At 42.8% G+C, this 72,089-nt stretch overlaps 1 protein-coding gene across 1 annotated transcript; it reads right to left on the bottom strand.

The window, feature by feature from the left end:
- Positions 1 to 21,922: 21,922 nt before the first annotated feature.
- Positions 21,923 to 58,063, bottom strand: LOC128350555 (leucine-rich melanocyte differentiation-associated protein-like). The gene is made up of 3 exons (XM_053308966.1): positions 57,800 to 58,063; positions 29,211 to 29,311; positions 21,923 to 22,067 (listed from the first exon to the last, which is right to left on the bottom strand). The coding sequence occupies exons 1-3, from the start codon at positions 57,836 to 57,838 to the stop codon at positions 21,923 to 21,925; spliced, it is 285 nt and encodes a 94-aa protein (XP_053164941.1). The 5' UTR covers positions 57,839 to 58,063.
- Between the last annotated feature and the right edge of the window lie 14,026 nt (positions 58,064 to 72,089).

The following is a 72,089-nucleotide window of genomic DNA, read 5'->3' as shown; positions in this document are numbered from 1 at the left end:
TTTGTTTATCTGCTTAATCCTAGTTCCCAGCTCTATCCAAGCCTAAGCATTTGCCCACATGAATTCACTGCTATTTCCTCCACACATTCCACCCCCTAATCAGAATTTAGATTCTAAGTTCCTTAGGTGTAGAGCCCTGCCTTTGAAGCTTTGAGAACTCTGTAAAATTATCTAATATTTTGATGACACTACTATAAATATGTACTACATAAGATAGCATGGTGGTATGAGCAATTGTTTCACAAAAAACCTGGATCAACAAGTCATCTGTCCATCCAACAACACTTTCCATATTCACTGGCTGCACCGCAGAGAGGACCACTCGTGTAAAAGTTGTCAACTCATATTAGAGAATCAAACCAAACCTGAACTCAAACCCAAAACACTGTTCTGAGTGGGGGCATTTCCCAGTGAACAAAACTCAAACTTGTTTTCTTTGAACCTTAATTGAAGCCCTAAACACAAAAAGTGATAACCAGTTCAGAGTAAGTGATTCAATAATCAGGCACTCAGTTTTAAGTTGTATCATGTTCCATGTTTACTTTTCCTGATTTTTGTCCTGTTATATGTGGTGTTTGCAGTGATGTGGTGTTTCTTCAATGATGCAGAAAGTTTTCCCATGCAAATCTCCCCATTCTTTGCAAATTTCCGGATTCAATTCAAGGTGCTGGTTTTGATTTTTAAAGCCCTTAACTGTTTGGGCCCTGGATAACTGAGGGACTGCCTGCTCCCAGTGGTTTCTGCCCACTTGACAAGGTCATCAGAGTGGGCTCTCCTCCGCATGCAGTCAATGAGACAGACTCAGCTGTCATGCATGGGGGACGGGGCCTTCTCAGTTATTGCCCCCAGACTTTGAAATGCTCTCCTAGTGGGCATCCACTACTCAGTCTTCATCACAGTTTTTAGAAAGCAAGTGAAATCTTGTCTTTTTACCGACTTTTATATGAGTGCTTTTGTTGCTGCTGCTCTATATTTTATGGCCCTATTGTATATGGTTTTTTTAAAAAAAACTGTTAATTAGATTTGTATTTTTATTATTATTATTGTTGTTTACACAGTCAGACAGGTGTTACTGACTGGTTTGTTTTATCCAGACATCGAGTCCTTCCCAAGGACCTAGGATGGCTGAATTTTATTGTCAATGTTGTTGTTGTTATAGATATCATCACAGAATATAGGCTGTTCCCAGTAAAGCTGCTTTTTGTAATTGGCTGATGGTTATTTCTATTATTATTATTTCTTGTTTACAGAGTCAGACAGGTGTTACTGACTGGTTTGTTTTATTCAGACATCGAGTCCTTCCCAAGGACCTGGGATGGCTGAATTTTATTGTCAGTTGTTATAGATATCGTCGCAGAATATAGGCTGTTCCCAGTAAAGCTGCTTTTTGTAATTGGCTGATGGTGATTTCTGTGGCCCCTATGGTGCTGAGGTGCTCTTCAAGGTCTTTTGGAACTGCACCCAGGGCGCCAATTACCACTGGGATTATTTTGGTCTTTTTCTGCCACAGCCTTTCAATTTCAATTTGTAGATCTTTGTATTTGGTGATTTTTTCTATTTCTTTTTCTTCTATTCTGCTATCCCCTGGTACAGTGGTCCCTCGACTTACGTAGTTAATCCGTTCCGAACGGACGTTCGTAAGTCGAAATTTTCGTAGGTCGAAAAGCACACCCACGGAGGTCTGGAAACATTTGTAAGTCGAGGAAACCGCATCTAAAAATTCGTAAGTCGAGGAAGCCAAATCTAAACCGCCAACTACTTCCGGTCTTTTTTGTCGTTCGTAAGTCGAAAACGTTGGTTGTCGAGTAGTTCGTAGGTCGAGGGACTACTGTATTGCTATGTCGATTATTTTGACATGTTTTTCTTTCTTCTCCACTACAGTTATATCTGGTGTATTGTGTGGCAGATGTTTGTCTGTTTGTAGTCAGAAGTCCCATAATATTTTTACATCTTCATTTTCAACAACTTTTTCAATTTTATGGTCCCACCAGTGTTTGGCTACAGGTAGCTTGTATTTTTTGCAGATGTTCCAGTGTATCATCCCTGCTACTTTGTCATGCCTTTGTTTGTAGTCAGTCTGTACGATCTTTTTATAACAGCTGATTAGGTGGTCCACTGTTTCATCTGCTTCTTTACAAAGGCGGCACTTGCTGTTTGTTGTTGACTTTTCGACTTTTGCTCTTATTGCATTTGTTCTTAGTGCCTGTTCTTGTGCAGCCAGTATTAAACCCTCTGTTTCTTTCTTCAAGTTGCCATTCTTAAGCCATTTCCAGGTCTTGGTGATGTCTGATTTTCCACTTATATTGTGCAAATATTGACCATGCAGAGGCTTATTTCTCCATTTTTCTGCTCGGTTCTTGACTTGTTCTTTCTTATAGGCCTGCTTTGTTTCATTGGTGTTGAATAGTTTCTCGTTCTTGACAATTTTGAGTGCATCTCCTTCACTGTCCTTTATATATTCTTTAAGGCCTCTTTTCTCCTCCTCTGCTGTTTGATGGACTTGCAGCATTTCTCTTCCACCTGAGCTGCGAGGGAGGTAGAGCCTATCTACATCACTGCGGGGGTGCAGAGCATGATTGATGGTCATCATTTTCCTGGTCTTATGATCTAGCGTCTCTGGCTCTGCCTGGGTCCAGTCTATTATTCCTGCAGTGTATCTGATAACAGGTATAGCCCAGGTGTTTATGGCTTGTATGGTGTCCCCGCCATTGAGTTTGGACTTGAGGATTTTTCTAACTCTCCTGATGTATTCACTTCCAATTTTTCTTTTAACTTCAGTGTGTGCAATGTTATCAGCCTGGAGAACGCCCAAGTATTTGTAAGGGTCTTTCTCTTCCAGGTTCTTGATCTTGCTTCCATTGGGCAGTTCTATTCCTTCTGTTTTTGTTATTTTCCCTCTTTTCATTATTAATGCAGCACACTTGTCTAGTCCAAACTCCACTGCTATATTGCTACTGAATATATGGACAGTGTTTAGCAGTGATTCGATTTCTGACTGGGACTTGCCATACAACTTCAGATCGTCCATGTACAGCAGATGGTTGATTTGACTTGATGTTTTAGATGTTTGGTATCCGAGGCCTGTTCTGTTTAGTATTTGTGAAAGTGGGGTCATGGCGATTACAAACAACAGAGGGGATAATGAGTCCCCTTGGAAAATGCCTCTTCTAACGCTAACCTGTCCAAGTGTCTCGCCATTGATTGTTAACTGTGTACTCCACATGCTCATTGCTTTTTAAATAAATATCTGAATGTTTTTGCTTACACCAGTTGTTTCTAAACATTTTAGTATCCATGTGTGAGGCAATGAATCGAAGGCTTTCTTGTAGTCAGTCCATGCAACACTTAGATTGGTTTTTCTTCTCTTGCAGTTTTCTAAAATCATTTTGTCAATCAGCAGCTGGTCTTTTGTGCCTCTGGTGTTCAGGCAATTTCCTTTCTGTTCAACTGGAAGCTGTTTGTTAGTTAATAAGTGTTGCATGACTTCATCTGCTATGATTCCAGTTAATAATTTGAACATGGTTGGCAGGCAGGTTATCGGTCTATAATTACTTGGAACTGCACCTTTTGCTGGGTCTGTCATTATGAGATGAGTTTTCCCAGTTGTTAGCCATTGTTCAATATCACCGCCTTTCATAATGTGATTGAACTGTTTTGATAGTTGTTTATGAAGGCTTGTTAGGTGTTTAAGCCAAAAGCCATGCAGTTCATCTTCGCCTGGCGCAGTCCAATTTTTAATTTTCTTTGCTCTCTCACTTATTAATTCTGGTGTTATTATTAGATCTTGCATTTGTTGGTTACATTTTTTGACCTCTTTCATCCAGCCTGCTTTTTTATTATAATCTATTATCATTATTATTATCATTATTATTATCATTATTATCATTATTTCTATACCGCCCTTCCAAAAATAGCTCAGGGCAGTTTTTATCTTCCAACTTAATATTTTTATTGTGTAACTGTTTTATAATCTTATATTATTTTCAATGTTTTGTAAACCACCTTGAGATTGTTTTAATGAAACGTGACATAAAAATTTAATAAATACAATTTTCATTGCTTTTTCTTCTTAAATATACAATTTTTTCCTGATGCCCTAAATAGATTGTGATCTGATTTGGAATGCTAATAATGACCTATTTATACTATTAACACACACCTTCACCATATTAATTTCCCACACTGTAGATTTTCAAGTAACCAAGTAGTTGATGGAAATCATATATTTGTTGAAAATCAGTAAAGACACTTCATGTGTTTTGTTATACTGAAAAATTCAAAGCTTTTTGTGGATGAATTTTTTTTAATATAGTACTCAATCAATAAGATATATGTACCCTCTCACACATTTGCTAGGTGTATCACCTGAAAACACTGCAGCTTTGAAATTGCTGAACTTGCCTAATATTGCATTGGCATCTCTTCATTGTTACTAATGAACTTTATGAAACAATGCTAGACATCCAGATTGGCACTGAGCATATGCAGTCGTGTGAGTTCTAGACTGCTGCTGCTTGAGTGAAGGAAGGTGTGGTCCCTTCCCTCTGAAGCCCACTCTGTAAATATGTCCTCAGAGATATATTTTGGGGACATACATTGGGCTTCAAAGGGAAGGGAAGATTGGCGGAAACCACACCTTCCTTTGCTCAAGCAACAGTAGTCTGGTACTCGAACTGCTGCATGTGTGCAAAGTTAGTCTGGATGTCAGCCAATGAAATTTTAGAAGTTGAAAAATTTCCACAGAAAAATGAAGAATGGGAAATTGTTCTGGAAAATGTTCCACCCCACATCTCTGGGGGTTAGGGTTTTTGTTTTTTGTTTTGGGGGGGAGGGGTTGGGGTGTGTGTTTTTTAGATGTTTTATTTTAAAGAGTTTAATATATCTATATATTTTCCCCCAATTAAATAACTAAGAACATCATTGCAAGCAAGAGTTTGATATTATTCTGCAAGAAGTGTATTTAAACCAGTTAAAGGCATCTGAACTGATTACCAAACCACCAGAGAGTTATAACAACAAGTACTGAAGATGCTGAACTCAAGTTTTAAATTATTTGACTCTTTGTCTCAAGGTTATCAACTGCAGTGGTGCAGTGGAGAAGCAGCTTGCCTAAAGTGCAAGAGGCTGTTTGTTCAATTCCCTGCTGCTGTGTTTCCCAGCTATGCCTAGTAACTACATTTGTAGTCACCTATATTGGGCAGCAGCAATATAGGGAGGTACTGAAAGGCATCACATACTGCGCAGGAGTCAGCAATGGCAAACCACTCCTGTATTCTGCCAAGAAAGTAACATGGAATGTGATCGCTAGGAATTGACACCAACTCGAGGGCAAAATCTTTTCTTTCCATCTTTGTCTCAAGGCTAAATTGTTTGTTATATAAAAATAAAGAATATGACCCTGCATATTTGTTTTCTGTATAGGAGTTGGGGTGGGAGGATCAGGATTGCAGTGGGTGGAGAGAGTAGCTGTAACCATTTCCCTCCACCATAATATCAAACCAAATTGACAGCAATGGCAGCTATCCTCCCAGGGCAAATAGAAGCTGTAGCGAGATATGGGTTGGGACATCTGTTAGGAAAAAAAGATCGCCCATACAGAGGGGTGGAAGCTTGGTTCAGACAATAATCTATACCATGATTTAAATAATACACCCCTCAGGCTTCTACTTACTCTCCTGTGCATGCCAGAGTTTTCACTTTTGAACTAGCCACAGTTTCCAGTTACATTCAAACTCAGGGAACTGCACTATGTTAAAACGTAAGATCAAAGTGTGCAAAATCAGTTCAGAACTGGAAAAACAGCCATGTAAATTGTTCTTTTTATTAATAGGTTAAAAAAAAACATTAAAATGTTTGAGCTCATTAGTAACTGGACTTCAACTAAGAAATTTACTTAGCCATTTTCATTGGGTAGTGAGAAGGATGAAAGAGGTATAGCTACATGTTATAAGCTTAGTATTAACATAATTACAGACTGTTAGGAACTTAGATGCAACCGCCACAAAGAACTGAAACTATAACTGTACACAAATTGAGCAGTTTATACATAACATGAAATCATAATTTATCTCAAGTAACCTAGCTTATATTTACCATTCAAATCAGGGGCGTAACAAGGCTGGAGTGGGCCCAGAGACAAAATTTTAAAATGGGCCCCTCGCTGATACACACACACTTCACAATATATAGTCATGTGATTTACCTCTGGGGGGCCCCTCGAGGCGTGGGGGGCCCCAGGCAGCCGCCTCCCCTTGCCTAATAGTAGTTACGCCCCTGATTCAAATCTGTGTCACAGCACTAACTGTGATTTATTTCTTGCTGTCTAACCAAGATCTATACTAAAGGTTTGAAGCTGGCTTGTTATTCTAGGTTAAGCGTAATTGTAATTCCACCTCACCCCTCTGATAAACCTTAAATTTTGTTTGACTCCTACCCCCAATGAATAACTTACAGAGACACTAGTCCTGAGTAGCTGTGAAATACAGCCCCTCTAGGCCAGTGTTTCTCAACCACCGGTCCACGGACCAGTGCCGGTCCGCAAGGTGTTGGGTACCGGTCCGTGAGGCATCACTAAAGAAAAATTACTCCCCAAAAAAACAATTTTGGGCCAGCAGGGGCTGGCAGGAACTCTTTGGAGTTCATTTCCAGGTAGCCCTTGCTGCTGGATAATGTTCATTCCACTTCCTTGTTTTTCGGGGGGTGCCGGGGGGTAGGGTTGGGGGTGATGGGAGGTGACCCCCTTACTAACTGCTGGTCCTGGAAACTGCATGTGAATAGATGTAGTGGTCCATGACTCCAAAAACGTTGAGAAACACTGCTCTAGGCTGCTAGTTTCTCATGCAGGTGCTAAAGATGAAATTCTGTCAGATGCAATCTGCCTAGCAACAAGCTAAGTCATCCATTTGTTCTCTGCTTAGCAACTCATTTGTTTGGACACAGCCAACTTCTCTTAAAAGGAAATTATCTGCAGCTGTGGCAAATAAAGAAGCCTGCCCAACACTCACAGGACTGATTGCGGTCATCTTAACTTTGATTATGCCCTACAGCTAAGTACCTGGGAAGGAAAAATCCTACACTAAAGTAGTTCCCATTTAAGTTGTTTTTATTACTTTTTTGTTGTTTCATAGCTATAACACACTACTACCAATATAATAGTCACCCTGGCAATGATAATCACTTACAAAATACACAGACATGTTCCCAATTAAGTGTTTACCTATTAAGTACTCAGGTTAACTCTTAAGACACAGGAGTTAATTGCCATGTTCATCCTGGAGCCAATGCTCCTGGGGTGACCCTAGCAATTTGTACTGTGCTTCTTTAATACTGCACACACCCATGTGAATGACCTTTTACAGATCCCTTAAAAGCCCTGTTCCTAGGTGCAAATGAAACACACAACACAACCACTGTTTCTTGTGCTGGGTAGGAGGAGAAATCTGAAGGAGCTCATTCTGGAAGTACCCACCTCCTTTGTAATCAGGACCTGTTGTATTCTATTCAGTATTGTTTATGTTTTGTTATTTGGAAGGATATCCCAATGGGGATCCTATAGAGCATGCCTGCTCAACATAGCCCCCCAGATATTTTTGGACTACAACTCCCATAATCACCAGCCACAGTGACCAATAGCCAGGGATTATGGGAGTTGCAGGCCAACATTTGCAGGAGGGCCAAAGTTGAACAGCCCTGCTTGCTGTAGAGAGTGTGGGAGGTGGAGACAGAAAGGGATGAAAAAGAGAAGGTGGTGTTGTTTCTGAATAAACTCTTAGTTAAATCTATATAAGATTACCTTGTGTTTGTGAGGGAAGCAGCTATAAAACAGGACCAATGGTTAGGAAGTAAATGACGGAGCAAGGCTTTGTCAGTAGCAGGGCACACAGCAAAGCAGTCTTGGATTACAATAGCAAGCCATGAGTGAGCCATGAACAAACTACAGTTAAGAGGAACAAACTAAGATCAGGTGATCGTCCGTAGTGCCAATCTTAGTTTGTTTCATACAACTTAGAATTAGCTGTGGATCTGCATTATGTCTGAACCTGCCCAGAAGAAGAGAATCATGTGACCAGGTGCAGCAGCAGTCCATACATAATTGTCCATACATAATTTGTGCATTTTCCATTGCTATAGCACAGAAAATTAAGCACATGTGATACCTCTCTCCCCTTTATGTTAGCTGCCTGCTGAAAGCCAAATTCCTATTTCATAACAAAAAATTCAACCAAATGGAAAGAACCACAAATTAAACAGTATGATTACATAAATACCCCTAAATAAAGGGGTTCTTTACTTCCAGAAAAAGAAAATGACATGAACAATATTTCACATCTTTGCAAAGCATGTTTATTGGCAAGGCTCTCTGTTAAAACTGCTGTTCAGATTGACTATCGCTGAACTATATAATCCAAGTCTTGCTGCTTGGTTTAAAATAAGCAAACCTATGTGCAGATGATATATCCTCTATTCCTTCAATAGGAACTGCTATAATTTACACATTCTTAGGAGAATGTGACAGAGGTTTCATCATATTTATTTAGAACCACTGGTACAAACTCTGCAGTCTAGGCATTATTCCCTTTTGGTTAAGAGCAAGCCATTTGGGGCAGGACAGTGGGGGCACAGTAACTGTAGGCCTCACACAGAGAGGGGACCACAAGAATACCGATTAATGCATGCAACAACTATAAAGAGAAGAGAGTGGAGTACTCAGATGAACATTCCACCTTTGGGCCTGCCAGAGCCTTTAAACAGTCTTCATATGTGCCCCTCCTGCCTCTGTAACTCTTCACCTTTGCTAGAAACATCCTTTCCTTCCCCCGTGTAAGTGCCATCTATATTACAAATAAGACTCAGTTATTTCAAACAAACTATGTTTTTACAACCTTCATGTTCTAAAGGAAATATAATTAACTGGATTTTTTCCTTTCTATTAATTGTCATCAACCTGCAAGTGGCTCTGGGTTGTTGGTTCATTATTCATCAATCTGACATTGAAATATAATAGGACAAGAAATTGGAGAAGAGGCAATTTTAATATATGAAGGGGGAAACCCCCGATGCAAATTAGGGAAAAAAATGCTGCAAAGCATGTTTGTGTTGAAATAATTCTATACATGTCTGATAATAAATGAACTGGTAATAAGCAGGGATCCTATTCAGCAATGGTTCCCCCTGCCTCATTCCATCTTATAAAGCAATGCAACATTACATTTTCCTAAATGCCTTATAAACAGATCTAGTTACTCAGGAAAAAAGTGTTTGGTTTTGGTTGGTTTTTTTTAATAGACATGATAGATGCAAGTTGAAACATTTAGATTTCAATTCTGGCACCAATTCCCAGACCCCTTTCCCCGAGTAATTTAAGGACTTCCTCAAGATAGTTTTTCATATTCTTTTAAACTGACATTTTATCTTTTTACAGTATCTCACTAGAATGAGCATGCTCTAAAACAATGACAAGCCTTCTTTGGCTGTCATCTCTCATTCTGGCAAAGACAGATGTCTTACGCTGGCTTATGCCAATAATAGACCCGACTGGAAAAAAAACAACAGAGACTACCTGCCTCTGATGTAAAGGCACCAATTCACATTTGTGACACTCATTTGTCAATTAACAGATTTCTCCCATTGTTGACACATGGGACTTAAAAGATGTGGGCTAGAAAGTGATGAATTAAAAAAGACAGATGAGTAAGCTATGAGCTGCAAAGTAATACTATAATGTGCTTTAGATAGGAATATCAACTGACACCCCTGACAGGCCATACACGGTTTTATTTCATTTTCCACTGTATCTCGGCTTCATACTTTGTCTTCTTTGTTCTCTTTTCATCAAGCTCCTAACATCTCATTCTGACAGCCAGAGACATTTAAGGCACTTTCGTTTCAAATGCAAGTTAGCGTACTTGATTTGTCATTAAAATGCAAAACGATTGCCATCCACAGGTAAAAATGTAGGTAAGCTTAAAAGGTTGTATCTGCAAAGTATAAAAGCTGAAAGTGGTTTCTGGCTGCTTGGCTTAACTCTTTCACTAGCTGCTCAGATTTTAAGGCAATCTGGATTTTCTGCAAGAGACCCAGGAGTGCATGCAGCTTTAATTCCATTGGCAGAACCATTGTACTGTACTGAACTGTGTAAGCACTTTGGTTATCCATATATACTGTATCTAGGCACTAGCACTATGGTTTTGAATTAGTCACAAGAGATATTCAGGTGCAACTCATGTATGCCTCATGCGAAGATATTATGCACACATACTCAAAGTGATTATAGAATTTATATAGGCTTTTAAGAACTACTAGAAAAATTAATGTGTCTATTTGCCACAATAGCCAAACAGAACCTCCACGTACAGAGGTAGCATGCCTCTGAATACTAACAGCTGGGGAACAAAATGCAGGAGGGCTGTTACTTTCATGTCCTGCTTGTTGCCATCTGGCTGGTCATTGTTGAAAACAGGATGCTAGACTTAGTGGACTTTTGGTCTGATTCAGCATCAGCAGGGCTCTTGGATTCTAATCTAGTACAATGGTTCCCACAGATGAAACAATTAGGTGTCCATTCTTCACTGAAGAACATGCAAATACTGAATAAATATACATGTCTGTCATTCGGTTTTCAATCTACAATGGCAGGCTGCAATGGAGTTAACCCAGGAACTTCGTCACCTTTATTTTTGGCAATATTTTTCCTCCTGTAGCATTTTTTTCCCACTAGGTAGCATAGCTCCTTTAGGAACACAAATACAAATCATGTTGCTGCCACCAAATGAATGTTGGACTTTGAAAAGTCACAAAAGTTAGAGCTCAGCCTGAGTTTTCTCACAAGGTTGCTTTGGAGATAAAATGGAATACCTTCTGAATTCCTTGGAGAAAGTATGAAACATGAATGCAATGTACAAAGTGGGCCACTTCTGATATCATGCAAATATGTTTGCTCATCTTATAGGAATGTTCACAGAACTGGGTGGGGGTGGCTCGAAGGGGTGGGGAGTAGGACTTTAAGGGCAGGGGAGGGTGCACTTACCCCTCCCCCACTCCCCCACCTCACCAGCACTGGAGTTTTGTAAAATCCCTCGGGGCAGCAGCATACTTCCCTGCCACCCCTTCTTCTTCAACTGGAAGCGGCCAGAAGTACCAGGCTCACGCACGATCACGGTATGCGCACGCATGCCCGGTACTGGCTTCTGTCCGAAGAAGAAGAAGGGGTGGCAGGGAGGTACACTACCACCCTGAGGGATTTTACAAAACTCCAGCACCAGCGAGGGGGGGGAAGCGAGGGGGGGGGGGTAAGTGCACCCTCCACCACCCTTAAAGTCCTCCCCCCCACCCCCACCGGACGTTCAAACTGGCCAGTGTTCAAACCTGTTTGGAGGCCTGTAAAAAGGCCTCTGAACAGGCTCATGCACATCCCTATCATCTTATTCAATCCCTATTGCAATCAGTGCTTCATATCTTCTATTGGGGGGGGGGAGCTCCCAAGCCAAATATCTGAGCAAAAAAAGTCAAAGGGCTTTCATTTAAGGACTCATAACTACATAGCTATTAAAAAGTGAGATATGAACAGCTCTAAACTACAAAGGACAGTGTGTGTATAACTTTATTATATGATATTATTCCATGTCGTATGTGACCAAATTACTAATTCCATCCTATCTTCATGCAAACAAGCTACTTCCATTACACATACAGACTAGTTGCAATGATGGATGTAAAGCATGTCGATTATCTTCATTTTCAAGTGTTAAAATCTCATGTACTGCTGCAGGTTAAGCATCTCAAATGTAGCCACAAACTTCCAAACAGTTAATGGATTCAAAGGGAGTGGGGGAAGTTGCACAATTAAGCCTAGTTTGCTGAGCAATATCCAGACCCTTGTGCAACAGAAAACCAAACAGGGCTTTGGAGAAACAAGATGAGCATTAATAAGCCAAGGACTTCAAATGGAGAACCCTATACAAATAAGCCATTTCTTCCTGCATCCAGAGAAGTGTTAATGTAACTTTTTTGACAAGGTGAAGATATGTGCATATGTTTTATTAAAAAAGAAAGGTCCTTGTGCCTCTAAATCAGTTTGGAGCAAACTACACTAATGCTGGGACCCAAAGCACACATATCAGAAAGCCATGCCAAAATGAGAACTGCATATCTGTATTTGTAGAAATTTGCCCAGACCATGCTGTGTCATTTCTCAATATGGAAATGTCCATGAAGATGGTAGGAAAGGTTTTACACATTTGTATTTACAAAATGCAATTGGTGAGAAGCAGGTACAGGATGAAAACAGAACTTGCAATCTCAGTAACTTGACTGTAATGACAACCAAGTTATCCTACTCTGGGTAAGGTTAAGTTGGTAAAGATAACTTTACAGTGCTATTTCTTAAATTTTAACTACAGCATAAGCCCAAGCCAAAACTGGAGACTAGTAAAACACCTAGATGGGGAAGTTTAAAAAAAAAAAAGGAGAAAAAGAGCAAACATTTGTCCATGCACTGTCAGTCTGCATAGGTCACACAGGGAATGACAAGGTCTATGAAGAATCATAGAATTCTTCTAGAATCAAAGAACTGACGCATCAAAAACTGCACCATGCTTTTATTTTCAGTGAGCGTTCCACTATTACATAACCACTTTCACTGTAGACTCTGTCAACATGTGTGAGAAGTTTGGATCTACATCACTCTGTGCTTAAACTGAAATTTATCCACTGTACAGTTGCCCATTCATCAAGCTAGAAAGGACCTTTTGTAACTCCTCAAAGTCTGCTTGGGATTTTACCATCTTGAATAAGTTATTGCTAGGCCTGTGCAGTCGGAATCTGCAATATGTACTACCCAGCCCACCCCACCCCACCATGCCGTGAGGAGGCAGGCACTCCTACCACAACCAGAGCCAGTCAGTAGTTGCAATATGGCACAGGGCCGAGTGCGGCGGGGCATTTGTACTAGAAGCAATACCTGTGCAGGGAAGGCCAGGAGGATGCATATGGAACAGCAGGAAGGTGCATGGAGATGCTTGGGGACTGTAGTTCCACCCAATACTTTTCCCATGAGAGGAACTACAGGCCCCAGGCATCTCTGTGTGCCTTCCTAGCATCCCAAACACACCGGCTGGCCACCCCTTTGCAGCTACCAGTTCAGCTACCAGTTACAATACGAAAAGGTGCACCCCACATGTGCATAAGACACAGAAACTACTATCTTGTGCTGCACACTGGAAGCACCCACCTCCTTTCACCAGGGGGTGAGTAGTGCATTTCAGAGATTCTGATATATTCTGTCTGCACAGGCATTGTTAACTCCAGCTACTTTACTATTCACCCAAATTTCCGATCACTTATGAATGTTAAATAAAGCTTCTCTCAAATATATTTGGAAAACCACAGTGGTTAACTTCCTCACATTAAAACAAGTTATTCTTGTAAGAACTAATCAGCCTACTTTCCTTTAACTGTCTCTACATCTGGACTACATTTGTCCACAAGTTAGCTCTCTTGCACCTCAAATGTTCATGTGTCCACCATCTTGGATTAGGGTGGATGTCATCATTACAAACTGCACCATTGAGGTATCCCTGTGTGTCACTCACCACAGCTGTTCTAGATATGGTTCAAATCAGTTAGACAGTCCTCAAGTTAGTGCATTTGTGCCTCAAAAGTTTATGCAGCCACCATCTTAGATCAGGGTGGGTGACATCACCACAAACTACACCATTCGGGCATCCCTAAGTGTCCATTCAGCTGTAGCAAATTTGGTTCAAATCGGTTAGACTATCCACAAGTTAGCCCACTTGCACCTCAAAAGTTTACATGTCTGCCATCTTGAATCAGTGGGGATGACATCACCACAAACTATGCTGTTGAGGTGTCCCTGTGTGTCATTCATTGCAACTGTTGCTAATTTGGTTTAAATTGGTTAGACAGTCCACAAATGAGCCTGCTTGCACCTCAGAAGTTCACGTGGCCACCATTTTGAATTGGGGTGGATGACATCATCACACAACATGCCATTTAGGCATCCGTACATGTTCCTACAGCTGTAGCAAATTTGATTCAAATCAGTTAGGCAGTTCACAAGTTAGCTCACATGCACCTCAAAAGTTTACGTGTCCGCCATCTTGGATCGGGGTGGATGACATCACAAATTACAGTGTCCCTACAACTGTACGAGATTTGGTTCATATTGGTCCAGGTGCTGCAAATTTGATAGGGAGGGGACACACAGACACACACACAGAATGCCGGGTGACCTCATAAGCCTACTAGAAAGTAGGCTAAAAACTGTCCATTGCATGCTATCTTTTGCTTCCTGTTTTTTACAACAGCAGTTACTAATTCATAAGAAGATCTGACTTAGTATTCCATTACTGCTGACTTTTCTTTGGTGTCTTTGGCAAGAAACAGAGTCAAAAGCCTAACCTACCTCACAGGGTTGTTGCGAGGATAAAGATAACCATGTACTTTGCTCTGAGCTCCTTGGAAGAAGAACGAGATATAAGTGTTTTAAAAAAAACCTTTTCAAATGCCCTACCATATAATGTCTACTAGATCATCTTATCTACAATGTTGATGGACCACTCTCAAAGAGTTCTAAACAAGTTGGTGGATCAAGATTCTCATTTACAGAAGACATACTGATTCTTCCTCCTCAAGGCTTGTTCACTGTGATTCACAATTCATCTTAACAGTATTTTCAACCAATTTCAGTTATAGGGTCAACAGCAGGCGATAGAAAGGCTGGACTGGGCCCTAGATAAAAAATGAAGATGGCCCCCGGCCACCTTCTCCTCTGTCTTTGCTGCAGGAGAATTGTAAGGACATTTCGAAAATCAGAACATTATCTCACTCCTATGCAAATATCACCACACTCCCCGCCCCCTTGCACACAGATACTTTCACAGACATGTGCAAATTCCCCCCAGCTCAGAAACATTTTTAAACATATATATCTACTACAATCACCTCATATATCAACAGCACTTCTTATTCACCCCACCTCTCTCTACACACACACACACACACACACACACACACACACACACACACACACACAGTCAAAGCTTTCCATGGGAAACTAAGTCCCAGACTTTGCCCCAGGGCTTAATGTAAGCTAAACACAGTTGCTAAGGGATGATTTTGGGAGGACCAGACAAAATGAGTATTATAGTTTTACTGGTTCTTTTGATGAGGACATGATTCAAAACAGGCCCCAATGTTCTTTTATTTAAAGATATTTTCAGTTCTGCTGACACTTGTTTGTTTATTCTATTTGTACACCGCCTCAAACTGCCATCTCTGGGTGGTTTACAGCAAAATAAAACAAATTAAAATAGAAATTAAAATTTTAACACAATTTAAAACCACAAGTCTAGTTAAAAAGCTTGGTTGAATAAATGTGTTTTTAAATACTTTTAAAAAGTTGTCAGTGATGGGAAGGTTCTTATTTCAGCAGGGAGCACATTCCAGAGTCTCGGGGTGGCAACAGTGAAAGCCCGTCCCTGTGTAGCCACCAGACAAACTGGTGGCAACTGCTGACAAATCTCTCCGGATTATCTCAATGGGCGATGGGGCTCATAAGGAAGAAGGCATCTTAAATACCCTGGGCCTCAGCTGCTTAGGGCTTTATGGGTTAAAACCAGCACTTTGTATTTTGCCAAGTAACTTATTGGTAGCCAGTGCAGTTCTTTTAATATAGGAATTATATGACCCTTCCAGATAACCCAGAGACCAACTCAGCTGTCATATCCTGTACCAACTGCAGTTTCCAGACTATGTATAAAGCCACATAGAGTGCATTTCAGTAGTCAAATCTGGAGGTTACCAGCATATATATACACACCACTGTGCTGAGGTTGTGTCGGATGCAGATGCAGCTGGCGTATCAGCCAAAGCTGATAGAAAGTACCTCTGGCCATTGCCTCAGCCTGAGACACCAGGGAGAGGTGTGGATCCAAAAGCACTCCGAGACTGTCTACCTTCTGGGGAAGTGTGGCCCCATCCGGAACTTGCAGATCACAGTTGTCTCCTAAGTTCCAGCCCCACACAAGTACCTCCGTCTTATCTGGGTTCAGTCTCAGTTTGTTATCCCTCATCCAGCCCATCACCACCTTTTGGGAAGTTATGCCTTCTCTTGATGATGTTTACATGGAGCAATAGATTTTGGTATCATCAGCATACTGATAACACCCTGCACCAAATCTCCTGATTATTTCTCCCAGCAGTTTCATGTAGATGCTAAAAAGCATTGGAAATAGTATGCAGCCCTGAGGGGCACCATATAAGAGTTAACATTTTAAAGAATTATCTCTAAGTGACACCATATGGAAACCGCCCAAGAGGTAGGAATGGAACCACTGCAACACAGTGCCTCCCACTCCCAACCCTTTCAGACGGTCCAGAAGGATACTATGGTCAACAGTATCAAAAGCTGCCAAGGGATCTAAAATGACCAGAATCACACTTTCTCTGTCAATTCCCAATTGGAGATCATCCATCAGGCTAACCAAAGCAATGTCCACCCCATAGCCCAACCAAAGGCCAGTCTGAAATGGCTCTAGATAATCAGTTTCATCCAAGACTGCCTCGTGTTGGGAGGCCACCACCATCTCAATTACCTTGCCCAACCACAGAAGGTTGGAGACAGGCCTATAGTTGCTTAACTCTGAGGTATCCAACGCAGGCTTCTTCAAAAGATGTCTAATTGCCTCCTTAAGGCAAGGAGGCATCCTGCCCTCCCTTGGAGAAGCATTTATATAATCTACCAGGCCCTCTATAACAACCCCACTGCCAGATAGTATAAGCCATGTCACACACAAGTCCAGAGAAGTTCAGGAGGAAGGCAGCAGTGTCAGGCAGAATCCCTCCTTCTTCCTCTCCTTGTGACTAGCTGGCTGATGCAATATTTCCCTCATTGTAAGGAGCCTGCAATAATTTGCGCTACGCTGACGACACCGCTCGGATAGCTGAGAATGCAGATGATCTGCAAGCTCCAGTAATGAAAGTCAAGGAGCCAGTGAAAAAAAATGGGACTATGACTAAATGTAAAGAAGACAAAACTAATGACAACGGGAACAGCAACCAGCCTCTGAACTGATAATGAAGAAATTGAAGTGGTGGATAGCTTCTGCCATTTAGGATTGACCATCAACACTCAAGGATCCAGCAGTCAAGAAATACGCCACAGACTAGGCGTAGAGTTGCAATGAAGATCTTGGAAAGAATATTTAGATGCCGTGACGTGATTTAGAAGGCTGACGTTCTTCCGTCTGATCCCCACCACACGCTAAGATCATCTGAGGAGGTCCAGCTCCAGTTGCCACCAGCTCATCTGGTGGCGACCCAGAGGCAGGCCTTCTCTGCAGCCGCTCCTGGCCTGTGGAATGTGCTCCCTGAAGACATCCATAATTTGAATTCTTTATTGGAATTTAAGAGAGCCCTAAAGACCTACCTGTTCGGCCTGGCCTTCCTTTAAATTGTTTTAAAGGGTCTTTGATGTTTGTGAACCACCCTGAGCTATTTTGTATGGGCGGTCGGAAAATCAAACAAATAAATAAATAAAATAAATATACCTACAAAAATTAGAATCGTTTGGACAGTGGTTTTTCCCGTGACACTCTATGGATGCGAAAGCTGGACTTCGAAGAAGATAGAAAAAGTATCGATGCTTTTGAACTTTGGTGCTGGAGAAGACTTTTGAGGATACATGGACAGCCAGGAAAACCAACAAATGGATTATAGAACAAATCAATCCAGAATTTTCACTCGAGGCACAAATGACCAGGCTCAAACTATCATACTTCGGACACATTATACGAAGATCCAACTCGCTTGAGAAGTCCATAATGCTGGGAAAAATTGAAGGAAAGAGAAGAAGAGGATGACCAGCAGCAAGGTGGATAGACTCGATCACGACAGCAATGAATGCACCACTGAGAGACCTTAGAGGCCAAGTTGAAGACAGATCATCCTGGAATCTATCTATGTGGTCACTAAGGGTTGACACTGACTTGACGGCACTCACTCAGTCACAGAGCCTTCTGCTCCTTACCTTGGCCTCAGAATAGCTCCAGCTGAAACCAACCATCTCATTTCCCTCAGGTGGGCCTGCCCTCCTAGCCTCTAATTGCCCTTCCCACTTCCCTCTAAAATGCCAGTTCCACATCCCAGTCTGCCATCAGAACACCCTCTTTCCTCCTCCATCAGAAACTCCTACGGACCAGCTTCAGGAGTACCACTCATTCACACTCTCTAAAGTCATCTTCATGCTGTTCCAGGCTGGTGTACGAGTCCATCCCATCCTGTGGCTCATCGATGCTCAGGCTGACAGCACTGTTGAGCACCACCAATCACTGCCAGCAACAAGAGTGGTAAAAGTCACAGCTGCTGTGACAAGGCAGAGCTACAGGCCCATTAAATAAAGAAGAAGTACTTCTGGTCAGACAATCAGAAGCAGAGAGGTGGCAGGAAGGGAATGAAGTGTATAGTCATTTCCACAGGTAAAATCTCACACCAAGTTGTTATTGCCACATGGGACTTCAATGCAGCATTTAAAGTCAACTCACATGCCAATGCTATCTTGAAATCCACACTGAAATTGGGCTGAATGTTTTGCCATTACATAGGAATTTCAGCATAACTCAAGATCTAGTATATTCCAGTTTCTCAGTCCAAAGAATGTAACTGCTTTCTTTATAGTTCTGCTTTTTTTTTTAATTCATGAGTTAAGGGAATTAGCAAGGAGGAAAATGCAAGAAGGCATTGTAACATTGGCAGAGGTCTTGGCTACAGCTGTTCTCAGTACTGCCAACATAAAACTGAAATAAGAGCAGCCAAAACACAAAGTTACTGCTCAGCCACTGATTGACCACGTAATGGAAACAAACCACAAAAATTCAAGCACAATTCTTTCCTGGCTGTCAATGTCTTCATTGAAAGAGCCTGCAACTTGAGTTACAAACCTGTATTAACCATGACCTGGATGACAGCATAATTACTATATATGTATGTCTAATCTGACATACTGGCTCCTCAGCCTGAAGAGAGTGCACTGGTCTCAGATGCTGTCATGATGATTTTTCTACTAAGGGAGGAGTTTTGCTCTAGGACAATATTCTGCATCAGTTCATGTAATAGAGTGACGTCAGAGGAATTCTTTTCTGCAGGACTAATTCCCAAAATAGCAACCAAACTGTATTATTTTGATGAATTTGCCATGGTAATGTTACTTTCACCTTTTTTGTATAGTGCCTTGGGTACCTCCATAGCACCAAACACAGGTGCAGAACAAAACAAAATAGATTTGATGACACAGCAGCCTCCTTTCACTCTTGAGTGGCAATTTTAGAGTTTTGGAGTGTGTCTGGACTAGCATTCTTGCCATATTTAATTTCACTTCAGATTCATTGTTCTGGGACTAATCTGTTTACAGCTCCAGTTCCATCTTCCTGCCAATACAGCCAAATTTTTCATTTTTAAAAAAATGTTTTTAAAATAGCTTCTGCTCAGATCTAGAGAGACCTAGATTTCCATTATTACACATGGAAGTACTTTTTCACACAACACATAATCAGCTTGTGGAATTCTCTGCCATGAGATGCGGCGACAGCCAACAACCTGGATGGCTTTAAGAAGGGTATGGATAACTTCATGGAGAAGAGGTCTATCACTGGCTACTAGTCTGAGGGCTATAGGCTACCTCCAGCCTCAGAGGCAAGATGCCTCTGAATACCAGTTGCAGGGGAGTAACAGCAAGGGAGAGGGCATGCCCTCACCTCTTGCCCGTGGGCTCCTCTGAGGCATCTGGTGGGCCACTGTATGAAACAGGATGCTGGACTAGATGAGCCTTGGGCCTGATCCAGCAGGGCTCTTCTTATGTCCTACACATTCAAAGTGCTGCCATATGCACACGTGGTGGTCAACTTTTTATTTTTGGTGGCAGTCCAATACCTTATGGTCTGCTACTCCAAAGAGTTCCTTCTTCATAAGGAATTTAGGGAAGTGGGGGAGGGGAGGGGAGGGGATAACAACTGCAGGTTGTTGGCACCACCAGGAAGTGAGAAAAAAGACACTAACCACATGTTCAACACTGTGCGTGGTGCTTTGAGTTCTGACCCCCCTATTTTTCTAAAACCTGGCTAACTGAACACTTTGAATGTTTCTCAGATCATATGAAACAAATATGTACAGGCATTTTCTTCATATATAGATAATTTGGTCTACAATATTAGAATATTACTCTTAAGCAATATATATAAAATAATAATTTAGAAAGAAAAATCTCACAAGATATTGTTACACTATCAGAATAGCTTTTCCTTCAAATGCAGAAGAGGATGCGATATTAACTATGTTGAACACTGGTCTAAATTCTACAAGTTCTTTAGCAACCCTATTCTGTGCACAGATGAGGTCCAAACACACAGAATTTCTCAATGAGGCAGGTCCCCCTCTTGCCAAGCAAGTCACACTTATAGGATTACAATAAACTACCAACACTCTTACTGCAGAATCAAGGTTTGCATCAGTGGAGAAGCAAAGCTAGATATGTTTAGTTTAAGAAAATTAATCACATTAACTAAGTTAGTGGAGATAAAATACCAGTACTCAGTCTAAAGTAGGTTTAAGAAAAATTCTCTCTCTACCTAGCTTGAGTCTTTTTTTTTTTTTTAAAGCATGTAATTGTGCAGTAGAATTGCAAGACAGAATGGCTTCAAAACAAAATCCAGTATTTGTAAACAGCACTTTATTTCACATGGAAAAACGGCTACAACTGCCAGTTGCAAAAAAACAGAAGATAAATCAATTAGCTTGCTAATTTCTCCCCCTCTCATTTATTTAGCTCTGCACTGTATTTGTCATAATTGACTATAATTATGTTAATTACTAACTCTGGTATAATTACTGTATTTGTCATTTAGCGCACTGTGTACCCAAAGCAAATCTGGCAATTGTCGGGCATCAAAAAGAATGCAACCAGCCTCCAGGAGGAGTTCACTCTGAAAACTGGCTGGTATACATTCAACAAATGAAAGGGCAAAGGAGAATTTCATGCAATGCTAGTCTGAAGCGCTGGTTCATTAAGGATATTAATTTTCTGATAACTACACATTTAAGCATGACACATCAGAGAGTACCTACAGGATTTAGCAATTATTAATGCGTGACAGTTTCAAATGCTAAGTGAATCAATTAAACAGCAGCATTCACAATTTGAGAAGAGATAACTGCTTCATAACTGCCTAAGACTACAATTTTCACATGACAAAAAAGGGCCATTCAGGCTCCTTCAAAGCCTGACAGGTCAAAAAAGAAGTTTGAAACAAAAGCACCTTATAACCATCATCTCTCCTCTTTACTTGTCAGATCAAGTTTGCAAGTGTCTCTGCTGAAATGGCATTGCCATGCCAGCTGACACAAGGTGATTTTTCATGTCTTGTCAAAGAAAATCTTTTATTCTATTTGCTCCGCATTAACATGTTACATTTATTGATCAAGCCCTTTCTGCAGCCACAGCAGGGCACTGGGCTCTTATGCCTAAGGGGGGCTTTGATGTCCCGGTGACAGTCCAGACCGAATAATGCACATACTAAATGGATTTCATGCAGAAATGTGTTTGTGCATGACAGCTACATTAATAACAGCCTCTCACACTGATAAATATGCAATTGCTAGTATTAAGACTTACCCAATTACAGTGAAAATATTCCCAGTACCTAATAAATGTACCCATAAAGAAAAGTTTTAACAATAGTGCATTTTTCTAACATATGAAGATTCATCTTAAGGAATATAATGAGATCACTGTGCTTTATCTTCAGTCTCTCTCTCTTCCCCCTTCATTGTCCCATCTCTTTGCATTACCATACAAAGGGTGAAGAGAACAAATATCCCATACACATCTTTAAGGCTTTGAACAACATGGAGTTCAAATGCTATCCGACACAACAGAAGCAGCATTCACAAGGGCAGTCTTATGAAACCAGTCTTGAGTTCTTCTGAATTCAGCCATGGGTTTCACAGGAGACACCTCTAGCAAACTGTCATAAGCAGCTTTTGCTTCAGCAAACCATCTAAAAGGATTAGAATCCAGATAAACCTACACATGTGTTGTTGTTTTTTTACTCTTCACACATGCAGGTGAATCACTCATGGATATATAATCCGCTACAGATTAACCACCACAGATAAAACTTTGCCATCACATTGACGTTTACTCAGACACAATATTTGCCAATGAATACAGTTCACACATTCAGCTGAAAGTCATCAAATGAAGAGACATCAAGGGATGAATGTCCCTTAATGTGAATCAACCCTAAGTCCCATTGAAACTTATGATAGGCAGGTAGATTGGTATTTTCTAGTACAGTGGAAGCTATGCCATATTGTGCCAAACACCAGAGCACCTTTTTCAATGCTTGGCCATAACATTGCATTCTGCTACTAATTTCTTGATACTTCATTCTTTGGCAGCTAAAAAGATGTCCAATGATCTCATAGTATCCTGGTTTGAGAGCTGTCTCTTGAGGCTGTACATTTGAGGCAACTGCCTCTAATTTTCCTTTCTGTTCAAACAAAACTTCCTTCTGTGAGCCAACAATCAGATCTCATTAACCAAGATATTTGGGACTGGGATCCAAAGACCTACTTTAGACATACTCCATGATTTTTTTCCCTTTTTAGTCTTTGAACAGCAGACTTTCCACACAACACCATGCACTGCTTTTGAAAGGCACATCAGATTCAAAAATGGTTTGCCATGTGTCATAACATTTTAAATTTTAATTGTTGAAAAGTTTTAATCTTTTTATTGGTTGTTTTTATTGTTTTGTTGTAAACCGCCCAAAAGAGCTTGTGTTTTGGGAGGTATAAAAATGTGTTAAATAAATAATAATAAACTGGCAAACAAACACAAGCCCAAAGCTATTTTGGGAACACAGAACTAATTGCACAGTTATTTGAACCCCAGACTGTTCTTATGACCTCTTGGGCTTCAACAGTACTTGGTGTGCCCAACATTTTCTGGTTTGCACCTAGTGTCTGTCTCAAAGAAGAAAAGAACAAAACATATTTTAAAGCTATATCACTTCATATGTCATGTACTATCTAGCGCTAGATACAAATGGAATTTAATTTGAGGGGGGGGGTTTCCTTGTGGTGCTCGTCAAAACATTCAACATATTCAGCTGCCTTTTCTCTCCTCCTAATTTTTTAAGTAGGCAAATGTGTCAGGAGATTGTCAACCTAATTCATTTCAGCTACTTTCCACTGAAATCAATGTCTGTTTACTTCCTCAGGAATAATTAAACTGAGGAATTCATGTAGCTGCTATCAGTAATTTCACCTTACAGTTCTATGCTTAAAGTTTTCCAGGAACCACAGTAAGTCTCTGATTAAATAAGATTCTCATAATCCTTTGTATGGTTTTTGAAGTTATATTAAAATCAGACTGGTAATTCCTATATAAATTCAAAAATTAAGAGATTTATGACAAAGATTTCCTAAATTAATGTATCCATCTCTGCTCAGATAAGACTGCAGATCTGAACAATGATGCATGAAAGTGACTAATTTCTGTCAAAACAAAAAAAAAAGAGTAAGCTACAAGGGTTAGGACCACAGAACTACTTGTACAACAAATAGTATATAAGCCTTTAATAAAGAACCCATAGCTATAGCAGCTACATAGTTAACCTTTTGATTAATGAAGAGTATGTGTAATGAGGGACTTGGTTGAAAGATGTGGAGGTATCCATCAGCTGCGTCTAGGATGGATCAGGAAAGATTTTGCTGGCAATCCATTCTATTCCACACCTCTAAAGGTAGTGACTGACTCATTAAGAGAAATGTCAGTAAAACTCAGTGGCTGACATCCTTAAATAAAACCCCACATGTGCAATGAAGGACTGCAGAGATGCAACTGGGGCTCACAAACAACTCCCACAGTCCCTCTACATGTGTGCTCTTGTGCAAGTGGGGAAAACATCCCCAATCAGCCCATGCTTCGGAAGTGCTCTGGAAGAGAGAAAACACATCACCATGATAGGGATGTGCAAACCAGCTCGCCCTCAAGCCAGTTCGCAATCAAACTGGTCTGGCTCGAGAGCTCGGGGTTCAGCTCACAGTCAAGCTGAAACACACACACACACGCGCCAGTGTTTGGGGGTTCTACCATTTAAAAAACCAAACCTGGTCATGCAGATGGCCAGTTAACATGCACAGTGGCCTCCAAAATACCCACCGCCAGTGCAGCGAAGCCCATAACAGGCCGAAAACAGCTTGAACCAGGCCATGTGAGATCAGGGGGAGGCCAGCGGGGGAGAGGGGGAGCCACCTGAGACACACAGACCTCCGAGGTGGTGAGTGTTCTTAAAAGAAAAGTTTCCCTGATCATAGAATGCCTGAATCAGCTCGAATTCAAGCCAAGCAGGGGGTCTGTTTGGCAGGGGCGTAACAAAGCTGGAGTGGGCCCAGAGACAAAATTTTAAAATGGGCCCCTCGCTGATACACACACACACACACACACACACACACACACACTTACTTCACATGTGACTTGCCTCTGGGGGGCCCCTCGAGGTTTGGGGGCCCCCAGGCAGCCGCCTCCCCTTGCCTAATGGTAGTTACGCCCCTGCTGTTTGGATGGGGCAAAACTGAACATGCCTGGTTCTGTTTGGGTCCAGTTTGGACTCAGACCAAACTGGGCAAGCCGGTTTTATGCACACCCCTACACTGTGGGAGTTTTACATTAACCTCAGGCACAGCGTGTGCTTTATTAGTCAGGATGTCAGCTAGGGTATTTAGCTGACATTCCTTTTGCCTTCCAGCTGTTGGACTATAACTCCCATCATCCTCAGCCACAGAAGCTAATAGGGATGATGCGAGTTGTAGTCCAACACCTGCAGGTGGGTTAAAGTTGTACAGCCCTGACTCTGATCCCTAAGTAAGATCTCGTAATTTCCTCTTGATTTAAACACACACAGCCAAGGGAATTATTTGGATTGGGACCATAATGTTCAGGAAGGAAGAGGTTAACCTTATCCCTTTATTCTGTTTTCTTAACGTAAAATAATTCCCTAAAGCTGTTTGTCCCATGGGAGAAAGCATATAGGTTCAAGAAGGTTAATGGATTACCCCAATCGCTCCAGTCTGGCTCTAGAAATATTAATTGTAGACAGCAAAGTTTTGAGACAGTTCTCAAGAAGTTCTCTTGTGCAAGCTCCACTGAAATGAATCAAACATGCACAGAAACCCAAACATTGTACACAAAGATGCACACAAACCCCAACTCGAGCTGCTTATAAGGGAAAAGGACCTGTGCCTGTCTGCAGACAGGAATGGGCCTTTTCCACTTCTGAGAGGCTGAGAGAGCCAATGGAAAACAGCAGTGAGGGAAGCAGGAGCACCAAGGGCATTACGAGTGGCAGCAGCGAGGGTGGCAGGAGCTGCCCATGGTGAGTGAGGTGCCACACCTCCAAAGTGGCAGAGGAGGAGGAGCTGGTGAGACATCTGATACCTATGAATATTGAACCATTTCTGCTACTCATTAGACAACCGAGTTTTAAAAATTTCATGAACCCCTGACTATACATTTTCCAGCAAGCTCCTAAAACCAAGTCAAGCATCACAGTGGGGTGCCCATCCTTTTGATTCAGCCAGTGCAGTCAGAAGACAGAACTCATACACTGGGCAAGTCTGAGTCTCCATAATGTTGTCCAGCCTTTTGTAACAGGCCACAGAGTGGACAGCATCCTTGATTTCAGCCATCCACCTTCAATGCAAATCCACCTTTTTGCCAACAGTTGCCATAATATAACAAAATATTTTGTATATTGTGTACAATTTCTCATCACAACATACACATGAAGAATTTGCATGCATGGAGAAAACTGATCAAAATGTTCAATATTTTCTATAAAGAAATGAGGCTTTGGAGATTGGCAGCCAATCTTTAAATATTGTACATACAAAAATGTAATTTAAATACACTGATGACTGAGAAAAAAAGATGTTTGATATACAGTATGTGAAACTTCCCGAGCCCTTTAATGTATCACCATCAAACAAGTTGCTCAGATCTATGATCCCACTCTACTTGTTGCAGTGTAGCATTATTTATTTCTATAAGTTAATTGCAATATTCCTAACAATTACTCTAAGTTGTCTGGAAAATACTAGAATGAAACAAATTTAGTATAGATGCCAATCAAAGTACTTAGTCATCCAAGACTGTTCCTTAGTAAAATCAATACAGTATTCAAAATGTGCATTATATACTCAGCATTCTTATTCTGTAATTGCAAAACCCAGCATGAGAGCCTAATGAAAATGCAGGGGGAGAAGAGAAAGGAAGAAAAGCCATTTTCCCCCTCTTTCGGTTGTTAAAGTTGAGCCTCAAGTATTTAAAAGGTGATGAATATTTCCAGCTCCCACTAATATTAGTGGACATCTGAGACACTCCACACAATTTTTCAGAAATTGCTGGTCATATTCTACAAGTGTTTCACTCAGTTATATTCATTAAGCTTATAACGTACAGCACAAAAACCCCTTGACAAGACTTCAGAGCATGTTTGTTCTTGAAGATAGTAGCAATATTCCACAGTGCATTTCATTCCCCAATATACAGGATATTGTAAATAAATCTGATCCACTATTACCTTTACATAACAAGGGGCTGAACAAATGAAGCTATACTGCAAGTACATACTGTATCTAACTTGACCTAGTGGTCAGAGCAGATTGGCCTAATATCAATTTGCAACAAACGTGCTGTGTGGAAGCTTATGTTGTACAAAATGCACGTAATAATGACTGTGCACCTTTCCAAGATAAACTTTTAAATATTAATTTGATTAATATCATTAAAATTCTAGCTGATTTAACAATTCTGAAATAGTAATTTGTCCGTGAGGAAATGTTCCATGCTGCTTGCGAATCCAAACTGCTTGAATTATATGACTTACATTTAGACACATCACCCAAGACAACAATCAAAAAGTTTAAAATAATGGCCAAACAAGGTGGCAGCACCAAGGTGGATAAAAAATGTCATTGGGTTTTTAATTTGTTTTCAAATTTCAATTTTATTCTCCCTTTTAAAAAATAGTTCAGTTTAAAAGAACACAAGAACTTAATACAAGCATATTAACACCTACTGAATCTCTACACACACAACATTAAAGGCTGCTTTGGTAAGCAAGACTGAAAACCATGGGGTGGGGGTGGAAACTGGCTTCAGAGGTTGAGCTGTGCAAGTGACACACACAGTAAGTTATTTATTATTGTGACCTTTCTGCTGGATTCAGGGTTTAGCAACTCATCAAAGACAGCAAGGTTCAAAAGGATCCCTGTAAGAACTCACTGGTTAAGAACTGTTTATATGTTGATTGGTCTGGGGGGTTAGTGAGTTAAAGTATGGGAACTGTTGCCAGGTATTTTGATTGAGCGGAGGAGTTCTATAGGTGTGTACTGTAGTGTCAGTTGGAAACTAACTGCCAAGGAAGATGCTGGTAGAAAGGGACTCAAACTTCAAGATAGTAAATTGTAAGTACTTGCACTTTGAACTGTGTGTTTCTTGGGAAGGATAATTTTTTATTTAATTTGTTTTTCTTTGTGAAAAAAATAATTCCTGTTTATTTTTAAAATATTTGTACTTTCTCTGTTGGACTAACATCCCATCCCTAAAGCATTCCCTGCTATAAAGGGGAGTAGTTGTTATAAGAGAGTACTACTGAAGATAAATTGTGGCAGCGGATACAGGAACCATCTCAATGCCATTCTGCGCCTCACCAAGATCATCCATTAAGTCTGTCTAGATGACCTTGTACCCCTATGTTATGCCTTCCAACTACCCAAGTTCTGCATATATTCAGTGCGCAGTTCATGACTCTACCAAGCAAATACACATTTATTTTCCCCTTCAGAGAAGAAATATTTTGCCCAGTAATTATCAGCCCTTGCTTCTAGACACTTTCTAGCGTAATGTTCAGTATTCAGAAGCAAGTCCCTCTTTGTTCATTGGGGCTTTATTCCCAATTAAGTGGGCATCAGCCTTCAAATGACTCTGCATAGTATTGTTGTTTGTATACAGAGAAAGCCACACAGAAATTCAGGACATAATTCTGCAGTGTAAGAAAAACATGACCTTCTTGGCCAAATATTTTATACTAGCTGGGCCAGGCACAGAGCATCTGCACCTCCAGCCAGCCCACACACCACTGCTGCTCCCCCACCCCACCCCCACACGCTCAGCTTTCTGGCCAACCGGCTGCTTCTCCCGCCGCCCACTTCTCCCCCGCCCATGCTTTCTGGCAGGCAGACCAGCCCACTGCTTCTCCGTCCCAGCCCCCACAGTTTCTGGCTGGTGGGCCAGCTGGAAAGCTGGCCTGCCCCCTCTTCCTGCCCTCCCACTTCCGATAGTGGCTGCAACCACCTCCCCCTGGCCAGGCCTCCTCCTGCCGCCGCCAGCTGAGCCAGCCTACTGCTGCTTCCTGCTCCCGCTGGCTAGGCCAGCCTGCCACCACCTCCTGCTCCTGCTGGCCGGCTGCCACCGCCATTGTCATCCCCATCACTATCCCACAGGCAGCTGCTCGCAAACTCTTGCAAGAGCTACCACACATAGGATTAGCGACGGGTACGTTTACGAGAATTACATAGATAGTGTTCTTAACTTGCATAAAGGCTCTAGTTGCAAGTCAATGTGTTTTCATTGTTATATAAAATATAGTTAGCATGAATGCTTTTTCAGGAAATACTTTTCAACATGAGGAACCTGATTTTTAAATTGTGTCATTTTTTTCCTGGGCAATTTAAAATGAATCTCAGCCTGGAAAGGACTTACCAAAACTCAGCTGATCTGAAGCACTTAGGAACTCCTGTTATGTTCCTCAGACATATTTCCATTCTACTTTTCTTTCAGCAAAAACAAATCAAGAATATAAAGATTTCTCATGCAACACAAGCTGCATTCATCACATTAAAAATGATACTTGAGACTGACAGAATCATCTCATTTCTTCTACATTCAGCATAAGTGTTAATCATAAACCATTTTCTATTAGCATTGTTTTAATACAAGGATTACCTAATTTTACTAACAGTACATCGATAGAGAAATTGATGACCTGTAGTAAACAAAAGATGAGTAACAGTACAAAAAAGTTTCCCTTGTTAATTCACAGCTCAGTAACCTTTATGCAAATCTGACATACCGTAACAAGTTGAAGCTAAGATCCAGCCTTTTTGCAATATATCCATATTGTCTCCCTAGGAATTCTGGAATGTCTTTGCAGTCTTGACCAATGTAGGACACCTATAAGAATTAAAAGGCAAAAGAACTTAGAAGCTAGGTAATTTGTGTTCTTCGGACACCTCAACTTGACAATCCAAAGTTGCAGCACATAAGCATTTGCCAATTTTAAAGCAATGAACCCCGAGAGTCACATCCAACTTTACCTGTCCTGTTATTAATCTGCTCTAACTCCCCTTACCAGCTGGATTTGGAATTCTACATCTTCTAGGTTGTTGTTTTTAAACTGTACTTAATATTTTCACAAGATCAACACTAAAGTTTCAAAGATATAGCATTATTTTTAAGGTTCTCCTTGTAACATAATGAGGGTGGGGTCTGGGATGGGGTGTGTTGAATTTCATTTTTTGTCCTGCCAAGCACCCTAAATTTTGCCATATTGTTTGGCTGCCAAGCACCCTAAATTTTTGAAAGAGAAGAACTCAAACTGTGTCTTATGGCCAATTCACATTTTAAAGTATTTGCAAATAATCAATATTTCTATAGCCTTTTTTGAAGTGCTCAGAGCACTTCGGTTACAGTACTTCAGTAATCTTTACAGAAACTCTATTATGATATTCCAGATGGGAGAGAGCTAAGACAAAGACAAGGGAATAGAAGGGTTGAAGTAGTTCCTTTGACAAAAAAAGATGTTCCTGTTACTTTTGAGCCCATCACTCAGGCTGAGGGAGGAGTAAGCTGAACCTGAGCACTAGACAGCCAGTCAGGAGGGGAAGGCGGGGAGAGATGCTGCCTGCCATCCCCCCATCCTGGAGAGAACACATCTTGATTGAAACCAAGATGAGTCCTCTGATCAGGAGCCAGCAGTTTGCCAACAAATCAGGGAATCCGTGGAGGCGAGTAATGAGCAAGAGCTCACCCAGCTTGCACACTCCCCACTCCCACGGGCCAAGGAACATTAGTCTCTACCTTGTTCAATTATAGCTACACCCCTGGACAAAGAGACAGCATCTTGCCTAAGACCACAGTAAGTTCATGCTCAAAATGAGACTTGTGGCTCCAAGTGAATCACTACATCTCAGATCAGATAACAGATTCCTTCCTCTTCAACCTCCACATTAACAATATGGTGAGCCACTTAAAACAGGTCAGATTTCCATCCCCCCAAGTTGGCTGAAAGATGCATTTCCACCTTGCTCTACGCTGAGGATGCTGCAATCCTCTAAAGGACTCCCACTGGGCTAAGGGGAGCCCTGGAGGCTCTAGCTCAGTTCTGCAAGGATGAAAAGCTCAAAATTAACTATCAATAAACTAAAATCATGGCTTTAGTTAAGAGAGCCAAGACTCGTTCCTGGAGTATACAAGGCCATAAGATTGAGCAGGTCATCTCTTTTAGGTACTTGGGGGTGGTCCTACATGCCTCAAGCTAAGGACGAGCCCATAGCGAGTACGTCGTTCACGCCATGCAGAGTTGTTCCTCTGACATCCTGAAATTTCTTCAAGCCAAAGGAGGCCACTACATCCCTATGGTAGGGATGTGCCCGGAACTGCTCCTCCATGTTTTAAAGGTGGCAGGGGTGCTCCCTTAAGGGTAGGAAAGGGTGCACTTACCCCTCCCGCCACATTTCCCCCGCCGGCGTTCCGTTGTATCAAAGCCCCTCAGGGAGGCAGCGTACCTCCCTGCTGCCCTGTTGCCATTCTCGGCCGGAAGTAGCCGGAAGTACTGGACGTGCACACGCAACAGGTGCACAGGCACCCGGTACTTCCGGCCACTTCTGGCCAAGCATGGCAACAGGGAGGTACGCTGCCACCCCAAGGGGCTTTGATACAACTGAGTGTCAGTGGGGGAAATGTGGCGGAGGGGTAAGTGCACCCTCCCCCGCCCTTAAGAGAGCATCCCCACTGTCTCTGAAACCCAAAACAGCCCCGGTGGCTGAAACGTTTTAGAGGCTTCTATAATGGCTTCCAAAACATTTCGGGCTCAAGTCTACCCTACGGCGCTCAAATTATTTGGAGACAAGTTGCTGGCACAGCTCCTCTATGATGCACAATTGGGACCCCCCCCAACAGCTTTGCCCCCTTGGAACTGGTACAATCCAAATTTTTAAGAGCTGCCCTCCAAGTCCCATAATGCCCCCCCAACTCTCCAGGACTCCTTCCTATCCCTCTTGGAAAAGAGCTATTCAGACCAAACTGTCAAGCTTGGTATTCTCCCTCCCCCTCTTACTAGCTATGGGATACGGCCGGGCCAAATCTGTGCTTAAACAAAGAATAATGGACATAGCACGCCAAACAGACCTAGGCAGGGTCCAGTGTTCCCTCTAAAAGAGATTTCCAGATGTTGTTGACTACAACTCCCAGCACCCCCAGAAGCAATAGCCTTTGCCTGGGGATTATGGCAGTCATGGGAATCCCTGTTAAAAGGAACACTGGCAAGGTCCCAAACTTCCCCACACCATCTGAGATACCTCCCCTCTCCCGCCACATATCTGTCACTACTGGAAATCCCAACCCACAGGAGGACCTTTACTTAGGCGCGCTGCCACACCCTCCCATCAGCCATTCTAGAAGGCAGGTTCAGGAAGATCCCACTTGTGCAGTGACTATGTCCTTGCAACACAGAGCAGATCGAAACCACTGTGCATGTTTTCCTCTTGTGCCCCTTCCATAGAGATAGCCACACCAAGCTCATCTCACCAGTATTCCACAGGCATCCTGGTTGCTCAAGTAAATTCTATACCTTGCTGCTGCTCTCAGATGAAGACCCCACCATTACTCACAACACTACAAAGTTCTGTGCTACAGCGTGCAGAATCCGCAGGGCCCTGACAGTTTCCCCCTAGAAGGACTGAGGGCTGCGCCTGCATAAATCCAGTCTTTGCTCTCACGAATTATTGTAACCTCCTTTTAATTGTTTACTTTTAATCTCTTCTATGTACTTTTCAACACCCACAACTGTTTTTAACTATTTTTAAAAGTACTTTTATATGTTGAGCCCTTCTGGCCTACTGCTTACTAGGCTGTAGACCTCTCTGCCATAGACAGCCTTAGTTTATTTATATATATATATATATGATATGAAATTTAAATTTACTTCCACCTTACTACTACCCTACACTTTTATAGTTCCATAACAGTAGTTTTAAGTTTTATATTGTATTGCCTAACACCTGCTTGTATCTTATTTTCTTTCTTTCTTTAATTGCTCTTATGCTGGTCTAAGACTGAAATAAAGATTGATTGATTGATTACAGATTTCCCTTGCTGCCCCAGCCATGGTAGGAAGTGAGAGAATACCTGCCCTACATCTGACAATCAAATGCAATAAATGCTATGAGACAAAAGACTTGGAAAATGTTTAATATAAAATGTAAAAGATAATGTAAAGGTATTAACTATAGATTCATAAAATGTGCCAAGCTAAACATAAAAACAATATAAGAAAGCAAAAACTGAAAGACATGTGTAGCGCTATAGATTCCACATTCCATAGCATTCATTACTCATGAGCAGAGGGCATCCAAAGCGATATTTTGTATGTAGGTAAAAACCATAAGGCTTTTTTGTTGAATCCCTTTTAAAAATAATTAAATAATCAAAATATTTACAATAATATAATTTATAAGTATATAAATCCCATCCTTATTTATAATATACCGGTACAAAGCATTTGACATAGTTAAAGAAAGAGAGCCCTCAAACTAGTGCTACTCCTGTTTGTTCATTCTGTTTCTGACACCAACAGCCAGCCTCCAGATATATATATGTGTGTGTGTGTGTTTATTTATTTATTTATTTCAATTAACAAATGTATATACCACCCTAAACCTATGTCTCTGGGTGATTTACAATAAAAACAATAGAAATTAAAACATTAAAACAATTTAACATAATGTTAAAACTATTAAAAACTAAATCTAATTAAAAGCTTGGGTGTTACTTGTTTATTTACGATCTTAGATCAAACATCAATAGACACAGAATATACACAGTAAAGAGAGAAAACAAAAACGGAAACAAAATCTAAAATGTTATCAAATACATAAAATCAGGAACCTTTGACAGTAACCGATTGCTGTGCTCTAGCTTCTCTTAGTTTGGTCAATGTGTAACAGAATTTAGCAACCGCCAGGGATATTGTTGTAATATGTACAGTGTAAGCTTGGGTGAATAAATGTGTCTTAACTGCCCTTTTTTAAGTTGCCAGAGATGGGGAGGCTCTTATTCAACAGGGAGTGAATTCCAGAGCCTCAAGGCAGCAACGGAGAAGGCCCGTCCCTGAGTAGCCACCAGATAGTGATGTGCACGAACTGGTCCTGAGGCCATTTTAGAGGCCTGTGAACCGGTTTGAGTGTGGCCCGGTCCAGCGGTCTGATGCTGGGGGGGAGGGTCTTGCTTTAAGGGCAGGGGGGTTGTACTCCCCCCCCCTGCTTTTCCCCCTCTAGCACTCCGTTTTTTGGTGAAGTTTTCGGAGCGGCAGCATTCCTCACTGCTGCTCCAGCCCCCATTGTTGACCGGAAAAAGCAGAAGTAGCTGAAGCGCTTGTGCATGCCGCTGCGTGCCCATGCCACATTGCATGCGCACACAGCGCAGCAGACGTGCGTGGCAGCGGGCACATGCGCGGCAACTACTTCTGCTTTTTCCAGTCAACAAGGGGGGCTGGGGCGGCAGGGAGGAACGCTGCCGCCCCAAAAACTTCACCACAAAACGGAGCGCCGGAGGGGGAAAAGTGGCGGGAGGGATAAGTACAACTCCCCTTCCTTAAAGCAAGACACACACCCGGCATCGGACCATGCCTCCGTGGTCCGTGCACAACCCTACCACCAGACAAGCCAGTGGCAACTGTAGAGAAAGCTCTCCAGATGATCTCAATGGGCAGTGGGGGTCATGGTGAAAAAGACACTCTCTTAAATACCCAGGGCCTAAGCTATTTAAGGCTTTATAGATTATAACCAGCACTATGTATTTTACCTGGAAACTTAGCAGCAACCAGTGTAGCTCTTTCAACACAGAAGTAATATAGTCGCTCTGTGATGACCCAGAGACCAACCTGGCTGCCATATTCTGCACCAACTGTAATTACCATATTACATACAAAGGCAGTCCCACATAGAGTGCATTGCTGTAGTCATATCTAGAGGTTACCAGCAGACGTACCACTGTTCAGAGGTAGTTTATCTTGAGAAATGCAGCTGGTGTGTCAGCCAAAGCTGATAAAAAGCACCTCTGGCCACCACCTCAACCTGGAACATCAGGGAGAGGTTAGCATCCAGAAACACCCCCAGACTGCATACCTGTTCCTTCTGGGGAACCCCATACACAACTAGCAGATCAAAATAGTCTCCCGAGTTGTCACCCCACATAATAAAGACATAATAAGTACCTCCATCATATCTGGATTCAGTCTAAGTTTAATATCCCTCATCCAGCCCATTGTTACTAGCACTACTTTTTTGCCGGCTCCCCAAAGCACCTCTGCCCATGTTTGAGACTGCAGGCATATAAGTCTCACTTTTTACATGCTCAGCATCGTGAGCTCTCAGTTTGTTGGCATATTTGGGAACAGTCGCTCAGTAGGTAGTGGGACAGTTACCCCTAAGATTTAGCAGCTGCAAAAGAGCCAAATTGAATGGGAGCTCACCTCGTGCCTTCCCCATGCTGGGGAACACCTGAGTAGACTCCCAAAGTTAACTCAAGACAGTTAACTCTCCAAGCTCTCTCTGCATGATTGACCCTCCTTTGGTTTACCTCCCCTCCATAGATGCCTCAAACGAGCTGAAAGGCAGTTATCTCAGCAGGGAAGTCAGATAAGGTGAGTGAACAGTGCACTCACTCCCTATCAAAAGAAGGCTGGAGAGAGTGATAGGAACTTGGAGATGTACCCATTAAAATGCTGATTAGTCCACTAGGTGTTTCTGACCCAGAAGAGTTCCCGTGTTTGCACATTCAGCCACTCCATTTGCATCATCTTATTCACTCATTGTGTTGTAGTGCAGCACAGCAGACAAGACAATAGGATCTTTTGAGATTCCCTGGAACTGCCCTAGTCAAGAAAGAAGGTTAATTTATATACCCCAGACATGTTCTTGGGTATATCAAATGCCATTTCCAAGATCCAGTGTGCTCTTTTACAACCCTCTTGGAGTCATGAGCAGCTTGGACAATTTGCTGCTCACACGCCAGGCTGTGTCCAGCTTTTTGTGCCAATTTCCAGATCAGTTCCCTGGCCTAACCTGATCTGCCCAGTCTTCCTCGCCAACATAGGAAGCTGGGTCCATGGAGGTGGTACTCTTGTAAATTCGCCTCTGTCATTGAACCCCTCCTGCCTTCTCACCCCTGCTTTTGACTGAATTGTCCCTGAGGAATGAGGTCATTCAGTTGTTCAAGAAGCCCCAAGGTTTCTGCACTAGTAGAAGCTCAGGTAATATGAACATTTGCCCCTCGCTGAGCCCATCTCTATCTCTGCTCCTTTTTCTGAAATCCCATTGCCTCCTTCTCTAAGCCTTTTTCTCTAGCCCAGGGAATGCATACAATTAGGATTTTAAGCTGAAACGCCTCTTTGCAGATGAATGTATCTTTAATAAAAGTTTGTTTTAATAAAAGGCAGTATATAAATTTAACAATAAATTAAGACAGACAAATAAATAAATGGTAAAGTGTGCCATCAAGTCAATTTCGACTCCTGGCACCCACAGAGCCCTGTGGTTTTCTTTGGTAGAATACAGGAGGGGTTTACCATTGCCTCCTCCCGCACAGTATGAGATGATGCCTTTCAGCATATTCCTATATTGCTGCTACTTGATATAGGATTGCTTTAATCACACATTTCTCTCCACGGAACCCCTCCCTTCAACAAACCCTTCTTATGATTTTTCAAACTTCAATCTTGCCTCAGTCCCATTATTTCCTGGGTCCATAACTTTGTGTAAATTTAATCTGATGTGGAGCTGCCCTACCCAGAGCTAATTTCCCCACACAAAGCCCAAACACAATTTTTGGTGTGTTTACCAGTCATCCCAGATGCAGTTCCCATCATTGCCTCCAGGCAGGCATTCTGAGAGGTTATGCCTTCTCCTGATGATGTTGACATGGAGAAATAAATGTGGGTGTCATCAGCATACTGAACACTCCCTGCACCAAGTCTCCTGATGATCTCTCCCAGCGGTTTCATGTAGATCTTAAAAATCACTGGACACAGTATGGAGCCCTGAGGGACACCATACAAAAGCTCAGATTTTGAAGAGCAACAGTCTCCAAGTGACACCATCTAGAATCTGCACAAGAGGTAGAAGCAGCGGAACTACTGCAGAGCAGGTCCTCCCACCCCCAAACCCTTCAGATGTTCTAGAAGGATACTATGGGCCATAGTATTGAAAGCCGCTGAAAGATACATCAACAGAGTCACACTCCCTCTGTCAATTCCCATTGGAAATCATCCTTCAGGCCCACCAAGGTAGTCTCCACCCCATAGCCCACCCAAAAGCCAGTTTGAAATCAGTTTCCTCCCAGCCTGGAATTGGGAGGCCACAACCCTCTCAATTACCTTGCCCATCCACTGAAGGTTGGAGACAGGCCTACAGTTGCTTAACTCTAAGAGATCCAATGTAGGCTTCTTTAGAAGAGGTCTAATAATTGCTCCTTGAAACTAGGAAGCATCCTGCCCTCCCTCAGAGAAGCATTTATAATCCCTGCCAGGCCTTCTATAACAACCCCCCTGGATGACAGTATAAGCCAAGTCAGACAAAGGTCAAGAAACGAGGTGGTAGGCCATGCCGTTCCAATCCGCTTGTCCACATCCTCAAAAGTCACAAAATGAAACTGATCCAGCCTACGCACATAAGAGGAGTCGCTGGACACCTCTGCATCATACACTGCAGTAATTATGGATCTGAATCCAAGTTGGCCCAAATACGACAGATTTTATCTACAAGGATCTAAAAAAAAAAAAAAATTTATATAGGCTCTACATGCATAAAATCCCAAATCATCAGCTCACATCACACAGTTGGTTCCTGAATTTTATTCTGGGAGATTAACCACATGAAGTGGGCCCATATGCTTTGGATTTCTCTCTCTCTCTCTCTCTCTCTCACACACACACACACACACACACACCCTATTTGAATGTTACACCTTCTAATGAACAGCCAGTGGCAATGGTATATTGGGTGGATGGGGAGGTGAGGTGCTGTTTCACTTTTGTTCCCATCATGTAGTGGGAAGTGATCATCCAATCTGGCCCACACTATGCTGGGGTCTCAGTTGTTACTGAAGCAATAATCCAAGAGCTGCAGAAGCAATAAACTAAGTCTTTCACTTGCAGACAGTTCCATATACTCAAATTCATTTTGGAATATTGTATACATACCCAGTTACTGGCAAAACTGATGCCTTATTTTACTCCAGCTGCAGATGGACTTTGACACTTGGTTCCCACTCAAAGGTGACACTGAAAAATTAATGTGTTTTTTAAAAAAAATCCTACACTGAATCCTTAAACAGGTAAGAAAAATTTGGCAATAGTATTTCAAACGGTTCATGCTATACCACATCAGATAAATATGAATCACAACTGTGAATGACAGCTATGTTACTTGGGGATAAGAGCCCATGAAAATGTTAAACTTTACTTCCAAATATAGGTGGTCAGGATAAAGACAAGTCACAGGATCTTGGATGAAAACTAGTATAACTTTTCATGCTTCCCCACTTTTCAAATTGGTAGGCAGCTCCAAAAGCCACTTTTTACAAGGTCTGTTCCTTGTGAGGAAGAACTACTGGAGACCAAGTGCTTCAACCTGAGCAGCTTGTACATCTCCAGTAGTCACCAACCATAAATACGCCTTGGGGTTGTTTTTAGCGAGAGGCAGTATATAAATCTAACAATAAATAAAATAAATAAAATAAAATACTGATTTAAGCAAATCTCGCCTAGCAATCAATGCTCCAAAAGAAATACTTTTAGTTATATAAGAGCACAGAGAAGAATTAGTGATCTCCCATACACAGCAAGGATATACCTATCGAATGTCCATCTCTAAACAAATATGTAACATTCTTGACAAACATTATACCTTAAAGAGCGAGTCCAAACTTAGGTTATTTCAGATACAGCAGTCATAAAACCATGGATAATGTTGCACAAGAATGACATACTGTGAATGTTTGTCTTGCTACACATAAGTATGATTGAAGCAGTAAGGCTTAATCAAAGTCTCCAATGAGTTCTATCACCACACAATAAGCAATTCATATAAAGATTGGGCAAAGCTGATCAAGTGTTTTTGAAACATGGTCTATTTGTAAGTTTTTACTCTGTGAGAATAATTTCTGATAACTTCCTATTGAGTTGGGATTAGTTTAACAGAAAAGCAATATCTATGCTCAATTCTGAGTTCACTTTTTAAGAAATTGGTCTTATGAAGTTCCCATTTGTCTTTGAAGTTCCTATTTCTTCAGATTCAAGATAAGAACAAGAAAATAAGAGTCAGGCAAGTTATGTTTGGATGATATTTCATGTTCTTCAAAATACAACCTACTCTACATGACAACTTGCCAGTGCATCCTCTAACTTTACAAATCACCCTTGTGGTTCAGCTGGTCTTAAAATGATTGCAATCTGATAACAGAGCATTCCATCCCCTTTAATTCATCCTTGTTCTGTAACTTCATCTGAGAAAGAGATAGCCGACTACAGAGAAATAGTTTTACTGTGAATACATGAGCTGAAAAAATAAAAAGCTCAGAGTTCATTCTTGCAATTTCCTCTCCCTTCTCAAGGCATCTGTCATCCCTTCCCTTGCAATAAATTTTGCTTCAGGACAAAGGCTCGCCTTTCACAGTCTCCAGAAAGTTAAAAAGGAAGAGAGATTTCTTTGGGAGGGATGGTGGTCTAATTATTTGGAAGTCCACTCCAGAATCAGAAAACATGTTCCAATTGTCTGCTGCCACTCATCCTAAAAGATCCCAAAGCTATTTACAAGATAGATATGCATGCAAACCAAATAAAATGAATACACAAGCTATTCCTGTCTCTAAAATGTGGCCATTTTAGTTCTGGAGAAAAGAGCAGAATGTTTTTATCATCAAGGGAAACATTTTGTATGAACTACTCTTCTTTTCAGAGTCAGTTCTCACATTTCTGATGGCTAGATCACAGAGCCACCCAAAAGAGCCAAGTTTTAAATCTTAATTTGTACTAATCAGATATTAGGCTCTGATGGAACAGCAATTAAGTCATAGTTTAGTTTTGTTTCACTGAATTGTCAAATACACAATACAGTTTATATTACATGGTAAAACCATACATGGATGTTATGTGGGGTCTGAAATGCCCCCATTATTAATTACTATGGGGTCCTATCCCCCCTCATAACTTATTCATACACTTTTTCTTTCAATTCAAAGCCTCCTTGAAGCGTAAATTATATATGCTCACCCAGAAGAGTTAATGAATTCTTATCTTGACTGCTACATTAATATAAAGTAACTATTTGTTGATAAGTTGCAGTTTTCACCATGATGAGGTTATTTAGATGCCCAATAGCTCGAGCATGCAAGCATTTCATTTTTCCCCACTAACTGAGCTCTGATCTCACTTTTAGAGAAACTCTCAATTTTTCAGTGAGGGGGTGGAAGAAGAAGGAGAGATTTAAGTACTAAAGGTACTTTACTCCATCTTATTTATTTGTTATTTCTCCGTGTAAACAGCCCTGAGCCATTTTTGGAAGGGCGATATAGAAATTGAAAGAAGAAAGGAGGAAGGAAAGAACAAATACAAAAAGTATGAAATGGCATAAGTTAAAGAAAATATACTTATGTCCTTCTGGGGTTAGTTATGACCATTCCCATAGGAGGAGTATTTGGACCTGATGTCTATTATAGCTCAACCTCCAAATTATAGGAAGTATGGTCACATTCACACGCAATGTGAAACCAGGTCACCTGGCCCATAGTTAATGTTTGAAACTGTGAATTGCATTGCAGACGTTTGTCCAACCACAGTCCGGCAATCTCCAGTTGCAGGACAGAGGAGCCCCTCTCTCTTCCTGGTCCACCGAGGCCACACCCCAGCAAGCTCTGTAGCACTCGCATCGCCAGACTGCAGGCAAGGCATCAGCGTGTCACTAGAGCAACTACAATTGGTCATGATCTTGAAGGGGGTGTGCCGAGCACAACCGTAACTTTTTGGAATGGTCCACCCATCGCCAGGGAAAGGGCATTTAAATCCCTTTAAATGCCATGCCAGTGCTTCCTCTGATAGCAATTGCACTGCCACCCTCCTAAAAGTTCCAAAACAAAACTGTCTCCCACAAGCACAATTTCTGTCTGGGGGCACTATTTCCCTGTCACTCAGGAAAGGGAAGGGAATATGACAACTTCCTAGGTGGGGATATGTATATGAGAGAAGGCAAAGGATCCTGGAGTTTGGCCTGCTGTGACCAAAGATGCTCTTGTGAGGGGCTCAACCTTGCAAAGCAGTCAATGCAGACCAAACCACACTCCTGCCCCCATAGTGGCTTGTCACCAGTGGACTAGCACTCTCATGAAAGGGCTAGTCTATTGAGGAGGACTTTAGGCATGTCTGTGTCTTCATGCCAAATTTCAACTGAAATAACATTCCTCAGTGTTGTAAAGAGCTTGTGGTTCTACAGACACAGTATGCTTGTATGTTGGCATTTGATATCAGGACATCTATGCCTTTGTACTTATTGCAGTCTCATCAGATTCTGCAGCTGATTTCTGAAAAGTGTGTGCAAGTAAATATTTTATACTAGCTTAACCCGCACACACTACTACTTGATTGCTCCCCTCACCCCCTGCCACAGCCCCCTTCATCTCAGATATCTCTCCACCCTCACCTGAGCCACACTCCTGCTCCTCCTCCTTCATCTGGTTGCTTCCATCCCCCTCACCCCTCTTGGTCATGGCTGCAGCATTGCTGGCGCCTATTGGCCAAGCTGCATCTCCCTATCCCCAGAGACCTCCCCACCCTCATCCGAGCCCCGCTCCTGCTCTTCCCCACAGGAGCAGGAGCAGTGGTTGACTGGGTCCTCCCTCGCTGCTGCCGCCACCTTAGCCACTTGTTCCCCTCCGGCCACTGACAGGCCCAGGCCCATTCCTTGCCTGCCTCCCTTTGCCAATGGCTTCAGTATCCCCACACAGCAGCTGTAGTTGACTGGGCCCTTCCTTGCTGCCAATAGGCACCGCTATGGCTGCTCATTCCCCTCAGGCCACTGACAGGCTCGGGTCCATCTCTTGCCCTTCCTTCTTTTCCATCCCTTGCCCTCTCTTCTTTTTCTCTCCTCCACTTGCCTTTCCCCTCTATCTTTCTTCCCCTCCTTCTGAGTGAACAGATCTTGTTCATTTTGTTTCCTCATCTAATTCACACAACAGCAGCCTCCTCCTGAAGGGGCTCTTTCCTCCCTCACAACTCCTCTCTTCACAGACCCCTGCCCACTATCATATTCATTCATATATATATATATATATATATATATATATATATATATATATATATATATATATAAAACCATCACAGGCTCCTCCTCCATATCTGCATATAGAATCCCCACTTCCCAATCACCACGGTGTTTCTGCTCGCGAACTCTTGCAAGAACTGCCATACATGGGATTAGCCATGGGTATGCCTTAGAGATAGCTAGATGGTGCTCCATGCTGTAGACTATACTACAGATACTGCAGGAGGAAGTACAAGATTACTTTTACTAAATTTTTGTCAGCTATGCATTGTAAGAGAATGGAATGCCATTCTGCACTTGTGACAGTAAAAAATGCTTGCCATTCATCACTATTGTTCCCAACTGGCCACACACATGCACATACGAGAGCCAGCGTGGTGTAGTGGTTAGAGTGCTGGACTAGGACCGAGAAGATCTGAGTTCAAATCCCCATTCAGCCATGATACTTGCTGGGTGACTCTGGGCCAGTCACTTCTCTCTCAGCCTAACCTACTTCACAGGGTTGTTGTGAGGAGAAACTTAAGTATGTAGTACACCACTCTGGGCTCCTTGGAGGAAGAGCAGGATATAAAATGTAAATAATAATAATACACTTTTTTCTTGTGCCTTTAACAGCAGCTGGGTACAGTGGTCCCTCTAATTTTTTTCCATCTCTATGCGGAATGAGTTTTGTTCTGGGCGGCAGTATCAAGGTAGTGTGCGCGCATGTGCATTCCGAATGGGGCCTTTCTAACCTGAGCAGACACCCAAAAACTTGCGAGTGCGCACACATGTGTGCACGCCTTAGAGGGAACAGTGGCTGGCAGGGCACATGCCCCAGGCGCCACTTGAAGGGGGGCGCCATTTTATAAAAAATTTTAAAAAAATTAAAAGGCTGCTGAAAACAAAATAGCCACCATGCATGATCAAATGGCCTCTGTTAGGCCCTAGGCCATGCCAGGCCTTGCAGAGGCCATTTCAGCATGCGCAGTGGCCATTTTGTTTTCAGTGGCCATTTTTAAAAAAAAGATTATTTTTTAAAATGGCCACCGCACATGCTCAAATGGTCCCTGCGAGGCCCTAGAGGCCAGCAGGGGGAGGGGGAACCTTTACAGACACCCCCCCTCACAGCCTTTAGGAAGGCCCCCCGAAAGGGCTATAGGTAAAGAATTTTTTTAAAAAATTAATATAATATAAGACACTGTAGACATATTCAGATTGGCACTATGTACAGAGAATCAAGGCTTGTGAATACTAAGCTGAAGTTTATGAGCTAGGATTGTATTCATTTGCTCTTACTTTGCTTCTTGTGATAAGTGAGTTAAATGTGATGTCTTAATAATATGGATATTAATGGTGAGTTTGTCTTTGAATCAGTGTGAAATCCTTAATATTAAGGCCCACTGGGAGTTTCTTGCTCTCTTTCTCTCATTTTAACTGTCTTTCTGAAAGACTAGAATATATTCCAAGCAGTGACACAGTTTACTCTGCATATCCTTTAATTATTTTCAGAGTATCTGGGGAAAGTAAAATTCTCCATTTATTTTTTAAACGTATATAATAAAGATGCTACAATGCATAGTAGGGAATTAGAGAGGCACTTCTGTTCAGTTTTCCAAGTAAACCTCCACATAGTCTTTGGGTATTTCATGAGCCCCAGCATACTAAAATTTGTCATTTTCCAGCATTTTTTGGTCTGGCTACGTCCACTGCTAAATAGTTTTTGAAATATTAAAAGATTAACAAGCTTGACTTGTATTTTTCAGCTGATCTTATGGTAAAGTAATCTGAAAGATGGGTGTCAGATGTTTGGACATGGGGCGCAATTTCAGTGTTTGCCCTAGGCGCTATTTTCCCTAGATATGCCTCTGGTGGCTGAGTATGCAAAAATCATCAGGTGAAGCTTTTCACAGCATGAGAGCAAGTATCACCTGCTAATGTCTACAGAGTATGCTACTGTTAAATGGTGCAAGAGCCAGCAGAAGGTTTTGCAGCCTGAGCAACTGCCTTCTCCTACACAAATCTGCTTGGGCACTTAAATAAGTCTCCAGTCTCCCAACCTTCAGAGATAAGCTAGGTGGGGACATGGCCTTGTTTGGGTGGTACCCTGGCTATGGTATACTCTTCCGAGAAAGGTTCTCCTGGCACAGAGTTTAATGCCTTTTTAGTAGTAGGTGAAAATATATTTCTTTTCCTAGGCCTTTTAGGTTTGGTAGTTTACACCAAGGCTGTTTGATTTATACACATATCTAAATTTCTGAATTATAATTGTGTTTTAATAATTGTAAGCCATCCTGAAAGTCTTTTTGATTGAGAAGTGGGGTATGAACTATTTGTAATGAATATAAGTTGATATGTCTGTGATGCAATGTGCATATTAACACTTCAGTTCTCTTCAAAAAGACTACTGTGCAAAAAATGAGTACTTTAATGGATATTTCTTGACTGCATTCACTTCAAGAAGGAGGGTATTTTTTTTAAAAGAAGAAAGCACCCAATCAAGGTAAATAAAAGCAGTAGGAAGTTAGTCTTCCCTTCATAAGAGTTATCTGGCAGGGGTCCTGTGTCTTTCTCTGTTACATAACAGATAGAAATCCTCAAAAAGTAGTCACAGAAGCAGAACAACAACATCATTTGAATCTAAAAAGAGAAACAGTAGTGAAAGGGGCTGCTTAATCCTCCCCCTTCAAGCTGCTTTTGCACACATTGGGTGGGGGGAGTGATCAGGAGACTGTTACATACATTTGCCACGCAATATCCAGTTTTACCATTACCTAGTTTTTTTTCACACATGCATATTTGCCTGCTTACCTCTCAGACCCCTGCAGCAATTCACTCCACAGCACATTGTGAAATGTCACCTCTGACAAAGTAGAATTCTTTTTGCCCTGTAGTTTACCTATTTGTTTTTTGTTAGTCACTTTAGTTTTTAACTTAGAATGTAACTTTTAATGTTGCCTTGTTTGCATGTTTTTGTGCACCGCCCAGAGTCTTCGGAGTGGGTGGTATACTAAATGTTTCTAATAAATAAAATAAATAAATAAAAATTCAGTCCAGTACTGAAGGACAGTAAATCTGCCTTAGAAGCAGGGAGGTGAAAAATGTTCACAAGGTTTTCAATGGTACAAATAGACCAAAGTGGCTGTTTGGAGTAGATGTATGCTTATTACATTGGTGGTACAACAGTCTCAGCACTTCCTGCCCAAGGACTAATCTAGAATAGTGTTTTAGGCCAACATCCACTACCTGGTTATTTTTCCCAGCACACGTGGGCACCATGTGGGGGGCAGGAGGAGTGAGCACAATTTGCATCTGAGGTCTGGGAAACGTAAATAGCACACTGAAGGATGAAGACGGCCATTGCTGCTACCCACCACTGTCCTGTAAGCTTTCCAAGAGACAGAGTCCAATGAGGAAGGCTTACCAGGTGGTAGTGAGCAACAGACCTCTTTCAGAGATCAGCTGAGTAGACCCTCAGGCCCAGTTTCAACCTGGCCAACCCCTGGTACCAACCTTTAAGACAGCACAGAGGTTATGTAGCTGCTTCCTTCTTATTGCCTAGATTGAAAGTACATTACGTAAGAACAAAGCTGCAAATACTCTCAGACCTATTGTTTTAATAAGTGTCTCATATGTTTCAAGCACAGCTCTTCACTAGGGTAAGTAAATTTAATATTCAAGTGAAAGAGTGCCATCTATCAGATCTTTGATATCCTCTATCACTCAGATCTGATAGAAAACACTTCTCAAACTAAATATTTGAAGGGTTATGTTGATATTCCCCATGTCGTCACCACAAAGTGCAGTACCTTGACATCTGCTGAATCCAACTTGGCTTTGTTGGAGCCAGGACCCTGGCAACATCAGCTCTCAGCTACAATGTGTCATAGAAACCACTGGGGGGGATCATGGATAAAAGTGCTGGACTCCTCCCCTCTTTGTTTTTCCAGTGTTAGTCTCCATTTTGTCTCTCCAGAGATGGCTGGTTTTTTTGGTCTCTCTCTCTCACCATGAGCTACAGCTGAAATAAGCTGCAGGCTCTTTCACATTTGTCTGTAACCTTTTCTTTAAATAAATCCTTGTAGTTTTTTCAATACTAAAGAACTGTCTCAAGACCTCTTGCTTTGCTGTGCTCTCACCAAACTGATTTTGATCTGCTATTTAGGGACTGAACTACCATTCTTCCCCTACAGGCTTCCCTCCCATCCCTTGCCAGGAACACAAGCAAGATTTCCAGCAATGTTTTCCACAAGCCCTAAGGCACTGAACTTTGAACCTGGAGGCACTGTGACAGTTTTTTGGAGAGAGTAACAGGCCAGAGAGACTGTGACAGCTTCCAAAAATACAGGTGGTCACATCTTAGCATAGAGGAATATGAGACTAGTTAGAAAAGTCCAAATTACTCAAACTAGATGGTATTAGAAGATTAACTTTTAAGCTTGCTACCTTGTCAATGGAGTCCAACAGAAGATAGCACCTAAACCCTTTGGGAGCAATTCAGCTACTAGTATTGTAAATTAATACAGAAGTTATAGATACAAAAAAGTTGAGATTAGTAGCACATTTTACATTCATTATGATCAAGGAACATTCTATGAAGCATAAAGTCAAAGAGCCATAATAAAAAAATATGACAGATAATGAATGCAAAGTGCTTTGAGCACTCTACAGCACTATATAAATGATATTACTATTTCCCACCACTAAATACATAACCATCTAAAAGTACTTTGTACTTCATTAGGGCTTTCTGCATCCCCTTTGAACTAACACTCACATTCTATACCACAACCAATCCCAATGCTATTTTTAAAAGCACTGGAGATCCATCCAGATGTTTCTAAGATAAATTGGGGAGAGGGTCACCTGGCATAAACACCCAAAAACGTATAAAGATTAAGCCCAACCTCTAGGTTTATTTCAAATTTTAAAATAAAGTTTGCTTGAAATGGGGTCTTCAGTTGTGCTCCCAAGAGGCCAGAAACCACAAAAAGAAACCATTTTACTGTGGGCTGCTGTGACCACAAGTTGCTAACCTTTGCTTATTCAGGCAATTGTTTGGATTTAGCCAATATATGCTGGCATACAGGTGCATAACTATAATAGGGCAAGGGGTGACAGTTGTCTGGGGGCTCACTGCCTTGGGGGCCCCCCAGAAGCAAGTCACATGACTGATTCCCCCAGCCACGCACCCACCCAGGCTTCCTTCAATTGTATTCATTCTCTGAAATTGATGCGAGTGTTAAGACTTGGAGCTACCAGAACAGCATGTCTTTCTCTAGTACCATTAAATGACTTACATCATCCACAATTTACAAAACCTTTTAAAAAATAATTTAGGATGATGTTCTATTGTGACACATAGGTGTGTTATATCTATATCTATAAATTTTACTGTACTATGCTTTTGTTACCACTATTCAGCTTCATTTAAGATTTCTTTACTTCATTCATGAGCTGAGCTTCAGTGGGGGGGTGGGGGCATTTTAAAATCTTGTCTCTGGGCCCACTCCAACCTTGCTACACCCCTGCTGGCATAGCACTCTTGACATTCCTTCACATAGCCCAAATTGGTCCCTCAAGGGCCCCACAGGAACCCTGGCAGTTCCACATGGCATAAAAATTGCATTGTTCTCTCGCTTTCTCTCACCAGCTTGTATTCTGTGCTCACCCATTTGGGCGTTCAGAAACAAGCCTCACTGAGGATGTTGAGGCCTACATAATCATGGCCTTCCTGGTGGCTTTGGGAAATCCTTATATTTCAGTGACACTGAAGCTTTATTCATTATTATCAAGCACTGGAGGGTAGGACACTTCTCTGGAAACAATGTAGGCTAAGGGATAATGAGTTCAGGATAAGCAAATAGATCCCAAAACAAGGAAAACATTGGCTGCCTACTCCCATATTAAACACCCCACATATTCCTGGGACCCACTGTTTCATATAGCATTTTGAAATAAACCTTGTGTGAAAAGCTGATGTTCTCTGGTGAATCACCATTCTTTATAACACATTCTTGTAAATCCAGTTCTCAATACATGGGCTACAAATCAGTGAAATAGCTCTATGGGTACCAGCAGAGCTTCTGCACAGCCAGCAATGGAAAGGGAACTACTAACCCCATATGCAAACAGAACTCCCTAGACAGCAACAGAAGCACTAGGCACCACTAGGACCCTATAATATAGCCATTGGGTGAAATCAGTAGTACTACCAGGGCTGGCAGCACCAGAATAAGCAGCACAGTCAGATAAGTATCTTGCACCCTGTCTCTTCCTCTCTCCTACTGCGGGATTTCTGCAGTAACTTGGAGGAAAGGCACTTTTCATGTACATGGAGTGCTTTTCTCCTTTATAAGTTATGTATATAAAGAGCAGTTCCCCATGGGCTCAGTTCTGTTTATGTTCAGGGTGGGAGCATTAATGTGAAATACACCATTGCTTTTCTTTCAGAAATCTAACATGTGGAACAAAGTTTGTCCAGCCTCAGAAATGCACTCTGCCTCTTCTGTGCTCCCCCAATCTCCCCCCACCCACCAATGCTGCCACTGGGTAAATTCAGCACAAACTTAAGTGTACTTACATTCTACTGATATCAACTGAATTCAAAATGCGCTTGCAACCAAATCCTGAACAGGTTTGCTCATATGCAAGAACATTTAGTATTGCAGCCTGCCGTGCAATTTCCAAGTACCCCTGATTTCAGTGGGACTTGTTTCAGTAAGATTGTGCTTCAGTTTGTGTCCTGAAAGTATCCTTATAACACCAAAATGAGCCCAAAAAAATTATAGGACAAGGAAAGGTTAGAAGAAAGTTAAAATAAACTTCACCCCAGAGTTTCAGAATATCTAATAAATTAACCCAGATTAGTTCCAGCAGCATCTCCATATTGCTGCTGCTCCTGGCTTCAGAAATTGCCTTGACTTACAAAACACAGCTGTATAGAAGGTTTACTCACTGAGTGCTTCAATATCCAGATAGTTTTGTTTTTAGCCATGTGGATATTGAACTATGGGGGGGGGGAACTCCCACATGGAGAGGTTGCTTTAATTGTTTTTGTCTATTTGTCACTTTGGGTTTTCCTTGGGGCAAAGGAGGCAGGCCATAGATACAAAATTAAATCTCAGAAATCACATGAATTTGGAATTTAAATTATTTAGAAGCAAGTCAATACAATTTACCAGGTTCAATAAGCAGAGAGTACATTCATACTGTTGTCTCTCCCCTCCACCTAGCCAATGTCCAGTGAGATGGTAAAGATCAACATGCATTCCAACCTTCACAGCACAGACAGAGCATGTATTCAGTCAGCTTCAAAAAACCTGAACTCACCTGCAGTCCAACTTTTACGCAACCAAAGAGCAGCAAGGAGCTTTTTGCCCACTGTCTACAGAAATTGAGGCTTGAGAGGATGGAGAGAAATATAGAATTCTAGAGTTGGGAGGGAACTTGGAGGTCTTCTAGTCCCCCTGCTCCATGAAGGAAACTGCTACATGTGCCGAATAGCTCCTACAGTTAGGAAATGCTTTGTCATGTCTAACCTGACTATTTCCTTGTCATTTCAACCCACTGATTCTACTCCTACCCCCAAGAGCAACAGAACAAATCTGTTACTTCTTCCATGTGACAGTTCTTCAGATACCTGAAGACAGCTAGCATCTCTCTCCTTGATTGATTAAGTGCTGTCAAGTCAGTGTCAGCTCTTAGCGACCACGTAGATAGATTCTCTCCAGGATGATCTGTCTTCAACTTGGCCTTTAAGGTCTCTCAGTGGTGCATTCATTGCTGTCATAATCGAGTCCATCCACCTTGCTGCTGGTCGTTCTCTTCTCTTGCCTTCAACTTTTCCCAGCATTATGGACTTCACATAATGTATCCAAAGTATGATAGTTTGAGCCTGGTCATTTGTACCTCAAGTGAAGAGTCTGGATTCATTTGTCCTATGATCCATTTGTTTGTTTTCCTGGCTGTCCATATCTCCTTAGTCGTCTCTTTTCCAGGCTAAACATAACCAGCTTCTTCAACTGTTCTTCATAGGATTTAGTTTCCAGATCTCTCACCATCTTTGTTGACCTCTCACTATCTTTGTCCTCTGAACCTGTTCCAGTGTATCAATATTCTTCTTAAATCACAGTGCCCAGAACTGGACACAGTATTCCACGTGAGCAGCACAGAACAGAACTATCAAGTCTTGTGATCCGGACACTGTGAGCCATCACAGGCTGGTTCATGATGGCTGTAAAGCTACAAAGTGTCTTGGATGATACATATCATCTAGATCCTTTTCAACCTGACTTCCACCCAACATTTGGGACAAACACTGCCTTGGTCACCCTGCTGGATGACCTTTGCAGGGAATTAGATAGGGTGAGTACATCCTTGTTAGTTCTGCTGGATTTCTCAGCAGCATTTGATACAGTTGACTAGGGATGTGCAAACCAGTTTGAATTCGAACCAGGTCAGTTCAATGGTTCGAATTTGAGCCAAACTAGCCATCAGGTTCAAGCTGCAGGTTCAAATTCGAACCAAACTGGGGGTGGTTTGATTTGAACCAGTTCGAACTTGCAAAAGTGGGTGGGGTGGTATCTGGTACCCATGAGTACCTACCACCCAAACCCCAAAGCAATCAGACACTTGTACAATTTTTTCTATGAATTTTTGAAATTTATTTTTATTTTTTTCTCATGGGGTATAATGGGACTCAAACCAGCCCATTATTCCCTTTTGTGGATCACCCATGGGTTCCAACAACCACCCAAACTCCAAAGCAATCGGACACTCCTACAACTTTTTATGAATATCTGAAATATTTGTAATTATTTTTCTCATCAGGTATAATGGGACCCAAACCAACCCATTATCCCCTATTGTGGAGCACCTAGGGGCACAAAGGTGGGATGGGCAGTAGGCACACAGGGGTGCCTACCACCCACAAAACCCCAAGGCAATCGGACACTCCTCCGATTATTGGTGAATTTTTAAAGTTTTTTTAAAATTCCTCATAGGGAATAATGAGGATTGCAGCAAATGTATAGCTTCACGTTGGGGGGAAAGGGGTGGCCTAGAGCAGAGTGTGGTGGGTGGTAGTTCCCAAGCGGGGCAAGGAAGCTATCAGAATTATTTGAAAGGAATTGGGCAAAGGGCTTAAAATATTTCAAATATTCATAAAAAGTCGTAGGAGTGTCCGATTGCTTCAGAGTTTGGGTGGTTGTTTGAACCTATGGGTGCTCCACAATAGGGAATAATGGGCTGGTTCGAGTCCCATTATATCCTATTAGAAAAAAATAAAAATAAATTTCAAAAATTCATAGAAAAAGTTGTACGAGTGTCCGATTGCTTTGGGGTTTGGGTGGTAGATACCCATGGGTGCCAGCTACCATCCCACCCACTTTTGGAGGTTCAAACCAGTTTAAATTCAAACCAGACCAGGGGGGTTCAAGAAAAACCAAAACTGAACCTCCCCCTCCTGGTTCAAACCCAGTTTGAATTTGAACCGAACTGAGCAAACCGGTTTTGTGCACATCCCTACCGTTGACATGGTATCCTTCTGTACCACTTCTTGGATATTCTATTGCATTAGTGGTTCTGGTCCTTTCTTGGGGTGGGGGAAGTTCCAGAAGGTGGTGCTGGGGGACTTCTGCTCAATTCCTTGGCCACTGGCCTATGGGGTCCCACAGGGCTCAGTTTTGTCCCCCATGCTGTTTTAACATCTACATGAAATGGCTGGAAGAGGTGATCAGCTTGTTTGAACTGAAGCGTCATCGGTATGCAGATGATACTCAGCTCTACGTCTCTTTGTCATCAGATCCTAGGGAGGCAGTGGATGTACTGATCCAGGGGCTCAAGGCACTGAAGGGCTGGATGTGGCCTAGCAATCTGGGATTAAATCTAGACAAGACAGAGGTGCTGTTGGTCAGTAGGAAATCCAATAGAGCAGGGAACCAGTTCTGCACAGGGCTGTACTCCCCTTGAAAGAGCAAGTGTGCAGCTTGGGGGTATTGCTGGATCCAGCTCTATTTTTGGATGCTTAGATGGAGGCAGTAGCCAAGGGAGCCTTTAGACAGTTTCGCTAGTTTGCCAGCTGCACCTCTGTCTTGAGAAGGCAGATCTGGCCACAGTTACCCATGCCTTAGAAATTGAATAATAAATAATAAATAATAAATAAATAGAGGAGGAGGAAGACACGTCATGGCTAGTTTACTTCAACGCACTCCTCCAAGCAGCAGCAGGAAAGGACCAAAGGGCCATGCATCCCGTTCCCCCGCCCCCAGTGTTGTCCATGCCCCATACAAATATGATGATGATTTTCAACCAAAGTTTCCAAAGCGATTTACACAGATATAAATAAATATAATGGCTGCCTGTCCCCAAAGGGCTCACAAACTAAAAGAAAGACATAAGATAGATACCAGCAACAGCCACTGGAGGGATGCTGTGCTGGGGATGGACAGGGCTAGTTGCTCTCCCCCTGCTAAATAAAGAGAATCGCCACTTTTAAAAGGTGCTCCTTTGATCAGTTAGTAGGCAATGTTGGTGTACGTCCAACACTAATGCAAATGTCATGGCTGGCACAAGCAGCAGTGGGGCAGCTGTGAAGTGATCAGTGGTAACCTGTCCCTGAGCTGCCACCAAACCCACTTACACAGCTGGTGTTGGCTATTCCCCCCCCCCCCCCAGCTTCTTATTGTTTGAGAGTTGATAAGCATCCCCTCTACTCCCTCCTCCAGGTCATTTTTTTGGACAGCATGGGGCAAAGGACAGGACCTGGAAGCACTCCACTAAAAACCTCTCTTCAGGTGCAAGACAGAGTATTTGTGGCAGGAGAAGACTTTTAAAGCCCTGAATTGTTTTGCTGTGAGGCAGCCTTAGCTGCTGTTTTATCAGTATCACATCATAAAGCTGTTGATATTATAATGGAATGGTGGGTCCTTACTTGACTGGCCATTCTTCTGTGAGTTGTTCATTGGCTACTGGCTGAAGAGGCCCAGAGGATGTTTCTTGCATGGCTGCTAATGGCTGATTATTTTGAATGAATGATACCATAATGGGTCTGGCAAAAAGCAACCAGGAACACACACACCCAAAAGGAGGGGCTGAAGGTGACATTCTGACCCACTTCCTCCTCTGCAAGGGGTGTGGGTGTGTGAAGAAAGCAGGCAAGCTGCTGTGGGCAGAGACCAGATATTTTAAGCTGGAATAGAAGCTGCCGGACAGGAGCTGCAGCACTTTAGGATGAAAGGGTCACACTTGAGGAAACTGATGCCTTCTAGCAGTCAGCACCAGATTGATCAGCTATCTTTCCAACATCTATCCAAGGCTCGACCTGTAAAGCTGTGTAAGTAAGCCAAATATTATAAGGACACTGTAAGTCTGAAGTGACTCTTTCCAACCTACCTCACAGGGTTGTTGCGAGGATAAAGCTAACCATGTATAACCACTCTGGGCTCCTCGGAGGAAGAGCAGTATATTAAATACATACATACAAAAACCCAAGGCACACTACAAACACCTCAAGCTTCTTACTATGCAGGGAAGTGGGGCGAGGCATTGTAACAAGAGCTACTGAAGAAAACTGTTCCAAAGCAGATCTTCCAGTGCTTAAAAAGCTTGTGCCAATGGGTTGCACAGTAAGATTGATTTTTTTCCCCAGTAGGTACAAACATTTTACCCTTCCAACAAAAACTCTGTACCATTTCAGCAGCATCCATCCATCCTAAAATATATATTTGTGCTGTGAAGTAACCATCCTTTCATAAGAGGCTCATACCACTTGGGATGGGATGGATACATTTTCTAACCCCACAAACCATTCACAGCACTACAATTCATGTTGCTATCCATTGCAACAATCACAAGAGGCCCATTCACACATTATGTGCAACACTTGTATGAGTGTACAGTGTACACAGGTACAGATCTGTACACAAGAACAGTCATTCACATGTTATGTTGAACACAGCTGCAGAAGTACACTTCCTATCGGTACCAAGCATTGGTACATGCACTGGCCTGTACCCAGGTTCACTTTTTAAATGAACATAGGTACAGTCATTCACATGTATGAGTGTACAGATATCTGTAGACTCGTAAAGCATAATATCTGAATTGGCCTAAGAATATATCCCACAACAGTAGTGCAAGGCCATACGATATCTCTCTTAGCACAAGATGACAAGCCCTGACAGGGGGAAAAAACACTCTTTGCTTTTCTGGAGGAGAGTGACACAGACCAACTCACCCTTCAGGCAGGCAAGAATCCCTGTTATCTACAACTGACATCTTCAGGAAGAGTCCAGGTGAATGCAAGCCACTATTCTTTATAGGTCAGTTTGGTTCTCTCTGAGCAAAGAGACACAGGACAGAGCTATGGAAACTGACAGAAGCTTGGGAACACTTCATTAGGGATGTGCACAAAACGAGCTTCGTGCACAGGTTCAGTGCCCGGTCTGAACATGAGCAAGACTTTTTAAAAGGAACAGAGCAGGTCCTTACCTGCTCTCAGCCAGCCCACGCAACTTCCTGCTGCAACAGCACCCCCAAGAACTCACACACAGCGCAGGCATGCACATGGCCTCTGTGCATGCACGGATGCCATTTGTGTGGTCAGCAACACCATGCTGATCATGCAAATGGAATCCACACATGCATGGATGTCATGTGCATGCTGACGCCATGTGTCAGTTCTTGAGTAAATGCCATCTCTGCAGGAAGATACATGGGGTGGTGGAGAGCAGGTAAGGACCTGCCCTACCCCCTTTTAAAGGTCCTGCTTGCCGATCCCACCCCCCTGGTGCCAAACCCATTTTGACCTTGCCCAAACCACTTTGGCACCAACCAAACCTGTGCACGTACCTCGGTCTGTGCACATCCCTACATGGGAGGCCTTAGATAATTTTTACCATAGCAGGGGACGGGAGCCATGTTGGAGTTCCAGACTGCATTTTACACAGGACTCCTGTGCCTTTAATACAGGCAAGGGAGGGAGAATTTTAGCAGATGCAGCTTCTTAGAACTAAAGCTCTTCAATAAGGGGAGTTGCACTGCAAACGTTATTCCTTCAATGCAGGTATTAAAGACACAACTTAATTCCATCTGTCATCTGCCAAATAGCTCCACACAAGCACATACAAGGACTGCATTCCTATGAAAACCTACTTGATAATAAACCCCACAAAGCTCAAGGGAACTTCTGAGCAAATATACTTACTAGGAACTTCCATGGAACTCACTGAGATTTATATATCTAGGATCAGGCTGTTAATCTGTTAGAACAGATTATCTATTATATTATTTAGAGTCCTCTCTTGTGTCACCTCTGACAAGGAAAGTCTCAAGGCTAGTTCTCAGTTATCAGTCCTAGATACAGCCAAAGATTAGCATACCATGAGGTTGACTATCTTCTAGCAAGGAGCTCAAGATTACCAAGCTATAGATAGCACATGGGATTCCTTAGCTGGGCAAAAGATTTATCACACACACAAAAGGTACTTCTTCACACAATGTATAATTAATTTCTGTAATTCACTGCTGCAAGATATAGCAATGAACACTAGCCTGAATGACTTAAACAGATGATTAAACCAATTCATGGGAGATAGTTAATTGTGGTTGTGAGACCTATGGCTGCCAAATAGAACTTCCATGTTCAGAGGTGGTATACCTCTAAATACTAGTTGCAGGGAAGTGGGAGCAAAGTGGGGAGACTATTGCTTTGAGGCCCTGCTAGTGGGTTTACAACATAGGAAGCTGCCAAATACTGAGTCAGACCATAGGTCCATCTCGCTCAGTATTGTCTGCACAGACTGGCAGCCGCTTCTCCAAGGTTGCAGGCAGGAATCTGTCTCAGCCCTATCTTGGAGATGCCAGGGAAGGAACTTGGAGCCTAGATGCTCTTCCCAGAGCAGCTCCATCTCCTAAGGGGAATATCTTACAGTGCTCACACTTCTAGTCTCCCTTTCATATGCAACCAGAGTGGATCCTGCTTAGCTTAAGGGGACAAGTCATGCTTGCTACCACAAGACCAGCTCTCTTCCCAACATCTCTTCTGATGTTTCTCAGAAGCATCTGGCTGAGATGCTAGTCTCTGCTGGAAACAGGATACTCGACTAGATAGTCCTTTGATCTACTCCTACCACAAGGTTCTCCTTGTGTTATTGCCTGATTAATTGCTTCTGAACGGCAACTTCTAGCAAAAATAAATGCCCAGTTCTTGAACAATTAAGCTTCATAAATTATAATGCAATATTAAATGTATTGATTTACAAAAGAAAACAGATACCGGAATATACTATGAAATGTGTACTGTGCAGATATGTTCCTATCTTTTAACAAGAAACAAAGCTTGACCAAAAACAGTTATTTCTACCCTTTAATATGACTATGTATTATTGATAACTACTTAATATTATTGAATATGACGGTTAGGCATTGGCAATAAACCCCATTTTAGAAGCAAAAAGGAAACACATACCATTTATTTATTTTTTTATTTTGTTTTATTACATTTATATCCAACTCTTCCTCCAAGGAGCCCAGAGCGGTGTACTACATACTTGAGTTTCTCCTCACAACAACCCTGTGAAGTAGGTTAGGCTGAGACAGAAGTGACTGACCCAGAGGCACCCAGCTAGTATCATGGCTGAATGGGGATTTGCATTCGTGTCTCCCCGGTCCTAGTCCAGCACTCTAACCATCACACCACACTGGCTCCACATACCATATTGAATGCATGCAATTTTGTTTTAATCATTTCCTATTTTTCAAGCACAACTTCACAGTACAACTGTGTGGGGACTCACCACAACTGATCTGAAACACGTGCTGAACCCTCCCTCCTCGTGGATATGAGGCTTTAATACAGCCTATTTTAAATATGAGATTGTAATATTGACAGCTAGTGTAATATAATGGCTAAGTCAGAGCTACGAATCAGGAATAATATGAGGCAAGAACATAGGAAGCTGCCATATACTGAGTCAGACCATTGGTCTATCTAGCTCAGTATAGTCTTCACAGACTGGCAGTGGCTTCTCCAAGGTTGGAGACAGGAGCCTTTCTCAGCCCTATCTTGGAGATGCCCGGGAGGGAACTTGGAACTTTCTGCTCTTCCCAGAGCGGCCCCATCCCCTGAGGGGAGTATCTTAAAGTGCTCACACATGTAGTCTCCCATTCATATGCAACCAGGGTGGACCCTGCTTAGCTAAGGGGACAAGTAATGCTTGCTACCAACAAGACCAGCTCTCCTCTCCCTCAGGTGAGGAAGCACCTCAGAAAACAATTACTATACACAACCCATTAAACAGACAGCTCCTGCTCAATACGCTTGCAGGAAGTTCCTTCCTGGCTCAAGTCTCATCTCTGCCATTAACTTCATAGTGGCCATAGGCAAGCTGCTGTTCTCCCGCTCAGCCCCACCCCCACCCCTTGCAATATGGGAATAATAATACTGTCTTACCTTGCAGGGCTGTCATAAAAATTACCAACACAATGTACATAAAGTGCTTTGAATACATGAACCCATTACACAGAGACTAAAAAAAACAAACCAATAAGGTCAATTAAAGCAATAGCTCACAACAAAATGTAAAGCAATAATAAGTGACATTAATTCTTCAGAAAAACACAGAACTCCTAAAACGTTTCAGTTGAAGATGCTAGAATTATTTCTTACCATCACCACCCCATAAAATGCAAACACTGTAGTACAACGTGAGAGTGTTTCCCCAACTCCACCCATAATTTGACGCTATGGGCGGTTGAAACCAAGAAGAAAAAGGGCGGGATTCCTTCTCTCCCTCCACCCCCCATCCCCAAAGGGTCAGGCGTTTCTGATAATATTGGCACAAGAAACTTGGGTTAAGAAAAGCAAAATGTTTTAGAGGTTTTGGAAAGGCAAGTGCAACTCTATGAGCAACCAGAGACTGCATAGAAGAGAGATACGAAAAAAAGCTCAGTTCTGAAGACATTTCGTAAATAAAGCATGCAATGCATCCTGCATGCTTCAAGGGGGGAAGAAAAGGGGTGACCTATTCCAAAGTGCTTCTGTTGCTTCAAAAGGACGGGGAGGGAGAGAGGGAGAGAAAGCACTTACTTGAGTTCCATTTACCACGACCCCTGCCATCTCTGCCATGTATTCCCAGCGGGGGCTGAGTGAGCGTTTGGCCCGGCTAGCTTACAGCTTCTTGGAAAGAGGGGCGGGGGTGTAACCAGGTGTGAGTCTAGTCGGTTAAATGAAAACAGCGAGAGTCGGGTACAAAAGTTCCAGGCGCTCTCCACTCTGCCTGCAACACACACAACTTCTCAGGGCTTTTACTTCCTCGCTGCAGTCAGCTGATCCTGAAGGCGGAAGAGCCACTTTTTGCTACATTCGCAACAGCAACTTCCACTGCCTGGGACACTCTCTCAAGCAGGCGCGGAGGCTCCGGTTATGCTCCTGTTCCCGTGAGCGGTACCTTATGTGGTCGTAGATTTTTCTCGCACGATGCGAAGAGTAGGTTCCAGTCCTTCTAGGCGCACTCTTAGTGGAGACTAGGGAGTCGCGCTGTCAAGGCTGAGCTCTCATGCATACTTACCTGGAAGTAAGTCCCATTCAGTCTGGTTAGGCTGCAGTCCTAAGTAAGCAGTTACTTAGGAAAAAGCCGCATTTGAACTCAGTGGGACTTGCTTCTCTTAGAAAGCATGCATAGGAGGATCCGGCATTAAGCACAGCTACTTGGAAATAGGTCTCGTTGAAATGAACTGGATGTGTAACTTCTGAATCGATTGTATGCTTCCTTAAGACAGGTATAGTCTTAGGCCTGGTCTAACTCATGCAGCAGGTGACAATTTTTGTCATGCAGTGGGTTGACAATTTTTTTAAAAAAAATTTTTTTAACCCATCTTTTTACTCAGGCTTTTTCATCTTCTTGATAACTTATAGGTTTTAATTCTGTGACTGGTTTTTAAATTGTTAGTTTTTATGTGTGTTTTTAACTGTCTTATATCATTGTGAACCACCCAGAGACATGAGTTTAGGGCAGTATACAAGTGTGATAGATAGACAGATAGATGAGGTGGTTGCGTGTCATAGGAAATGGGAAGTGTCAGAACTCTAGTCAATCTACATCAGTATTGGCTATACTGATGGGCAGCCGCTCTCCAGGGTTTCAGGGAGGAGTCTCCCACCCCTACCAGTTTTTCACATAGCAGGCTTTACTGAGAGTTTAAAGTTGCCCCCCCCCAATGATAAAAGTGGACTTTTTTTACCTTGGATATAAACCAAACTACATTCTAACGTGCAATAAAAAACCCAAATTGTGTGTGAAGTGCTCCCTGAAGCTCGCAGGGACTCTGTGGTAAGTCTGGCCGAGATGTAAATGCACACGATTCCAGAGGAGATGTGAGCTAAAAGCCCTGTGTGAAAAACACACTGGAGATACCACAGATTCTACCTGGTACTTCCTGCATGCAAAGCAGGTGGGGTGACACTTTGTTAAGGGGTGGCTAACAAATAAAGTTGGTTATTGTTATGCCTTACCATTTATTTATGGTCCCACTGCAGGCTTCTGATAGGGAATGCTATTTGAATGTTCTCCCACTTTTTAAAAAAAAAAAATCCTTGCAATGTTATGCTACTCTTCTACATGCATGGTTGGTTTTTAATGCAGGGAAGCTCTGAAAAATAGCCTCAACCACTTTCAGTTGAATGTGATGCTGTCTACTCCAGGGCTGCTCAACTTTGGTCCTCCTGTAAATGTTGGCCTACAATTCCCATAATCCCTGGCTAGTGGTCACTGTGTCTGAGGATTATGAGAGTTGTAGTTCAAAAACAACTGTGGCGGGGGGGCCTAAGTTGAGCAGGCCTGATCTAAACACCTCAAAGCAAGGCAATGGCGGAGAGGGACCGCCGGCGGCCTGTGCACGGCCACTGCCGCGGCTCCACTGACCCCGCACCTGCGTCTGATGTCAGATGCTGGGGCTGACCACACCCCTGCATCTGACACGGGGGCGTGGTCTGGCTGAATGGAGCCTTGAGGCTCCATTCGGTCCGGGACAGGAGAGTTGCCCTTTAACTGCCGAAGGGGCCGCGCAGACCGTTCAGCAGTTGAACAAAGGCTGGCACTGCTTTCGCAGCGCAGCCCAGGAGCAGCTCTTCCCTGCCGAACGGAGCCTCAAGGCTTCATTCAGCCAGACCATGCCCCCGCGTCTGACGTGCTGCACGGCCCCCGCTTGGGAGCTAAACTAGCCTCCCCGCATCTGACGTCAGATGCAGGGGCGAGTCGGGGCCATGAGACGTGGCCCCTGATCGGTCGGCGGCCTGGGTTCTTTGAACCTGTTGGCCCAATGGTGGCTCCGCCCCTGAAGCAAGCTCCAGCCAAGGTCATGTGGAAGATAGCCTATTCTCACTGTGCTCTTAACAGTGCTCCAATAATGTCAGAAGGGGGCCCAAATATTTTCTGTAACAAGTAGAACTATGTTGCAGCAGGTAACTGAGAAGCCAGTGAACTTCAGACTGATCCAAAGACTGTCTCAAGATCTTGTGCTATTTGAGGCAGAATGTCCAAATACTGCTTTGCCCTCTCACTAATTACGTATATCACACTTACTTGGGAGTCCCACTGTACTCAATGGGGCTTACTCCCAGGTACTCATGCTGAGTATTCATGTCAATGTTTGTTTCATCGGGGCTTGTGCTGCAGAACTTCCTGGTGGTTTGTGTCCTAGAAGTCAAATCTGTCAGTCTGCTACCCATAATGGCACTCCACTTGAGGTAGATTACCTTGCTTAAACGATATGGCTGCTTCTGATCCAAAGTGTTTTTCTAATTGAGCCTGCCCTCAGACCCTCCACATGCCATCTTTAATCTAATGGATTACAGTTTCTGTATTCTTGTGCATTGTTCTATAGGCTCTTGTTATGGCAAACCACCATTTAACTGACACAACATTCCGAAACCTTAATTTAAAGCTCACTGTTTCAACTCAGGATCAACATTAGGGATTGCTGGGCAGCTGCTGATGGCCCAGGGCCCCAAGACTACCTGTATACCCATATAGCTGCCTTGTTGTGGTATCAAAGCATCTTCCTTGACCAAGAGAGTCACTCTGGCATCACCACCTTCCATTCCATTCACCAAGTTAAGAACTGTTGTGGCAGGACCACCCAGGTAGAAAAAGAACCATTGAAGACAGTTTGCTGAGGGCTTAGCAAAACCAGAAGCCAGTTCTGTTTCACCTAGAATATTGTTTAATAGCTTACAATGCACAGAGCTTCTGTGTGGTAGTGCACTCAGCCCTTGGTCTCTCCTCCAGAGACTTCGCTGACTTGGTGCAAAGCATCAGCCCCAGGTTGCTCCCCCCGCCGGCCTTCAGCCCCAGGTTGCTCCCCCCCTCATAAAAAAACCCCCAGTAAGTCTCAACCCATTATTTCGCAGCCCAGGACTTACTCTCTACTCAGTCTCCATAGGATTATTGATGCCTTCAAAAGCTCCTTTGATCCCCTGCTTGGCTGGCTGCCTCTTTCCACCAGTCAGGCTGGTTTCTGGGTCCCAACCTCCTTGGCAGCTTTCCTTCCCCCCCCCCGCCCCCGCAACAGTTTTTCCCTGGCCACCCTGTCTCTTCCCTCCTGCCCGGCCACCTGCCCTCTTCACCGTTACCATCTGCACCCTGCTGTCCATCTGCTGCCACAGTTTCCTCCCTGGCCAGCCTGTTTCCCTGCTCCTGTCTCCGCCACCAGCCTCCAAGCCTCTCCCCGGCATTGTGACGGGTCCTGGCCTGCTCTCGGCAGCGCTCCTCTTGGCGGAGCAGCTCTGCAGCCTGCCGCCATTTTCTTTCCCCGCCCCCCCTGGCAGCAGCTTCACCCCTGCTTTCTCATTGGTTGCGGCTGCAGCGGGGGCGGGGTTTGCCAAACAGACTCATCCCCATCCAGACACATCCAGAGGAAGTTCCCTACGCGGTCAGCCATAAGAGAATCAAATATATAGATTGTGCAGTCAGGGCCAGGCTCATAATTTGGCAAAACAGAGGAGCTTGTGGGGACAGTGTGTTCATGAGTGAGTGAAGGGAAACCATTTGCACTTGTCTGTATGAACATGCTCTCCAGCCAACTCAGCTGATACACATTAATACATAATCGGCCTGTTCACATGACCATGTGGGGGTAGGTTGGAGGATTAGAGAGCTCCTACCCCAGTAGTAGTTTGGTTCAGCAAACCAAGGAAACACATGATTAAGCCAGGTGAGGTGTCCATTGTTGAAACCAGGAGCTGCAAGCATGGAAAGTCTTCCAAAGGGCCTAGCAGGTAGGGATGTGCACGAACCTGTTCAGAGGCCCTTTTATGGGCCTCCGAACAGGTTCAAACACAGGGCCGGTTCAGAGTTTGACTGTGGGATTGGCTTTAAGGGCAGGGTGGGTGCACTTACACCCCCCCACACACCACCATTTCCCTCACCAGAGCACAAGTATGTAAGAGCCCGTTGGGGCAGCAGCGTACCTCTCTGCCATCCTGTGCCATCCCTGCCACCGTTGCTACTTCTGGTAACATCCGGTAAATGGTGGCACGGGCGGCAGGGAGGTACACTGCCACCCCAACGGGCTCTTACATATTCATGTGCCGGCAGAGGAAATGGGGGGGTAAGTGCACCCACCCCCACCCTTAAATCCACCACACACATCCCTGCCATCAAACCAGCCCTTGCCAGTTACGTGCGCATCCCTACTAGCAGGCCTTTCCAGCATACTGTGCACTGCCAGTAGATTGGAAATCCTCATGACATCAGTAGGTGCCCTCTGACTGACCACAAAGGATCAGGAGGTGGACCCAGCCCTGCTGAAGCTGCTCCAGCTACAAGATAATAGAGAGTGCTTTGCAGTGTGTACGGCAACTGCTGTGGCCACAGCACTATATTGTTTTTAGGCCTGCTGGGTCCCAATGGCTGGATACAAAAGGTAAGTGGATCCACAGGACCAGAAAAGCAAGATAGGAGTGCTTTCCTCTCCTCCTACCTTGGTTAAGAGCAGGGTTCAAAAGCTGGGTTATCCTGCTTTGAGAAACCTGGGTTGGAGTTTTTTTAAAATTGTTCACACAATCATGCAAACCAGAATAGCCTGCCTTCTACTCTGATTTTGATGATTGTGTAAACAAGTAGCCAATGCCATAGACACAGAATGGGGGGTATGCATGGACACAGAACTCTCTTAGGACTATCTATATTGTCTTTGTAGATATAATAAGTTTATTTTTTAGTGTTAAGGCTATGCTGATTTTTAGGCAAGTAGGTGATATTTTTAATGGGATCAACTTCTGTTGGTGATGCGACATAATACATGTTAACTAATTTGTATCCTGCACCATACCCTAAATGGGTTTTATATTCCCTTCCTTATCTTGGATAATGCCCAGATATTCTCATATTTAACATATCATGTACAATTGTTGTCATTTCTTTCTACCTTTCTACAGTTCTTAATTATGAGTGCCCTATCTGGAACTCTGAAAAGTGTGAAAGGCACAGATATAAGTCTATGTATGTTCTAGAAAATTCAGCTTACATTCTGCCAACACAATCTTGACTTCCCAGGGGCCAGGCAGCCAGGCATCCTGGGACTTCCCGGGGGCCAGGCAGCCCCCGATACCCAGTGGGCGGCCGATTCAGCCACCCAGGGCTTCACGCCTGTTCGTCTGTGGGGAGAGTGGGCTAAGCTCGTGTGTAGAGCCTCTTTGCCTATTCTGATGATTACTGATTCTTCCCCAGTTCTGAAGTCTGAGATCCTGAGGATTAAACCTGGAACCTTCTGCATGCAGTGCATGTATTTTGCCAATACGCCCTGCCCTCTTTGCTGTAATAGTCTTGAACTGAGCTTAATCATTGGGCTGGTTCAGATGCTAATGTGACTGTGCGGCAGCAGGGATGGTGTGCTGGGTGGGGGAACAGATGCACATCCGCACTCCTCATCACATGATGGGCAGCTGTCCCCGGGCTGTGTCATTTGAACTGACCCCCTAGGGTTTCATATTGCCATTCTTGGCTTTTTACAAAGAAGTCACAATATCACTGTTTGTTTTCAGTTATATATGCTGCAGCATTTAATCTTCCATCATGTTCAATATATTTCTGATCTCTGTTAATGTTGGTTAAAAATTTATTTCCTGAAATGTTCTAATTCTTAAGAATTATAAAACTGTGAAGTACAGTGTTTGAGCATTGTTGCTCACTCCTTGGCCTCTTGAATATGGGTGCAGAGATAACAGAGCTTAGGTTTGAACATGAAATGTACAATTGTGTCCTGAACATGTACACCTTTGTTCTAATCTCTGAGACTTCAAGGAAGATATTGCATTATACTGTTTTACATATGTGCTGATGCCCTTGGAAATGAACATTAGGCTCAAGGTGGAGTTAATCCTTTAAAGGCAGAATATTGTCATCAGTGTCCACAACAATGTGCATTTCAGTAGCTCCGTTTTGAGGGCTGATATCACAGTATGTTGTGTTTTACACCTTTCGCCATGAAATGGGCTTGGGGGATCAAGTTAGGGTTTTTACTTGAAAGGTAGCATGATGTCCTGAACATGCATACCAACTTTAGTTGTTATGTCCCAGAGATATGCTGTGTTGCATTGTCTTTTACATCTTTCCTGTTTTCCTTAATAATGGATGTGGAAGATTGAGCTGGGATCCTTGAAGAAATCTTGAATTCATGCATCAACTTTCATTTAACTTCCAGAAGAGTTGCGTGTCAGTCTTTCATGGCAAAAACAACAGAGACTCGTTTGGCAGCTAAAAGATGAATAGATTTATTGAGTTATAAGCTTTTATTCCAATGGTTCAATCTTCAAGGAAGATTCTTTCTTTCTTTCTTTCTTTCTTTCTTTCTTTCTTTCTTTCTTTCTTTCTTTCTTTCTTTCTTTCTTTCTTTCGTATATTTATATACCACCCAAAACTCATGTCACTGAGTGGTTTGCAATAAACAACACAGATTAAATGTAATAATACATGTAACACAGATTAAATATGTAACACAGAATAAATGTAACACATGTAACACAGAATAAATGTAACACAGATTAAATGTAATAATAATAATAATAATAACAACATTAAAACAATGACAAATTCAATTACTCTAATTAAAAGCCTCAATGAATAAATGCACCTTAACAGCCCTTTAAAAAGCTGTCAGAGATGGGGAGGCTCTTATTTCAGCAGGGAGCGCATTCCAAAGCGTTGGGGCGGCAAAGGAGAAGGCCCATCCCTGAACAGTCACCAGACATGCTGGTGGATGCAGACAGACCTCCCTGGATTATCTCAATAAGTGGTGTACATTGCATTATATTTTGGAGTTCACTCTCCCCTTTGAAAATGAGCGTAGGCATCAAACTAGTATTCAGGCATAGATCAGTGCTATGAACATCTGTACCAAACTTCATTCCAATAATGTACGGTTGAATTACAAACTGACAAATGGACTGCCACATAGGCCAGTGGTCTTGTAAGCTAAGGGTCTCGTTTCATTCTGTCATCTTTATCTGTCCTTTGTTCAGCATTTGCTGGTGTTGGTTTACAAGCATTTGAGTAACACCAGCAGTCAGGGCTCAAAAGCTTGCATACTTCTACTCGCATCCAGATCCCAACACTATCGCCATCAGCTACATCACCACACCGAGTGATGACATCGTCTAGTAACTTCATATCTATGTTGATCAAGAAGGTGGTCTTGTGGAATACCCTCCAACATTTTACAGATAAAAATAGGTTCACTCCTGTAACACCTCTATGCTTACAGCAAGGATCCTACCTAACCATGTCCACCCCTGCCAACATATATTGCTTTTCTTCTTTGTCTGTATGCTGTATTCATTTACTCTGTAATTGTCTGTTCTGTCCTAGCTTTTGAATCAGGTTGTACTAATAAAGCAACCACAAAACTGTATTTTTATTTTTTTAAAAACCACCCTAAATAATATTTAATTTCACAGTGGATCTTATAATGTAACTGCAACTCAAAAACATTTGGCCATGTTTACTATCTGAATTGGCAGTTACGGAGTGTGAATATTTGAATGTATACATTTGCATGTATATGCTCTAAACTCAAGATGCATCTACCCCTCACAAGTTATATGTGCAGTGTCCTAAACATGTTGCTGAGTTCATCAGCTCTTACTCTCTGATAACTGTGCTCAGCACTGTAGCCTTGCCTCCTGGAAATCTGGCAGAGGAGTCTAAAATTTGAAGAACTCTGGTGCATGTGCACTTAGTCTAGTGCATTAACCAATTTTCTAAAATTTATTTATTGTTCATTTCTATACCGCTTTTCATTAAAATAATCCCAAAGCATTTGGAAAAATGCATTCCCAGCATCTCTACTAAAGGCAAAATAGGGACAATGATTTGCCATGGACAGGAACCAGGAAATAGGTACTGTCTAACAAGGACCATGTGCTGTGAACCTCCAGGAGATTATAAACAACAGCTCATGGCCACCTTTCAGGGCTCCCCTATTAAGAAGCTATGTACTTGCTCTGCAACATTCCAAGGAATGCCTGCCATTTTCTACATCAGCACCTCATGAGCAACTCCAGCTTCCAGTTTAAAGCTAAATGACACTTTTTCATCAAAAAAGAGAGCAATAAATGATCTGAGAAAGCTGGACTTGCCGTCTTGGTTGGGTGTACTGCAGTGATCGTCACTATTTTTCAATTGCAGACCACTTCATCAAAAATGTTCAATGTGAAAGCCATTTCCCACAGCACTGACCTCTGTGCGGTGCTGAGCTTTCCCCAATGCAGGTGTGCAAGAGAAATGGAGCCCTGTTGAGCCCCAGTGCCATCGTGTAAGCTGTGCAGGGAACACTAGGAAGTGTAATCCTTCCCAGCACTTTCCCTATAGAGCTCTACAGGGAAAGTGCTGGGGAGGACTACACTTCCCAGAGCTCTGTGAACACCTTCCTAGATGTCAATGTGGCTCAACAAGGCTCAGTTTCCCTTAAAGGAGTCCCACCGCAGTGGACAAAGTGCAGCACTGGGAACGGTCACCTCCGCATGGTGTCAGGAGGGTTGTGCAGAGTATTTGGCTTCAGCCGAAGCTTCACATGGGCCTAATAACCATTAGTTAGTTAGCCACACTTAGAGTCAATGGAAGCCACAGCTGGCTCCTGGGCCTTGCCGTTCAGAACACTGGTGTACAAGATTGTAGATGGGGCTGAGGCTGGGAGTCAGTGGGGCTATTCTCACGATTAACAAAAATCGGGCTAGGAGAGCCTAGCCCGATTTTTGTTAATCATCAGAACCACCGGGCTTGGCTGCGAGCACGGTGGTTCCAGAGTGGGTAACCCACTCTGGAAACCCTGGTAAAAAGCAGGTTTGCAGAGTGAGCGCTCCACAAAGCTGCTTTTTACAATCGTGAGTAGCCACGGCGCGCCTTCACACTGTGCCTACTCATGAGTAGACCTCCTTTTTGCCTCCCGGTTCGGGGGTCTCCCCAGCATGCCCTGGGTGCCTGCGTGGTCCCCGAGCTCCCCAGCCCCCGCTGGCTCCATCTCAGAGCCGGCAATTGTGTGGGCAGCCGATCCGGCCGCCCAGGGCTCCCTCTCCACTCGTGAGCGGGGAGAGTGGGCTTAGCCTGCTCTCCCCACTCACCTGAAGAAACCGGGTCTCACAGATCGTGAGACCCGGCTCAGTGGCTTGCCAAAGGCCACCCAGATTGTTCACAGCTGAAAGGAGGTTTGAAATCTCAGTGCTCACACTCTCAACCTACTACACTCAGTGATGTGAAGAGGGAAAAAAACCTCTTGCTGCTACAGTTGACAGGTTTCAGTATCTGACCTGGTGTCGGGGTTGTGGCCTCCTCCTCCTCCTGAGGAGGAGCATCTTTAGGGAAAAGGCTAAAATCTGAGGATGAGGGGGAGAGAACCAAGAGGGAAGGTTATTTTCTGCTTGGCTTGAGGGTTTTTGCTATTACCTCTGCCCCTTTGTTCATCAGACTTCACCCTGAGCCACCAGGCACAGGCAGGCTCTGCACCCTGACCCAGCAGGCGCCATCCTCCACTTCTCACCAGGCTTAACCACTTACCTATGTGGCACCACCTCCAGTCATTCCCTAGCCATGCCCATTGAGCACCACTCCTCTCGTCTTTGATCATGTCCCTTTGAAGAAACATATATGAGTATTATTACACAAAGGCAAGTACAGATAGAGTAGTTTCTCCTCAACACTGGGCAAGTTAGCCACCTTTGGGGGAAGAAACTTTTTGAAAAGTTTTTAAAGTATTGTGTCAAAACAAAATTATACAATAGAGCAAATATTTTTAAATCTTAAAAAAAAAATAGGTGAGAGGATTCTTTTTTTTTTAATTTTTTTAATGACTTGAAGCAGACAAGAAAGGCAACATGAATCCCCTCTCATGCAGTTTGCCAAATTTTAGAAATATACCTCTGGAAGAACAAGAGATTCTGACTTTACTCCGGTAGACATAGTTTCTGGTAAAGCAGAATCTCAAAATCCAGGGTGGAATCTGGGAGCACCTAATTCTCTACACATCCCTGCTTATAATAATCCTATTTGCCTTTTTAAAAACATGAATGATGTTGTCTGGAACAGGTGATAGCAGTCAAGCGGCAGAAGAGCACCTTACAGAACAGAAGATACTCCTTGCAACATGATCATATCTCACTTCACATGTTTCTGGGACTGAAACTGCTTGAAGGATATCTCTGTTCACAACAATGCTTCATTCATGTGATTGCTGTCATGAGGATATGTCTTGTTCCTCTTTTGCCCTTTGCAATCTGTGGAGCTGATGCTGTCTGCCACACTATTAGGGCAAAGCAAAATAGTTTCTAGCAATGCCTAATATATATGCAAAGATGAAATAACAGAGGAAGTTACCTCAGAAGCTAAGGGAGTTCTTGTTGAAGAAGGAAGCCATTATCACTTGTTACGTTCCCTCTAGTGTCAGTTAACTATGTAATCCAAACATCTGAACAACCACAGGAACATAGGAAGCTGCCTTATACCAAGTCAGACCATTGGTCCATCTAGCTCAGTACTGTCTACACAGACTGGCAGTGGCTTCTCCAAGGTTGCATGCAGGAGTCTTCCCTCTCTTGGGAGATGCTGGAGAGGGAACTCTGAACCTTCTGCATGCAAGCATGCAGATGCTTTTCCCAGAGCTGCCCCATCTCCTAAGGGAAATATCTTACAGTGCTTACATGTAGTCTCCCATTCAAATGCAAATCACAGTTGACTGTGCTTAGCAAAGAGGACAATTCATGCTTGCTACTGCAAGACCAACTCTCCTCCCTAGGAAAATAGCACAAGGAGAGGGGGAAGCTCTGCAACCTTGCATAAAAATGTGGTCTACATTTTAGCTGTGCAACATCAGGGGACTTCTGAGAGAAATCCAGATTTTGAAAGGGGTCTACCATGGAAAGCCATGAAGTCCTTGCCAGCAGAGGACAGATTCACATGCCTTATTTATCTAAACAAACTGCTTCCTCAGTGCTGTCAAAATCGCAAATGATGCTGGTGATCACAAGGGATTAGAGCAGCAGTGGGTATTGGTCAGTCAGTAAGCTTTTCTTAGAAACTCCAATTTTTTTAAAAAAAAAATAGCAGCTAACCTTCACTGCTGCAGAGATACATTTAAATACAATGGCAAAAAATGCAACAAATGGATCAGAAACAAAGAATAAGGTAAACGTAAAAAGAAACTTCAGGTATATTTGTATACTTGTGGATATATAAAGGCTTGATCTTCATATGCCCTGGTGCTGTGCTAAGGGGCAAACTAGATATGACATTAAATGAATCCTCGTCAAGTTCAGAGCATCTTTAAGTTAAAAATAGCCATGTGGGAGCCTGATCCAGATTGTTGTTGTGATTGTGATATGGAGGTAGAAGATATTTAATACTTTACTCCCACACCACTTTCCCCACTGAACTGCCCCCCCCCCCGCCCCATGGCTATTTAAGGTGTCATTTGTTGTAATGGTGCCTTAGAAGTGAAATAGCTGCTGCAGTGGGAGGCAGTTTTCAGTGAAAAAAAGCATGTAAGTAAAGTGTTAGATTCCCCCCTACTCCTATAGTATATGTGTCTTGTCTCTTTAAGATTAGGTTGTCTTTGGTTGAGTGTGGCTTAGCTTTTTGTTTTCTAAGTGCAAGCTGCCCAGAGTTGTTGCAGTCTTGTCTGAGTAAAGAAGGCTTCTACACCTATGTTGTTTCCTGCTCCTTCAGGCCCAAGGTCAGTCAAACAAAGTGACTGCTTGAGAGAATATGTCTAACAACCTTACCTAGAGGAAGATACTACATGGTGTCAGAAGTGGGCCTGCACCTTTAACAAGCTTGAAGTATTCTGCATGGGAGGCCTAGACTTGGAGAAACATGATGATAATGGAAGTTTTTAAGTCCCTTTCTGAGTTATGTTTGTCTGGCACAGAGGCGTATCTAGGGAAAATAGCGCCTAGGGCAAACACTGAAATTGCGCCGCCTGTCCAAGCATCTGACACCCATCTTTCAGATAACTTTACCATAATATCAGCTGAAAAATACAAGTCAAGCTCGTTAATCTTTTAATATTTCAAAAACTATTTAGCAGTGGACTTAGCCAGACCAAAAAATGCTGGAAAACTACAAATTTCAGTATGTGGGGGCTCATGAAATACCCAAATACTATGTGGAGATGTACTTGGAAAACTAAACAAAAGTGCCTGTCTAATTCTCTGCTATGCATTGTAGCATCACCATTACATAAGTTTTAAAAATCAATGGAGAATTTGACTTTTCCCAGATACTCTGAAAATAATTAAAGGATATGCAGTGTAAACGGTGTCACTGCTTGAAATATATTCTAGTCTTTCAGAAAGACAGTTAAAATGAGAGAAAGAGAGCAAGAAACTCCCAGTGGGCCTTAATATTAAGGGTTTCACACTGATTCAAAGACAAACTCACCATTAATAGCCATATTAGCAAGACATCACATTTAACTCACTTATCACAAGAAGCAAAGTAAGAGCAAATGAATACAATCCTAGCTCTTAAGCATCAGCTCAGTATTCACAAGCCCTGATTCTCTGTACATAGTGCCAATCTGAATATGTGTACAGTGTCTTATATTATATTTTTATTATTATTATTTTAACCCATAGCCCCTTCGGGGGGCCTTCCTAAAGGCTGGGGGGGTTGCAAAGATCCCCCCTCACCCCGCTGGCCTCTAGGGCCTCACAGGGACCATTTGAGCATGTGCAGTGGCCGTTTTTAAAAATAATCTTTAAAAAAAAAAAAGGCCACTGAAAACAAAATGGCCACCGCGCATGCTCAAATGGCCTCTGCAAAGCCTGGCATGACCTAGAGCCTCACAGAGGCCATTTGAGCATGCACGGTGGCCATTTTGTTTTTGGCAGCCATTTTTTTAAAAAAATGATTTTACAAAATGGCGCCCCCTTCAAGTGGCGCCCGGGGCACGTGTCCTGCCTGCCCTACCCCTAGATACGCCCCTGGTCTGGCAATGTGGGGGGAAATTGGAGAAAATGGGGACAACGTTTTCTTCTGTATCTGACTGTGACTAATTCAGAGGATAAACCAGAAGAGTATAAGAGTATATGATTGCAGTTCTTCTGCCAGGAGCATACCAACGTTGGAGTGGGCCCGGAGACAAGGTTTTAAAATGGGCCCCTTGCTGCCTTCCTCTCCTTCTCCTGGCCCCATGTCTCTGCTAACTATCCCAACTACAGTTACAAGGTGTAAATAGCAGCAGAACCATCTAATACAACAGTATCAATGAAGAACTTTAATAATTGCACCTATCCCAACTCAAGTCCTTGAGCTCCATAACTTGCAAGTTCCAGATATCTGAAGGCACCAACTGTATTATAGTTATACTATAAGGAGTGGGAGGGAGCAGTTATTGTTTGCATGGCAAACATGCCCCTAAAGCATGGTCTGGTAATTAAGCAATTAATGAATAAGGCCATTATAAGGCCATTCCACTATTTTCACTTTCCCCCACTATATATGCACCTGTCTGAGATTATACTTCATGTACCCAGTGATGTGGACGGTACTCCATGAAAATTTGTGCTATAATCCATGTGTTAGTCTTTAAGGTGTGTCACAAGACTCTTCATGGTTTCTGGAGAATAAAGAGGTCCTGGCAAAAATAGCAAACAGATGAAACCTGGGATAAAGCTAATGTGGTCAGGAAATCCCTACTGTTCCTACCCTGAACAAACTCCCTAGCCCTGGTCCCCTTCCGACCATCCCTCTATTCTCCAGGCTCAACCCTTGCTCCGCTCTGCCTGCTCTTTTGCTCTTCTTGTCACTTAGTCAAGCAACTTTCTCAAACCAACTTCCTTTCTCACCAATCCCTGGCACCCTTTGTACCAAATTCCTCCCTGCTTTGCT

Source organism: Hemicordylus capensis, chromosome 3 (genome assembly GCF_027244095.1).
Source record: "Hemicordylus capensis ecotype Gifberg chromosome 3, rHemCap1.1.pri, whole genome shotgun sequence".
Taxonomy (NCBI): domain Eukaryota; kingdom Metazoa; phylum Chordata; class Lepidosauria; order Squamata; family Cordylidae; genus Hemicordylus; species Hemicordylus capensis.
Note: the sequence above shows the minus strand (reverse complement) of the source record. Positions and strands in the feature narration are given on the sequence as shown.

Bases quoted from the DNA above. Each gene is read 5' to 3' on its own strand.
- LOC128350555 (XM_053308966.1), bottom strand. From the start codon at position 57,838: ATGGCAGAGATGGCAGGGGTCGTGGTAAATGGAACTCAA. The intron at 29,312-57,799 runs GTAAGTGCTTTC...TAATTCTTATAG, and splicing joins TCGTGGTAAATGGAACTCAA to GTGTCCTACATTGGTCAAGA. The intron at 22,068-29,210 runs GTATGTCAGATT...TAATCCTTTTAG, and splicing joins CTTAGCTTCAACTTGTTACG to ATGGTTTGCTGAAGCAAAAG.